Here is a 71065-nt window from a genome sequence, read left to right as displayed (position 1 = left end):
TAAACTAATCAGCTACAAACGAAGGAAAAATAATTTTGGTTTCATCTAAAAAAAAAGTTCAACATTTTTAAGATGGAATTTTTATTTACTTGCACAAGTTCTGACATTGTTACTGACACTAAATGTTACACTTTATCTCCCACATCTTAAATACCAGCAAGGGCATGGTAGCTACTACCACGCAACATGATGAACTCTCTCCACTGGTTCCCCACGTAATTTTCCAGAGTCAGTTTTACAAAAACTGGTATCAGCCTTGGGACAAGTTCAACAGAAAGCTTGTAGTTTGGGTTGTAYTATTTTTTTAACTGAAATGACCACCATTACAAATTTTTTTAGAATCATTTCTCAAAAGTAGCTTTTAGAAAAGTTTTTATCACTTCCAAAAAGCTGCACTGAAAGTGAAAAGTATTTAAGAAAAGCCTGCACAACTGAAATAATGTATTTTCTTGTTACCAAAATTGCTGACTGCCAGATTGCATTTACAAACTGCAACACTTTTTGGCAGATGCTTAGCTCATTATCATTCAGCTGCTGAATCACAGATCCAGCTTGCATCACCTAAGAGGATTATGTAACAACAGGCAGGTTTTCACTGCTTAAAGCTCATATAGCAAACTTGCTTCTTCTAAAATTTAGAGTTTGCATGGATCCTTCTCTCCCAGGAAAACAGTAATAGGGCTAACTGGAAGTTCTACTAAAAAAATGCAAGAGTGAGATGGTTTTTTGGATTTTTTTTACTTCCTATCACAGTGGTAATACATAACCTATCAAAGGCAGTAAAATCTGAAGTTCACTGCACGAAATAATCTCGTTCTTCCATACACTTGAAACTATATTCCTCTTCTACCACTGTGAGGATGTGTTACTAAGCTGAAAGGATCAGTTCACTTACCACTCAACTGCAACCACTCTTCAGAGTTCTTCTGCCAGAAAACTCTAAGACACCCTTTACAATACAGAATGAATTTTATTAATGTAATTAATGTAGTCAATTTGAAAACAACATGCTCTTTCATTCCTTGGTTAATACTGGTCAAGCAGTGTGACGTACATTACCAGTTCACAACATTTACTGCTTATCATGGCATTTYAGACCATCCAAATCACTCAATGAAATATTTGCCCTTCCAGTACCCTTCATGAAAATGAGTTTCTATAAAAGCTTGTGTTGTTATAATGGAAGCTTTCAACTTCACTGGAAATAAAAAAAAAAAAAACTTAAAAGATGAATACTGCTCACTTCAGCTTAGGCTAACTATCCTGTTCTGTACTTGCAGGAAACAAGCCACATAAGACTCCCRAAATAAATGCTGGTGATGAGAGCCAGTTGTATCCAGGGCTGCATCCAAAGCAGCAGGGGCAGCAGGGTGAGGTAGGTGATTCTGCCCTCTGTTCCACTCTGGAGAGACCCCACCTGGAGTGCTRCATCCACCTCTGAAGTCCCCAGCACAGGAAGGACATGGACCTGCTGGAGCAACTGCAAAGGAGGGCCATGATCAGGGGGCTGGGCCACGATCAGGGGGCTGGACCACCTTTCTTGTGAAGGCTGAGAGAGTTGGGGTGGTCTAGCCTGCAAGAGAGAAAGCTCTGGGGAAACCTTACAGCACCTTCCAGTACTTAAAAGGGTCCTACAGAAGAACTGGGAAAAGACTTTTTACAAGGGCATGTAGTGACAGGACAAGAGAGAATGGCTTTAAACTGAAAGAGAGTAGGTTTAGATTAGATACTAGGAATAAATTCTTCACTATAAGTGAAGGGGACGTACTGGCACAGGTTGCCCAGAGAAGTTGAGGATGGCTCACCTCTGGAAGTGCTCAAGGCCATGTTGGATGGGATTTTGAGCAAACTGRTCTAGTAMAAGGTGTACCTGCACATGGCAGGGGGCTGAAATAAGATGATCTYTAAGACCCTTTCCAACACAAACCATTCCATGATTCTATGAAATTTTGTTCTTTCTATTATATCTCTTATCCAATCAAAAATCGTCTCAAGAGAAGGTARGATTTAATACTGTTTAAAGTATTTTTAAAAATAAATTTTATACATTCTTTTTATCTAGTTTCATTATCCCATTTTGAACTACCATTGGTTTCTTACACAGTTTTCAGACCAAGAGCTAAAATTCTGTCTACTGGATACATTACTTTATCAGATTTGACTGTGAGATCATCTTCCCCAGCACTTCTTTTTCAAAACTATGAAAATATCTCTAAAACCTATGAAACAGAATATCATGCAACATTCAGATCCTTACAGTAGGATTACTGTGGACTCAAAAAATTTTAGTAGTTTTCGTTTAGGAATGGTATTCTCCCATTTCATGTTCCCACCAAAACACTCCAAACAATGTGCCGTTCATTCGCTCCTCCCTTCCCCTCTCCTGTTGGGGCTGAAGAGGAGAATTGAGTCACAAAAAGTAAAGATCATGGGTTGAGATAAGAACAATTTACCAGAAACAGCAATGAAATAAGAAAATGAACAGTAACAGTAACAATATTAGTAACAAAATTGTACAAGAAAGGTGAGCAATTCCCATGCAAATACACCAAAAGGAGCCCAACAACCTGACCACCAYCAGGAAGGGAACCCTTCCCCAGTCTTGGGAAGTGACTGGAGGTGGCATGGAATAACCTCTGGATCCTGGCCATGCCCCTCCTGGCTGCTGCAAAAATTACCCTGTGCTGGCCTGAACCAGGTGTGTTTTCCCCAGGCAATACACTCCTCTTTCCTWCCTGAAGTATTAATACATGTCATGCCTTATCAAATAAATCTTGATTCTGTACAAACAAGTGTTTTAGTGCACAACCATCTACAACAATTATTTAGATTGTAGGGTGGGGAGGGAGGGTGTCTCTGCTTGTTAATTCCTAATGAATAGCATCTCTACTAGCTAGTAGAGATATGGGAAAATCCCTACCTTTCCAAGCAAGTTGTACTAGCAAGTAGATCTCAAATGCTGTCTCACAAGACTGTCACTGACAGAATGCTGGGCATCCTACCTTTCCATTAACAGCATATTTTGAGAAGAGGATCTGGTTAAGCCTAAATATTGTTGAAGAATGGGGAAGATATTCAGCTTCCCCTCAGCTCCAGCACATATTGTCAACATAAAATGAATAAAAATGAAACTGTCACAATGTTATTTAACTCAGGGTAAAGCTTTTTTTGATATTAGGAACAGCATAATAATGCTAGAATTATTTTGCTTATCATTGGAGTTCTGCTACTGCATTCCCTTAATCTTTTGAAACATGTCTTCTCATTCTACCACATAGGTACAGGAAGAAGTGACTGCAAAAGCTAGGATTTACYTACAAGTACTATAAATTTGGGGGTGCAAGCAGGCAAGTGTCCACATACCTGTCGCTCTTCTTATCTGAGCAATCTGAATTATCCAGGAGCCTTGGAACAAAATATTTTTAACTGGTGAACACCACAACTAGGTTTGAAGTTAATGTTCTTACACTCAAGAGCAACATAGCACAGAATAAGAAATGGTACTCCTTGACACATTTTTACTGTTAATGAAGAAAATGTAAAAGTCAAAAAACATAAATTATGGACCATCACAGCACTGACATTTTGTGAAGGTAAGGGGAAATTAATCTTTTAGTTCAGATACAAACAAGAACCASACTAGTAACTCTGAAAATGAAACAGAGAAGTTCAATTACTGTCTAAAGCAAAGCACAGTTAAGAATGCATCAGGGAACTGRAGCAGAGTAGGCAAAATTAATGGGCATTTGCTTCAGTTGCACCCTGCTTACAATTACTGACTGCACAGCTGAGGAGCACACCTGCCCCAYAGCACCAGGGGAGCCTATGATATGTTTTCTACAAATGTCCAACACTCCAGTCCCAGCACTCAGCTGACTGCTGTCACCTTGCAAGTCAGCTTTCTAGGTCTGAATTCACACTTCAGCCAGACATGCTGAACACACTAAAATAAGAAGTCAACTGTTTTGCTTATATTTGAGGCTCTTCCTCCAGTGATGGCAATAATTTGGAGTCCTCTGTCAGCACACACTAGAATTTTGTGACTGATAACACTAAAATTTTGTTGATCTTAGCTGAATTACTATCAGTAGATTAGAAAAATAAACAAAACTGACAGGTCTGAGTTAGGGTTAGCGTTGATGATCACATGGTGTCATCTTTATCCTTTTCTTTAAAATAGCACTATTTTTAGTTTGACTTCCGAAGGGATTTTTTCTTCATTAGTATATTCCATGCAGACTTACACAATCCCTTCCCATCCTAAGCCCTCAAGGTAAAAGTCCTAAGGTCAATATGAATATGTACAAAATAACTCACTTTATAAAAGTTCATTAGTATTGGCAAAAATAGTAATACAATAGTATTCAGCAACAAGTATTCAGCATCATATAGATTTACATAGCATTGCTACAAAACCAGAGTGTTTCTATGAAGTTCTGGTTGTCACTGTAAGGGAAATACACATTTTTCTAGACTGTTAAGAAAAAAMCCCACAACATTCAGCCATCTAGTAATCCCTAGATTTTTTTTGTGTAAGAAAATACATTCTCACTCAGCATTACATTTTCGATTTTTTTACATTTCTAGTATATAGTTCTATCAGTTCTTTAACATGGTCTTCACTTTTAAATCACTGTTTTAAACAGAACAGTCTGTAGATTAGATAAAAAAAYTTTGTTGAGAATGAATTGCAAAGTAAATTATCTTTTCATTGATAGCCCACAGGGCTATTTTTTGCCACTTTTTCAGAAGGTTTTATTTAAGCATACACATGAAGAGTATATATTACATTGCTGGTTCATGTAAAACGCAAACAACCTCCACTGCCAAAGGTGGTGTTTCACACATGGGCAGGGGAGAAAAGGATTAAATAAAGTCGAGAGGCCATTTGTTTACCTAAGTTAATTTCTGAGAAATGAATGATCTCAAAACTGTGCTTATCCTCACTTAAAAAGGAAGGTCAATTCCTAGCATCAGCAGCTACARTAAGTCTCACTGCCAACTAGAACAGGACATGGCACAAAATCATTAAATACATCACATGAACTCAGATTTTAAGAGAGAAGATCTTTCTGAACTTGGCTCATGGCACTATGAACAAACAGCAGTGCACGAATAAAGGCTTTAGACTTTGAAAAGTATTAAAATCAGAACTCAGAAGAGGTTTTATAATTGRCATAATTTTGCAAGAGATAGAAGTTACAAATTTTTTATGTTTGCACAGAAGTTACTCTGAAGCACAACTGCTGCTTTTTAAACTGCCTGAAAATAACATCCGATCTTCTCAGAGTACCCAAATTAATTTTTTTTTATCCTGCAGATTAATGTTTTCATACARAATATAAAATGTTGTTTCAGAACAATCCATAAGATGGAACAGATACAGCATTAAGATGCAGCCAGATTAACTTGGGGACAGTTTAGCTTTAAGTGGGCTATTAATAATGTAGTTCAACTAACCTCAATTTAAAAACGGAACGGAAATATTTGAGATTGTTCCCCAAATCACACTTATTAAAAAAACCCCAAACAACTGAAACCAAAAACAACCACACAGAAACCAAAACCAACAAAACCAAAGAATCCAAAGTTTTTTATCCAATCTTATTTTAGAATACAAGAATGACTTTTACATGTTTTATACTCTTTGGCAGGAAATCTGTGAAACTAAAATGTGCCCTGACAAACTGAACTTTCCTGCAAACTGTTCATAGTCATAAATTGATTTATAATGTGTTATGTGGGAGATGTTAAGTTGTAACAGTTTTAGAGTCAACTACATGGAATGTACCAACAGATTCATGAACAACAGTAGCAGTTACTTACACGTTCAGGGCAGCTAATTGCTCTTTATGAACTAGGTTTCTCTGTATAAATTAGAAAACTACAAAAAGTCAGAACTGGGAGAAACCTCCATTGTCTGTAAAAGTTCAAGTGAAAACACCTTTGCAGCACTTTCCTTAGACAATAGCGTATTGCTCATATAAAAGGTCTCTTATCCTATAAAAGTCCTGGCAGAGACAGCCTTCCAATCCAATGCGCCCTGTTTCAGTCTGAAACAAAAGACATGTTTCAATTTATTATCTTCACACTAATAAGAAACTTCTTTCACTATTTAATAATACATTAACTTATTATTAAAATTATATATGAAATTTTGTAATATTATTTGCCAAAGTGATACATGCAGAAGACCTACCCTGCGGACAGCCACCAGATTGTTGCACACAAGCACTCCTCCAACGAATTCTGCTTGTATACCTTCTCGTAAGAGAACCTGCTTGAAGTCAGACAGTCTTGGTTCATTCATAAACACAGACTGATGTCCAAGAACCTTCAAAACAACACACACAATTTAACACCTTCCATTTTTCCAAAGATCTCATTACTGCATAGGCAGCAGTGCAGCCTAGACTACAGGACTCTAAATTAGAAGATYGGCTCTATTTCTGTTACCTGCAGCAATACATCTTCAGGATAGAAAGGCCTTAGAAGTTACCTATCAGGAAAAGAAGTTTTTTCTCTTTGCTCACATATTGAAGGCAAATGGAAAGCTAAGATCCCTCTTCCAAGCCATGCCAGGGATCAAGCTGCAGTAAGCTGTATTGCTGATCAGCACAGGGTTCARTGATGGTGGCCATGAAGCTTAACAGATTTTAGAATTGTCTCCAGAGCTCTCTAGCTCCCACAACAGACTACAATTTAGGACTGTGAAAGAGAGAACCTTACAAAGCAACTCTAGGATTAAAAGGTACTGGAATCATTCAACAGAAAGATATACTATCTCCTCAAATGCAAAGTATTTCAAGAGTTGGGATAATTTTTTGGAAAAGATAAATTTAATGAATTCTCAAATCACTACTATAGAAGCAGATGTATGATCTGTATCTCCAGTATATGAAGTATTTTCCATAGCATCAACAAAACATAATGAAATCCAAGAGTGACTAACACCAACTAATTCCTCTATATGCAAGTAATAATTACAGATATGGCACACATTCATTAAAATCTTATCTTCATAAATATATGGTACTGTATGCTAGACACTGTTAATGGATGCAAAAGATCATCCTCAATGAAAAGCGTAAAAGCTGACTAGAGAACAGCACTAGGTTTAACAAAGAGAAACCCAAAGATGAAAATGCAGTTTCAGTCAGGTTTTCATTTGAGTAAGRTCACAATATCAACCTCTAAGCACTAGAAAAAGACAAATGAATACAGAGGTGKTCATAAAAGAAATTCAGACCAGCATCCTTTCTGTACCTCATGAGGTGGCAGAGGCTCCAAAGTAGGAATAATCTCGCTCTCCTCACACATCTCCTTGTCATCATCCCCGAAGAGGCTTTTCATGGCCTTCTGTTGTGCAATCACACTTGAGTCTGAAGAAGGCGCATCCACTTGCATCTCTAAGTCTTCATCTTCCCTCAACTCTCCCTCTTCCAAAATAACTCCAGTATCTACTTTTGAAACYCTCATGTCCAGAACACCATCTATCCAAGCTAACTCAGCATCCTTGGCTTTACAGAACTGAAGAGAGCTGACAAGAGAATCTTTCAACCTGACCTGGGTTGCACAAAAATAAAAGTACTATTACTTTGATGGAAAACAAATTTCTTACTTCAAGCTTTAAAGATTAGCAGGTTTCTTTTCATTGTCTCTCCAATGGGTTTGATTCATGCACTCTTGCAGAGAGARAGGAGGCAACTGGTATCATCAACGCAAGATACTTTAATATTTGTAATAATCATATCACAACTTAGAAAGCAGCAGAGATCAACTCCTTTCTCATCTTGGCTAAAATTATCAAACAACATACAGAACTGAAAACTGAGTTAAATTTATAGCAAAAGCARTAATTTACTTTTAAAAGCCAGAAACCTTTCTTCCAGCCAAAGTTATTCTTCAGCTGATCTTAGCAAATTCAGAGAAAGTTTCCACAGATACATTTAGGTTACTGAAGAGCAGTTACAAATTTCAAACCCCGCCCCCCCCCCAAGACAATTGGTGTTTTATTGTAAGAAAGGATGTTGTAAATATAAGACTTTTAAGTGCCCTTACCCTGAATCCTCTGGTGCACTCTACAACTTTAACCCTTTAAATAAAGCCCTACTCCTAGAAATTGTTATCCACATAACAGGGTCCATGGTTCCCATAGTGCAATCAAGGCTGCAACCGGGTAATACAAGAACAAACTATCCACTCATCTGCAGCACAGCCCACTCAAAAGATACTGTGACACTGATGTTTCACTCACATCTATTATTTTCAAATACAACATCGCCATTGCACTTCAGCATCACTCCTTACACACTARCAATTCTCATAGTTTTAAAAACCACTATTAATGCCTTGATCAAAACTAATTGTACACACAAGAAGAGGTAGTACCACCTCTCCTCTCCCAAAAAGCAGATGGCCAAATTGCATTCTGCCCACATAGCCCTACTACAGTACACAGTAGTTACACAACTACAAAGTTCCAGCACCTTACCTGGTAAATGTGAGTTTCGCTTGTAGCATCTACTGTTTCATGAAGTTTGGGCATGTAAACTTTAATATCTTTTCCACCAAATGCTCTGCAACAYTCTGCAAGGTCCTGACTGGCCTCAGGTGGTCCATGGACAATGACCAGTTGTCTTGGTTTCATTTGGTTAATAATTTTTTTAATTGAGTCCCCATCTGAACGTCCTTCATAGTCAATGTACGTAACTCTTGCTCTAGTTTGAATTTAAAACCCAAGAACAATATGTTTTAGTTTAACAAATTAAATCTTTGAATGCTACAAAATACTCCATTAAGTTATTTTTAATTAGTCTACACCAGCAAAAGCTGTCAGCACAAGGTATATTATGGATCTGTAACACACAGCTGTCAACTATTACCATRTGTGTGTATTTAACACTATCTATTTACAAAATTCACTTACATAGTTATAAAAAAAGTAAGTTACCCATGAAATAAGTATATCTGAATATTTTGTCCTTTTAAAAAAACATATGTAAGTATCTCTGCTAACATACTGTACCATTTCTTCTATGTCTTCTAGGTGTCTCTGTAAGACAGGGAACAAACCAAGTTTCTTAAGAGTGGGGAAGCATAAGACTGCTCTGTGCTCCCAGAAAGGCTAGTAAAATACAACTTACCTTGGGGAAAAAAATTAAACAAAAATCAACTCCTTTCCCACTTTCTTAAATCCAAGCTAGCGTTTTACCCAATTTGCACTCACGCCACTGTTCTGGCAGAACTCACAAGAACTAAGTCACTCACTTAATTTCCATAGATTCTGTTGCAGAAATACATTTGGTAGGAACATCTGATAAATCCTGGTCCATAGGCTCCTCTCCATTTGTCAAACCAGACTCTAATTTGCTTTTTTCTTCTTCTGTTGCTTGAAGTTCTGGAACTAGAAAATCCTCAGGTCTAAAGAATGAAAGGCATTTTGCTTTTTAGAGTAAAACCAAAGCACTACCTAATATAAAAACAAACAGTGCTCACTATTACTCTTCAGAATTTTTGGAGCTGTTATCGCCAATGATTTTACTACACCTGCCTTCAGTATTTCCTTACTTGGACAGAGCTCATTTGGAAAATATGACCTTCCTATCTTAAAAAAGAACTTAAAACAACTTAGGAAATAAATACTAGTAAATTGAGGATTTCTTGCAAGTATTCCTTATGCAAAGATGACAAATTTCACTAAATTTTGTCATGATGAACAGTGTTTTTTCCCCTCAAAAATCTAATATTAGGTGTCATTTAAAGCAGAAAAAAGTCAGGTTAAAATAATTTTAAATCTTTTATTTCTCAAGATTAAAAAAAAGCCTGAAGTGAAAATACATCTGAAAAGGTGTGAACACAAGTTAAGGATCAGTACTCTGCAGCTTCAATCCTACATAAATTTCCTGTAAGACTTAGCAATTTGAAGAGCATATAAGAATACTGCARAAGAGAGAAAACAGTGATTTTAATTCCTTCTAGTTTTTGATTATTTCATAGCTACTATGTGCTAGTATACATTACCACCACATACTTGATAATTTCGCCATATTCGTCCCATTTAATTCTTTCTTCAGGAGCTGGAAACATTGGATAAGATTTCTTTGCCTGTYTGAAGAAGCTTCCTTTCCGGCTACCTTCCCCCTTCATCATCAAATCATGTTTGGTCTTATGTAAAGTTGGCTGATCAATATCCTCTTCAGCATCACTCTCATCACTGGAATCAATATCTGCCCTGAAATGACATTCCAGAAAAACCTAGCACTTCTTTTTTCCTTCAGTTTTCGTACTACATAAACACACTGGCCAGTAACCAAGGCCAAGGGGATTTCATGTATCTGAGAAAAAGCTCACAGTCAAACAGCAGATGAAATGGGGTCTATCAGAACAACAGATTAAAGACAACCATTCACAATTCCTTWGTGCCCTCAGACAAGTCTACTGAAATCATCATTTTAATTTATCCCTGTAAAGAGTTGAAGGAACAGAATAATCACACTGAAATCTTAACTCTGATTGTAACAGCAAAATACAAGAATAGCAAACATACTTACTCTTTAGACTGCTCTAACTTCTTAGCTGCTTCTTTCTTTAGTTTCTCCTTTTCTAGGTATTCTTCAAGTTCTTTTCCTTCCAACTTGACACGTTTTCTCAACTGCAGATAGAATTAAAATTAGTGCTATTGTGAGTAGCTGACAAAACTTTAATACTTCTACATGCTGCTGACAAGAATATTTGTAATTGGGTACCAAGGCAGGTATAAATTGTATGTCCCACACAAGACAAGACTATGGAAAAACGTGTGGCACCTTGGCATGGCAATATCGTGATAGGGTCAATTAGTACAGCTTACTCTAAAGGAAAGCATTTCTAAAAATATTAAAATCAATTAAGCTTTCCAAAAAACTCTTAAAATATCTTTGGGAAAATTTTCTCTAATGAGTGAAGGCAAATACTCTTAGATGATTAGCGTTTTATAAGTTTTTCTATCATTAACATCAAATGAGAAGAACCTAACGAAGTCATACTAGCTGGCAAAACTTTAGTAGATTTTATTTCTTGTTTTCAGAGTACGGGTCACTTTGAATAAACTGAATTCTAGTACTACTTTAACACTGTAATTCAATGTTTTCAATCCAATCTAAAACTAAAAAAGCTACATCATCAGTACTGAAATTATCACTGCAATCACAGGGGATTTSCATAAATTAACAATGTTTCCCAGACAGAAGTAGACAAAAGTGTACAGATTATTGAAAACCATTTGAAAGCATGAATAGCAATTAATTGTCTCCTAATTTCCAGCATTTGCTTATCTTTCTAATCCTGATGGATATATTATACTAATTTGACTTGGTTCTCCCTTTATCCAAATCTKGAGTATTTTCCAGCAAGACCAACCTATCATATGTGGTGATCTGTACGTCAACAAGCAGATTTTTTTCTACTATAATAAAAACACAAATGAAAATGTTGTCTAAAAATGAATATTTAAAAGAAAATTCATGCTTAGCTCTATGGAGTATGAACTTTGCCACACTATGAAAAGATGTTTTGCAGTTCTCAACAGGAGACCTATTTTTAAGTAAATTTATCCACAATTTGATAAATATGCAACATACTGATTTCAGGTTTCTCTCCACCACTAGAAGCATTTTCAGATGATCAAAAAGGAAACTATGTTCAGTTTGCCCATATGACCCCAGATAGCCCACAGTAAAAACTTTGAGATACAGAACAACTCTCACCTCAATATCTATAACTTTTTCAGAAGGATTATCAATCAGGAATCGTGCTAAKGTTCCAGGTGTAGTGCGGTAAGTTAAAATTATAGAGTTTTTGGAATCCTGACACCATTGAATGAAAAGATCTCTAGAAAACCCACACTCCAAGTCAGGCTGACTGGCAAGAACAACTTTTGGRCTAGGCACTCGAGCCAGATCAGACAGACTGTGACATAAGGAGAGATGGCGGAACTGAAAAGGATTGTTTCTCTTGTCTTCAAAGCACCTCATCAACTTGTCACTCATCCATTCAACCTAAAAGACATATTACAGAAAGTTTTCTATACAAGTTCTGCAACAGTACAAGCCTCATATGAAGTACAGGATGCAATGTGTCCATGATTACATCAGTATATCTCAGCAAGTGTAGAAATGCTGTTGAGCATAACCAACATTGAAACAAGTACTTTAAATTCTCAGTTTTAACAACTATAAACAATGCTAACAAGTCTTATCATAAAACCAGAAATCAGTATCAAGAAACATGCCCGCTGACACAACAAAATGAGCTGAAACACAAACATACACTACAGAATAAGGACACTCCCCCAGTATTTTGCCATTTTTTACTGTTAAAAGGCTTTTGAATAAATGTTCCATTACTCTTCATAATTGCATTTTAAAATCAAAACAAACCTGTGATTTAGAGAACTCCACTACATTGTAGCTGACGTTATTCAAAAGTGCGAGAGAGTAGACTCCTAATCCTGCATCTTTTGTTCTCCAGATCTGATCAAGAAGCTGAGCAAGTTCCAGAACTCTGCCTGCTGTATCCACAGCTATTAATACATTTCCATCACCTCGTAATGTCTCCAAAACGTTAGCTAAGAATTCAAAACAAAAACCCACTTATACTTTGAACCAATGTTAGAATGTTTGTGGGGTGGCTTGGGTTTTTTTTGGYTTGTTGTATCATATTAGCAATCATAATCAAAAGCATACTGAACACAGAAACAAATCAAACTTCGAAAGAGATCCAAATCYACACTTCCACCAAAATTAAAGGGAGGCAGAGTTTTTTCTGTTGTTCTGAAGATCTCTCTGCCTCGGTACTTCTTTCRTTAATTAAAAAACGAGATTTTAAAATGGATTTTTAAAAAAGAAAGTGCTGAGGCAAGTAACTTAAAAAYCTCTGAAGAGATTTATTGGTACTGGGTAAAATACACTGTTTTCAAATATGGTTCATTGCTGTTAGGAAAACATTTAACTTGCAGGATCAGTATCATCAGAAACGAGTAATTCAAAGTTGTTACATTTCAATAAGGGTTCTTAAGTTTAAATGTTGATGAATTTCTAACTGAAAAATAATTTACAGTGGCTAATAAATCATATTACTGTTATTTTTAAGCCCAAACAATACATACTCAGCAGCTGTTCGTCCCTTTGCTTCCTCCTGGGTTGTACATAAGTAGCATTAAATGAATCTGTGATAAGCAATGAAGGCCTGCTCAACATTTCCAATGAACATCCATTCAGATGGCTGTGGAAAAAAGGCAGTCTCACTTTTTTTTTGCATTTCTATTTTAAGAGAAAAAATAAGAAAGCTAGCTTCCAGATATTTGCATGTACAGGAATCAAATTACTCAGCTGCAGAATGCTTCCTGCTTCAAATCTACAAATAAATACAAATGAAAGGAATAAAGAAACCCTGAGCTAATGTTTGCTTCAAACTGATTAATCTGGATGCAAATGAAATTAATGGTCTTATTAGAACTGGAAATGCACTTCTGCTTCCACACCTCTTTATCACCCACTAAACGATACACACCAAACACAGCTAGGAACTGTATATTGCTACGTTGAACTTACATCTCCCTCTTGTGGTTGAAATCAACAGCATAAACAATTTCTTCCTCTCCATCCTTGACAATCTTCCAAATTGTGCCTCCTATCATGTGACCAGCTGGCAATGGTGTGATTGACAAACCATGTCCTTTGCCTACAAAAGTTTTCAGTATTTTAGGTACATTACACATACTAAAATCCATTACTCTGAACCAAATATAGTAACTTCAAACAACTGAATGCCTAAATTACTACCAAGATATCAAATCAAGTATGAAAAAGCAGTAATATCTGTCCTTCCCATCTAACCAGTAACATCAAAACGTTTTGCAATTCACTTTTATATTTCCTCCAGAATAGAGAAACTAAAGCAAAAATCACTTCTTCCCTCCACCTACCACTGACAAAATCAGAGGCATTGCAGAGCTGCTGTAACTACAGAACTAAACAACAGTAAACTATATAAAAAACATATCACAAGAAAGCAAGAACACCAGGATGAAAGCCAGGACCTTTTCTGGGGCAGCACTAATGTTTACCGTATCATTCACTTTTGAGGTACTTAGTAAAACTTATATAAATTACACACAATCTGGAAGCTGTCCAGAATGACAAACAGTACAAGTCAAACCAWAGCAGGAGATGTGTTCATGTGCTGCAGTGACAGAACTGTTCAGCACCTGATGCATCTTTTAAATCTTTTAAATGTACTATTGCTCCCTGTCATTGATACCAGCCYGTATCTTTGTCATATTAAACTAAGACCATCCAGGACCATTACTCACTGACCTTGCTGGATGAAGTGCACAGTAATAATTAAAAATTAAACGTACATGATCTTCTTAAATGTCTCCATTGAGGCTTTCAAATTATGTCCATTAAATATAAAAGAAACTTGTACACTAAAATTACTCTTCAGATGTAAAAATTGCCGGCACAGACATAGCCTTGCTACAAATATAGCAAAAAGAGGCCAACAGTCTTTCAAGGATAACATACTATTTCTATTTTCCAAATAAGAAGGTAAGTACTTTGGCAGCGCTATTCATGAAACTGCAAGAKACTGCACTTCAGAGACAAACAGCTGGTGGTCAGCTTGCCTGTATCCCTGGTCCAGAAGAGTTTCCATTTCATTCTGATCTCTACATTCAACATGGGTGGAAAGCTGCTGATTGTCTGCAACAAGCTACACTTAGTATCATCTGAGTAAAGGAAGATCTCCACATTAAATCATGCACATGCTGTAACTTCATCTCTATAATCTGCTCTAGAAAGCTTTGCCTTGTGGTACTGGTTATGAAGAGTTCTGAGGTATCTACCACTAGACATAAGTAAACGCTTTTAATAGACACGAATAAAGAAAAGTTAAAGAATATAAAAGAGAAACATACAYCTAAACATGCTTTGGCAGGACCTTCACTGCATTAAGCAAAAATTCTAACCACTTCTAGACACAATTGCTGAGGCAAACATTCAGCTGATACAGACTGACATGGGGCTAATGAATTTAGTGCTGCAAAACACACATTTCAGAATTSACTCCCTTTAAAAAAGTTACTTTAATTCTTAACCCCTCTGTCGCCTTTCAATACAAGTAATTTCTTGAGGGTTTGGTGACAATTTTACCTTTCAAGTTCACAATCTGTGAAAACTTCAGCTGTTGTATCTTATCAAAGGCCGCATCTACATCGTCCAGTGTAAAGAGTGTGAAATCTTCAGTGTTATGGCGGGACTAAAACAAAGAGGTACAGAGCATTCAAGCACTCCACCATATCAAAGATGTCATGTATGAAAGTAGCAACTTAAACATACCTGGTAGAGATCATACATAAACATCTGTCCCATTTTATATACAGGAATAGTCGCATAAATGGCACAATTCAACCCCATTTTTCCAACTGCATAGGGAAGTGCACCAAGGTGTAGAGGGTCAGGGTGGGAAAGAAGAACAGCATCAACCTGGTGTACATGCCTGTAAAGAGAGGGCCAACAAAAGCCATTGAAAGGAGCTCTGCATGGTTTTGGGTATCTCMTGTAAAGGCTTTTGTGAGAACACATACACAGTCTGATTGCCAAATAATGAAACCCTTCAAGGTCTGGAACAGTTTTAAAAATCTTAATTAAAAAYTACAGGTATTTCCTAATGTTCAAGTACTTAAAAACACAAATGATTTCAGAAAGCCTAATTTTAAGRCCCGGAAGACATGTAAGTTTCACACCAAACTCCTGATGAAAAAGACTTCAGTATATGTGTGAACACCAAAAAGTAAATTAACTGAGGGACCAAAAATATTATCAGTATAGATGTGCTACAAACGGTTTATACACCTAAAACCAGACTACAACTTTTCTTCTGATGAGAAAGACCRAGTAACAGGGCCAAAGAAACAACAACCCTTAAACTGAAAAAGATCAAAAGATATTTCTTTAAATATAGGAAAGATAAAACATAAAATTTAAGAAAAGCAGCACATCAGTTTGGGGGACTTCATTACTTTTAAAAGCAACTTTTTTTTCTTGCGAAGYGTTGCATAAAATTAGAACTCAGACWAAAGAGTTTCTACATATCATAACTGAAAAACTTCAGGGTATAAAATACATGTAACAAATTAAAATACAAGTTGGACTGATAACTTTTTATTCCCTTGCATAGTAAGKGGGGCACACACATTCTTCTGGATGGCTGTTATGAAAAAGGGAATTTTATCTCATTGCTTCTCAGACAAGACACTTGAAAAAATTTATAAATTATCCTTAGTACCTAACAATCCTCAGTTAAAAGATTTCAAACACTGCAAGTGTGCCAATGCTATAAAATTAGCATCAAAAAGCTTAGTTTCTTTCCCAAATTTCTATGCTTCAGTCCTAACTTGACAATCAGCATAGCTCCTTGCTGTACACCTGCTGAACTTCACTATTAAAGTCTAGATAGATTTTGGGTTGTAGGGGTTTTTCCCCTGTGAAGGGATGGTGTACTGACAGAAGGTGTTTTCCTGACAGTGTATTCAACTTGAAACAAGGGCAAGAGTTGAAATGCTTTGTATCAGTGTACACATAATAAGGCTTCTTATTCCATTTAAAACTTAGTTAACTGTTCTAAATTACTTCAGAGCCAAGGTCAGTCTCCCATCAACTCTGCTGTGACACATTAATGATAGTAAAAAACAAACAAATCATCCAAGCCAAAACAAACACAGAGGAGTTTGAGAATTACAGTTAAGARACACAAATCACAGGACTGACAAGAAAAAAATCCCAAGTTTCTTCAGGAAATATTTCTGCTGTGTGTTTCCCTTCAYGTAAAATATACACAAACCAAAAAATTTTGAATTTAGCAACACCATACATTATACCACCACATGGAATTTTGAACTTTCAAGACAGGCCAAGACWTATTAAAATAAAAAGGTGTATGAACTGAACTACTTACTTCCTCAGAGAATCAATAATATCCATAGAAAAGTTCTCATCCCAGCCACAGTCCAAAAGAAAACGAAACTCATCTACTTGCAACAGATAGCAAAGGGCAGATTCCTCCTGCACCCCCGAGAGTGTAGTCAGCTTGATAATCGATGTCATTTTCCTCTCCAAGTGTTTAACTCTCCAAAAGAACTAATCTGAATGAGGGACAAAACGTTTTATTGACTAACASAAAGAACAAGTCCATTTACTTAGATTTTGCTTCACATACTCCTGACAATAGCAGACTAACACTGTTAATACTRTTCAACACAGCTGCCGCATATCAATTAAGTCTCAGATACTAACACTCGACTGTTACAGGTCTTCTCTTATTAGAAAGAGATGGAGTCTTTTTCTACAATATACACTAAAAATAACTTTTAAAAGGATCCCTGAGTGGCGAAATTAACAGCAGCTTCACGGAGCTGGGTGGGGGAACCCAGAGATGGCGCATCCAGGGCCACGACCTCTCAAACTCAGGGCCTGCCCGATCAGGGCCACAGCACGGCCCGGGCCGGGGGTTCCGGGGCTCCAGCGCCCCACAGGGCCCCGGCGACCGGGCCTCGCCGGACGGGCCGAGCCTCGCCGGGCGGGAATGGCGTTACGAGGGGGAGCCCTGCGCCTACTCCAGCCCGAGACGAGAAGAACGAGAGGGAAGAGGAGGATGATGTGGAAGAGCCGATACCTGCCACCCTCAACCACCCCCGGCCCGCGCCGCGCCCGCCGCCATCTTGCGGAAGGCGGGGAGGAGGGGCAGCAGGCGGAAGGGTGGCGGGCGGCACCACCGCGAGCCCGCAGTGGGGGAGGTCCCTACTCCCCTGCCCCTGAGCGGCCCTTGGTCTCTCCCGGCCCGCCTGTTCCTGGTGCCCTTGGCGCGGCCGCTGCGGGTCCCGGCGCCGGCGGGAGCAGCGGTAATGATGGGTTCGTGTGCGGGGTGGGAGCAGCGGTAATGATGGGATTCGTGTGCGGGGTGGGAGCAGCGGTAATGATGGGGTTCGTGTGCGGGGTGGGAGCAGCGGTAATGATGAGGCCGTGTGCGGGGTGGGAGCTGCGCTGAGGGCGGAGTCGCTGTCAGACCTCCCCGGGAGCACCTCGCCCTGTCCCCTACCCCCTCGGSCGGGACTTGGCGCCGGGCGGGAGCGCCCCTCAGCTGTGGGGCTTTATGGCGCTCTTGCTCCTGGAGGGGCGGTCGAGGTCCCGGGCGGRCCGGAGGCGGCTGAGCCGGAAGGTGGCGGGGCCTTGTCGCGGGCAAGCGGCCGGCCCGGGGGCGGGAGGTGTGTGGGAGTGCTTCCCACCGCTCCTGCAGGGGGTGGGTGCGTGGCCGCCCCGCAGCGGCCGCTGCTGAACGGCGGCGGTGTCGGCCCTCGGGAGCCGGCGCGGGGCTCCGATCCCGCGGCTGTGTGTGACGGACTTTCCTGGTGTCGCGTGTAATTCCCTTATCTGGAAGGGTTTGGAAAGGTTTGCTGGGCCTCTTTAGTCTGGAGGAGTCTGAGGCATCGATTAGTGCATGTAAATACCTCAGAGGCCGGTGCCAAGAGGATGGTGCCAGACTTTTCAGTGGTGCACAGCGACAGGACAAGGAGCAATGGTAATAAACTAAAAGACAAGAAGTTCTGCCTCAAGATGGGGAAGAACTTTCTATAAATTGAGGGTAGCAGAGCATTGAAACAGGCTGCATAGGAAGTTTGTGGAGTCCCCCTCTCTGGAGACATTTAAAACCCACCTGGGACACCTTCCTGTGTCACCTGCTCCGAGGTTGGACTGGATGATCTCCAGAGGTCCATTCCAACCCTTACTGTGATTCTGTGATTTTATAAATGTTCTTCCTTACTTTAGAAATGTCCTTATCTGTCAGCTCCCAACTAAACATACAACTTGTGTGTGAGACTTGTCACAGGTAATAAAGTGTCCATCTACAGGAGTTTAGGTTATAAAAATGTTTTGAACTGCAAACTTATAGAGGTGCTTTGATGGGTAAATTACTCTAGAACTTTTCAAATGTAACTACTTCACCAGGGGTATATTAAAGAGATATTCTGTTTTAGAATGAAAAACTTTTCCAAGGGCCCAGAGATAGTTAGGATTATTTCTAAGAAACCCAGGTGTGGGTTTGAGAACAGCATGTGTCTCCTAGGAACTGTTGGATAGCCCTCATGCTTATTATGTCCTTGTAGAATCCTAGTAAGTGAGAGTAAAGGTGCCAAGCATTCAACGTTATCAAGTGAAGATTTATTAGTAACTCTTACTTTTCCTTTCTAGCAGTCATGGTCCTTCAAGCTGTGCGTGAACACTGGGTTCACATCCTTGTTCCCTTAGGATTTGTGATTGGATGCTATTTGGACAGATGGAATGATGAAAAATTGTCTGCCTTCAGAAACAAGAGCCTGTTATATAGAAGGTCTGCTTTATGATGCTTCTTATGTACATTTACATATATATACACTTATTTTTCAAAGTGCTTCTCAGTCCTCTTTTAGAGTTATAACAGTAAAAATGAAGAAAGCCCTAAAAATATCAAGCGTTCATGAAGTGGTTTAGGTCAGCAATGCCGTCTGAAAATGGAGTCTTTAGGAGCTATCTTCATGAAAGAAAGGCTGCTGTCCTTAACTGCTGTCAAGTTCTTGGTCATGAAATGTGGAAACCATTATTTTGACTCTCTAAAACTTCAGTGGCAAACATGCTCGAGTTTTAATTTTCTCTATTAAATTTAAAATTATCACAACACTTTTTAACAAAATACTTTTAATAAATGTGTGTTATTTAAAAATAATAACCAAGTTCTTGAAAAATAACATAYATGCTAGCAACTGCTGTATCTTCACTGAATGATGTGATTGTAGGCACTGATCAGTTTGGGTTTTCTGTCTGTGACTCCTTGGGGAGAATTTACTTCAGTGAACTTCAGGCACTGACTCATTTATGTCAGTTCTTATTTTGTATTAGATCATTGGATTAACAAAAGAAGAGGAAAAAAATCATGTTGCATAGACTGATAGTAGGAGTGTTATTATCAGTTTGCTGCTGGATTGGTTTTTTTCCGACTCTGGCCTCATATAATTAGTTTTGAGTAAGAAAGAGAGCTTTTGACATAATCCACCCAACTGGTACATTAGCACTTTCCTTACTGCATTTGTTAGTGAAATTGGGCTGCTATGTCAGCATCTTGCAAAAATCCCGTCTGCTTTCACACCTCTCTTTCCACTAAAGTAGTGAATTATTATATTTTAAATAAGTAGAATTTTTCATTTTGGATCCAATTAAAAGTCTGTTAACTCCTTAGAAGTTAGCTGTTCTGTGCTTCCCTCAAACGAAAGGAAATTAAGAGTACTGAATACATTTAAGCTTTTAAAAGAAAAGAGAAAGTATATTAGTATTGAAAGATTTTTAACTGACAAAAATTGGAAGGAAAGTTATTTTTTGCATAAATCTAAAAATGAAGGTATTGTAGAATAAATACTTACATTTATTAATAATTTTTCTAGAAAGAAAGATACCTGTTTTAGTCGCTCTCCTCTTGTTTTCTCTTTCTACACAGGGACTTGAAGCCTGGTGAAGAAGTGACTTGGAAATAAAAGCTGATGATGAAAAGGAAGACAYTTTCRTTTGGTTCATCATCTTGTTTCACATATTGAAAGAACAGGAATATGGTTTTTACCCTGAGAGGATACTACAGTAAACGACGTCTGCAGTTCATCAGTGCTGGTTTAATTTCCAGAGTTACTTTTTCAAGTTGATTTAATTACATGATTAATATGTGTTCAGGAATTCCATTAGTCCATAAGCATTGAGAAAATTTTGTTCCCTACTCTGGAAGGGAGAGGAAGAATTAATAGAATAAAGAAAAACTATGCAAAAATCATTTATGTTGTTATTGATGTGTATGTTGTAGAATCCATGTTTTTATAGCTAGTTCATGAACTAACCTTCAAACGAATACTTCTATAGATGTAGAATGTGGTTGACAGTTGTTTGGTTTTTATAATTGAACCTGGATGAGTTTTTTTACAGATTTCCTCTGTAGGCTTGTTTGGAGTAGCAGTAAGCGGWACTGCGGCTTTGTGAGCGGAACCAGGAGGGTGTAAGGGACGGGCAGCTGGTGAGCACAAGGCAGGAGCGGGCGGTGCGGGGCGCTGCTCAGCGCGGTGACGGGAGAAGCGGTGCGGAGGGGCGGAACGGGCTCCGTGTGTCGCTCCCTGCGGGCGCGGCCGCCGCCGCACTGGGGCGCTCGCGGGCAGCGGCGGGTCGGGCCTCCTTCCGGCAGGGGGCGCCATTGCGGCGGGCGGGCCGAGCGCAGCCAAGGGGCCCCCTGTGCGGCGGGGGCGGGGGGCGCTGCCATTGGCCGCGCGGGTCACGTGGGGCGGGGGCTGCGACCGCCACAGTAAACATGGAGTCGATCTTCCACGAGCGGGTGAGTGAGGGAGCGAGTGAGGGCCGGGCGGTCCGGCCGCGCCCCGCCGCCCCCCGCCCGTCTTGGGCACAGCGCCGTCGGTTGTGGCCGTCTGGGCCGCGGAGACGGGGGAGGCGCGCGAGCTCTCTGAGGAGCTGCTGGGGCGGCGGTTGGGCCCCGCGCTGACCGCGGGGCAGCCCCCGGCGATGCGCTCGGGCTGTGCCGAGCCGAGCCGCGCCGCGCTGCCATGCCCTGCCTGGCATCCTTCCAGCCYGAGGCAGGGGCTCGTCCTCTGCCTCGGGAGAGAGCCGAGGCCCAAGCGCGACGGTTCCGGTGCCTATGGCCCGTGCCAGCTGAACTCTGCCAGCCCTACAGGGAAGGCAGAGTCAAGGCTGGGCCTTGGCGTTCCCTTTGTCGCGGGTTTGTTCTGAGGACTGCAGAAACAGACCCGCAAGTGTTGGGAGGTGCAGGCTGTAGCTGCTTGTGTATCTTGACAGAAAGCTTGCTTGACTGAGAAATGAGTATGAGCTGCGGCGTGGATCCCTGGGCTCTCAGACCCATCTTCACTGAGCCTGGCTTGGTTGAGGTTGTGTAATGAGCAGGAGTGAAAAAGCTGCTGGAGAAATTGCAGTTCATATACTGGATTTCTGTGTGCCGAACAGTGTTTCCTGTTTTGGAGGACAAATGCTTTTGTGAACTTCTGTGATTTATCCAGATTCCCAAATATGACCTATTTCTGTTTTAATGCGGTTCGGATTTTAATTGGATTTTTTTTCTTGTACTTTGCTTATGTCTCTTCAACTTTATTGTGTTGATCTTAACACTAGTTCCGTTACTTAATTTTCATGTGTAGGGTTGATTTTGTTAGGAAATAAGTAAGATAGCTGTGTATCTTCCTTTAAAAAATTGTTGTTTGGAAATCCATAAAAGCTGAAGAGTGTTCTTTTTGAATAGGTTTGAGTTGCAAAATTTGGCAAGTGTTGTGGTGTTAAGTAGCTGCTGTTCAGAGGGTGCGTGKTGGATTTCAGCCATGATGGCCTCTGCTTCAGTGACCTTGAGTTTTAGTCTAGGTTTGAAAATGGTTGAACGAAATGTACTCTTTTCTTACATGGTCTAGCATATCACAGTATGAAATAACTCTTTTTTATTACTAAGTTTAAGCTTTTTAGTTTAGTAACAAAACTGCTGAAATTGAAGTGATGAAGCATAACGTATTCAAAGTTACAAGGYGATGGTAATTTGTAGTTGCTACAGATTCTGGGGAAGGGGGAGTAGAYAGTTTAATGTGGAATATACCTGCACCCTGGTAAGTTACTTATACAGTTAAAAAGTTGCACCTGAATGYGTTTTAAGTTGAGTAGCAAATATTTGTATTCTGTTATTATTTTAAGGGAAATCCAACTGAATCTCTTTTTTTCTTAAGGGATATTTTTCCCCTGCAAGTTCTGTCAAAATATTTAGAAGTGCTGTATGTTCATGCACATCCCATTATCTGAGTCGTCACACACCAGGTTTTGATAAAAAGTCACGACAAGCATGGTATTTATAAGGAAAGGAAAATTTAAGGAGAAATTTTTCTGTGTAAGGAAAATTTAACAAAACGAAGAACCAAGCAACATGGCATTTTTAAGAGAGAAATAACAGTTGCAGAAAATAGGATTTAACGACTGGACTTCAGGAGTCCCTGTCTAAGAAGCTTGTCATTTCTTTGAGAAGATRCAAGTGATTGAAAACACTGAAAGCAAGGCAGCAGTTTACATCAGGAGAGGTTTCCATGAGRGGATTTCAGGTTATGGAAAAGAAGCAATATTCTGTGCACAAATCAACAAAAGTTCATGTCAGKTATCATGTAGGATCYGGTTTTTGTATTTGGCACTTAATGTGTATCACTTTTGCATACAAAAATTAAAGTTCATTACTTTCACATAATACTGTACAAATACAGAAAGGTTCTTTTAGTGAAATTAAGATGTAAGGCTGCAATACAACTGATTTTCAGAGGTATTTTAGTATCTGCTTCTAAACCAGTTTCATATACTTCTCATGGGGAAACCTGYGATTGTTGAGCAGGTTTTTCTGTTACAGTTTTGTCATATGACCAGCAGTAGGGATGTGGTCCCAGAGGTACAGAAGCTGTGTTTAGCCTTGAGGTTCTTGTTGCAGGAAGGGCGTGAACTGGAGGAAGTTTCTGGATTCCATTGATGCTTGGYTGTACCACCAGTGTAGCTTTAATAGCTCATTGCTCAACTGAGTGATGAAGCTGTAGGAAGACTCTGGAGTAAAGGGAACTTTCGACATTTCAGCTGTAAGGGAGATCATGGGGGAGTTCTACATATGATTTGTATGATGCTTTTATGGAAGTTTAAAGAATATTCCTCAAAGGCATACTCTTGTATTCTTAGTTCCTGTGGCATGTGGGAGTAGTGTTCTGTATTGTTCTTGAAGGGTTTTGTTTTTAACAAGGAGCATGTATATTAGTYCATAATGGAAATAAAAATGAAGGCTGATTAAAACAAAAGAGAAAAGCAGGATTTTAAAGCTTATGTTACTTGTTTTGCACTTGAAGTTACAACTATTTGTAAAACAAAAAGGTTGCTTTTCATGGGAAACTGCTTTGATTGGTTTACATTGCGTTTTTTTTTAAAAGGCAGTATTTTGTCTCACATATGAAAATGATGGAGCCTGRCATGCATTCATTTAGATGAGGTTTTTTTTGAATTTGTACTACAAAATTGTGACTGACTTTTCTAATTAGGTCATTTAAAATTTTGTTGATGTTTTAAAAATGTTACACTATACTTCTATTATCTGTTATGTACTGGGTATGTAACAAAGTATCTGAAATGGTTTTTATTTAAATGGTCTACCAATTAAAAATATTTTCATTTTTTAATATACTGAATTTAACTTTTTTTTCTTGTTTCCTCATCGTTGTTTTGAACMTTTTTAAACCAGTGGTACGAGCTTATTTTATCTACTTTCTATATGTAAATTTCATGTGGAAAAAGACCTTTGCTGGTCCTGCATCTCCTAATCACCTTCTCATCAATAATGTGGAGAGCAGATTGTCAATAGCCATACCTCAAAGGGAAGAAAAGTTAAAAAATAATGAGTGTGTCTGTTGTAGAAGATGTTTGTTACTAGGAAGTAGAAATTTGTTTCATTTCCATGTGTCGATGATTTGGAAGAGGATAGAATCCATTATTCTGATGGTTGCAGAGTCTGTGTGATTTATTGGGTCATTGGCAATTTTTATGGTATTTTCAAAAACAATTTTTACATCGAATTTATTTTCTTTGAGGAAATAAGGTCGTATGCATGCTGGGGTTTTTTCCCATTAAGTTGATGGGAGGGTTGTATTCTATAGCTTGCAGTGTAATACATTCAAAAAATATATGGTATTCTGCATGAATGGGGAAGGCAGGAAGTTTGGCAGAATAAAATGATTGAGTCATTTTACAGAGTTTACATTAACCTGATTTTTTCTTGTTTCTTTTCTTGGGYTTTTTTTTTCTCATCCACTGTTAGCAAGAAGGCTCATTGTGTGCTCAACATTGCCTGAATAATTTGCTGCAAGGGGAATACTTCAGTCCTGTTGAGTTATCCTCTATAGCTCAGCAGTTGGATGAGGAAGAAAGGATGAGAATGGCAGAAGGAGGAGTATCTAGTGAAGAATACAGAACATTTTTACAGGTAAAATACTAGTTTAAGGTTGCTTGATATTTGCCTGAAATGTAATATTTTCTGGCACAGACCTGCTATTCTTGCATAGCTAGACAAGGTTAATTTTCTAGTGCTAAAGCTTTTTATATTTATAGGCCTTTTCATTCATGGATCTTGAATGTGGCATTTCCAAATGTTACTAGTACAGCTTTACAATAATTCTACAAGAAGATATATTACCTTCATCTTACAAGTAGGAAGATCAGGCATAGTGAAAAAAATTCTGTAATTTTCATTTTGTTTTTATAATCCAGTGTCAGATAGGAATAGAAATTCCCATGTCTGTCTGCCCTTAAGCACTGAACATCTCTAAAGGTTTGAGTTTTAAATTAATATGCCTATTTTGGGCATTGTAATCAGCCTTACAGACAAGGACATAAGTTGTTACTTTAAGAATCCACAGTTACATTTATTTTCAAAACTCAATTATTTTTGACCTTTTATGCTTACATCATTTTTCCATTTTCTCCCTCCCCACTTCACATCGAGCAGCAGCCTTCTGTAAATATGGATGATAGTGGATTCTTCTCAATTCAAGTAAGCACAGCTCTCCTCTGACACCATTTCCTGTTCAGGCATATTATATAATTTAAATAGCATGAGMTTTTTCATCTAGTTACCAGTTTATGGTCTTAATGGGATAAAGTACTGGAYTTTCAAATCTTCTGAGTGTTTTCCAGGAAGAACAGTGACTTGCAGTTCTTCAGTTCATGGGCCCTTAAACACATAGGAGAAGCGTGGATTCTGGAACTGTGAAATGACCCCTGCTGGCAATAAGCTTGACTTCTAAGCTGCTTCTTATGGAGCAGAATTCAGATTGCTTTCTCAAATTATACAGTGGAAAGCCCTTGGCAATGATTACAGGGTTATCACAGTGATCTGTAGATTTTTTTTTTTTTTGGGTGTTTTTTTGTTTTGTTTTTTTAGGGCCACAGGGCAAAAGTAAGCAGTAATAAAYACTTAAACCAGAACAACAACAAAAATAATTTTTAACACCAAATTGGGGTTTGTGTCTAGTTAGACCCTAAGTATCTTTGGCTGTCTCCCAGGCTTTCAGAGGTACTTGTCAATGCTCCAGACTGCCTCAAGAGCCTTTCTTCCTTATGGTCAACTTAGCTTAGTTTCTCTGTTTAGTGGGAAAATATTAACAGTTTCGCTTTCCTTCTATTTTTGATTGGGCTGCTTCAGTAACTGCAAAAAATGCTTCCTCCTTCTACTTTTTTTTTCCTGTCATTGCTTTGTCATCTGATGCACAGTGTCTTTCGGAAAGGAAGTTGAATAGTTAACTTAAAAATTCTTACAGCATTATTTTGTTTCTCATTGAAGAGTTATTGTAAAAGAGTTGGTACTCAGATCAATATACTGACTCATCTTGTAATGATCCAGTGATACAGAATTTCCAGTAGTTACTGTAAAATCAAGATAATATGCAGAGGGAAAATAAGGGCAGAGCAGTGCGTTACAAGTAGAGAGATGCCAACTTGTGGAAGGTGAAATTACGGCTTGGTTTAGGGGAGTAAGCTCATTAARACAGTTGAGTTAAATCCTAGTTTTGTTGCTTCTGCTTAGATAAGATATGAGTGTTATGTTTGCGTATAGATTCATGACAGCTGCATTTTGAGTAATGTGACTCCTRGGGTTCCTGGCCGATTTCAATGTTTTGAAATCTCCTATTTATGAAGAAGGTATAATTGGTGTAGCCAAGATGGTTGCAATGCTTGAATTTAGATTTGAACTGTTTTGACTCATGCAAAGTGTTATTTTTGGACAGGTTATAAGCAATGCCTTGAAAGTGTGGGGTTTAGAACTAATCCTCTTCAACAGCCCAGAGTACCAGAGACTTGGGATCGATCCTATGTAAGACTCCTTTAGCATTCTGCTTTTATTTTACTGAAAAAATACTCTTGATCTATGATTTAAATCTTTCTTTAAAATTGCTCTTCAAGCTGTGTTGCATTTTGATGTTTGTATTAGCCCCTCGATTTTTTTTTAAAATTTTTTTTTTTTTGGGGGGGTGCATGAGTTCATCTGTCCTCTGGGCCTTCATGGTATTTTAGTGTCTGTGGCATCAAAGGTATATGGAGATTTCAGTGATACTGACAACTTCCTAAATGATATAAAAGCAGTATGAGTTTTCTGTAATGTAACATCAATGGTTGTGTTGCTGAAATTTATTTAATAAAGTTCAAATTAGTGGTAGCAAAAATCTTAAACATTATTATGTACTCTGATTTTAGAGTATTTAATTTTATTTACACCTTTTGTTTTTCTTTTTACAGAAATGAAAAGTCATTTATTTGTAATTATAAGGAACACTGGTTTACAGTTCGAAAGTTAGGAAAACAGGTGACACTGTCTTTTTTTATTTTAAAATTGACTTCAGAAATGGGTGTGGAAAGTGTTTGCAAATAGATTGTGCAAGTGTGCAAGCTTTTRCAAGCTTTTGCTACGGTTTGGTTTAATAGTATCCCATATTAAAAAAAAARTAAATCTTTGTTTTATCACAAAAATGCCAGGCAGGTCACTGTAAATGTTAGCCTGGGGAAAGACTGTCATCTAAGGATCAATTCCCTGGTGAATCTGTCCTTTAGAGAGCTGCAGCTCTGGTAGTGTCTGATGTGACTTCTTAAGCTATTTTCTTTTTTATTTTCCTTCATGAAATACTGAAGAAAAATTGTAYTCGGGGGTGGGGGGAGAGAAGGGAATCTTGAACAAGGATTAGGATCCCTACAGAATGTAAACTTATTTTAAGACAGTAAGTTACTGATACTGTAAAATAATTTTGTTTAAATGGGCAGTAGTTATAAGTAAAAGTTCAAAGTTTTGATGAATAATGATGGATACTCAAAAGAGTATCCATTAGAATGAGGCTGGGGAAAGCAGAATCACAACTTAGTACTATTACAGAAAGCTTTGAAATAACTGTATTCTATGCAGAAAATAGTTACTAAACATAAGGGATGGCCATSTTAGTATGTGGTACATATGTAACAACTCAGTTCATATCCATGTCCCTTACACCAATGCAGTCTTTTATTTCAGTAGCTAATTATTGTTCTGGATCATACTTCATAAGCTTTTATACAACATCAGCTGATTTGGTGTTTGATTTTTTTCAGGTCTTTTTTTTTGTAGAAAGCATTCATAGCTTTTAGATTCTGTAATAGTMGGACAGAAGTCTCTTTGCCCATTTGATTCATTTTTGCAAGTTCTAGCTACTTAGATTGTCATCTGGATTTTAAAAATAAAGAAAAATCACCCGTGAGTGAGAAAACTAAACTACTGTTCTGCTTTAGTTTAAAAGTCTGGCTAATGTTTACAGGCAATTTTTGTTTATTTGATATCAAAGAGGCTGGATGTTCTCTTAAAAGTGTGGAAATGCTCCTTATAATRCAATGCAACCATGTTGGGTGGAATTTTATGAGAGCACAGTCTAGCCCAAAACATCCTAAATTGGTGGTGGAATGTCTTTTGTCTTTTTGTATGTGCAGCTTGTAACCACATGAAGATAATACTAAGTGTCTCTTATGTAGACGGTAATGAGAAGATTTCACAAAATAGTTTGACTTAGATTTATTTGACCTGCCTCTCTTTTGTTACAGTTAAAACAAAATTAGTTTAACAAAACGTTCTCCCTCATAATGACTTTTAAAAGTTGCCATAGTCTGTCCATCATATTTTTACACTTTTTATTCCCCACTCTTCTGCACTATTGGTCTTTTTACCCTTTCCTGGTGGCAAACAGTGTTTTTGGCAAATTAAGTGATTGCATGACAGGGTGGTGGATAGTATTGTTATGGGCCTGGCTGCAAGTGTATGTGTGCATACATGGAGGTTTGGGTAGATCAGTGCATTTCTGTGAAAATGGAGATAGCAGAAGCAGAATTCTATCTCAAATGATGCTTCCTGGTTAAAACTGGATAATACTGAATGAGTTGGTCTTAAAAAAACTCCATCAGATTAATTGCGATATATATGGGGGTTTAAAAGTAGAATATTTTGTTTCACATTGAATATATTTTCTCTCTAGAAGTTTTATGTAAGTATAATACAGTTTCTCTCTAGAAGAATTATAAATTACTAGTTGTGGTCTTTGGGGAACTAGAAATGCCTTGTATATGTTTATGTGAAGTGACCCCTGTTGTAATATAGTGCTATACTCTCAGCATATTAAATTTTAGTGAATTTTTCTTAATTTTCATGTTCAAAAATTATCTGAAAAAGGGGTAAGCACTAGTTTTCAGCATCACCAGCTATTAAAATTGGAATGTTCAATGAAAGTATTTAATGGAAATAATTCAATGTCTATTGCCTGTATTTATTMATTTCTTAACACACAGCATTAACTGATGAAAGGTTTCTTACTTCATTAGTCTCAGGTTTAAAACTAGAATTAAGCAGATTTTTGGAATGATGTCTGGAGTAAATCAGAATACAGTGGTTAAGGATTTTCTGTTTTAATGTGTTTCCTTGGTATCAGTATTCAGTAATGGGAGAGAGCATGCAGTAATTTCCACACTTCAGATGTCCTATTAGAGTATTTGAAGGGTAACCTTTAGCAGTATAAGTGTTATGCTTCAAAAAACTGTTACTTGATAATTTATTTTACTAGATTTTTTTTGTGTTTTCCAAAATAGAAAATTACCACAATGTACATAAACGGATTACTGAGTAATCTTCATGCTAATTTGTTCTCTCAACGTTTTTTTAATTACAGTGGTTTAACTTGAACTCTCTCTTGATGGGTCCAGAACTAATATCAGATACATATCTTGCACTTTTCTTGGCTCAATTACAACAGGAAGGTAATAGTAACCTGTAGATGTTAAATCTCATTACTTAAATCTAGGTAAAAATCAGTATTTCTTAGAACTTATGTATTCAGTTAACTATCCTTACTTTTATGATTGAAATAGTGAAATAACCCAWGTCCTTCTAATGAAAGGTAGAGTCTTACATCTTAATAAGTTGCACATGATTGTAGTCTATGTAGTGTACATTTTAGAGTGTTAATACTTGCACTTTAACGCTGTAGACTTACAATTTCTTTTTCTCAGGTTATTCCATATTTGTAGTAAAAGGTGACCTGCCAGACTGTGAGGCTGATCAGCTACTGCAGATGATTAGGGTACAGCAGATGCAGCGACCAAAACTAATTGGAGAAGAGGCAGCACAGTCAAGAGATCACAGGTAAGGTAAATAAAGATTTCATTTTAATAATGTTCAGTATGATTGGTTTGTGATTTGGAAGTAATGAGAAGTATCTGTAGTTCAATATTTACTGCTGTTGTGCGCAGTAAAAGCAAGCTGATAGACTAAAAATGCTGAATTTTTGAGTAAAGGCTATCTTAATAAGGATTGAGTCTTTCCATATGCATAAGCATATAAKAGTGCAGATTTTTTACTTAGGGATGAAAATGAGTTAGCAAATCTTATAAACTATTATAAATAGTAATTATTCTATAATTAAGACTGATTCATGCATTCTGTCATAAGTAGAAAAGAATGAAAAACTGATCTCTGAATTCCATATCATGTAAATCATGCAGCATTCCCTTTTGRAATCATTTTGCTGTAACATTGTGGTGCTGCTCATTTTTTATGCATTCTGCTTAATATAATAAAACATCATTCAAAGCATCTAAAATAATACTATCTAACAGCTCCTTGTCAACATGTGCATTGCTTTAGAGTGCTGTGTGTGGCTGATACGTTTTAAGGTCACTCTACAGTCACTTGCAGCCCTTTCGTGCTTTTTCGTTTTTTAGGAAAATATTTATRTAACAGACTTTCATAGCAATGTTTTTTTTCAAAGTTTAACCTAGATTTATATCAGCAGAACATATTAACTTTAAATCTCACAATAAAATATAATATAATTTCTATCTGAATTTTGCAGGCTACCCAGAAGTGATGTGGACCAAGCAATAGAAGTTAACCATCCTTTTGATGGAACAGGCATTTTAGACGAAGATGAAGAGAATTTTCAGAGAGCCCTGGCTCTAAGTAGGCAGGAAATTGATATGGAGGATGAAGAAGCTGATCTTCGCAGAGCCATTCAGCTCAGCATGCAAGGTGCAGTGCTCATCGAAATTTCTTACAGTGCTTGTGTTACTTATTCTTTAAGCAGCTCCTGGAATCAGTTTGTCAGGCACTTTTTCCAGCATGAATCAAACTCTCTGGAAAGACTTGCTTTGAGGCATGGAGGGACAATCCAGAATGATCTGTAGCTGTCTCCCTTCTGCTTTTCAAAAATATTTGAATTGCATGTTGCCATTGATTACTAGGAAGGAGGAACAAATTGGCAAAGGGTGGCAGGAGGAAAGGGAACCATCCTAAGGTGAGGAAGAGGAAGCGTATCAAGCGAAGTAACTCTAGGTGTTTAGTTCTCCAGCAAGTCTCTTCCTTCCTCTCAAATTTGAAGGCATTTCTTAAGATGTATTTATTTCATTTACTAACTTCATTTTATTATAATTAATAGGATGTGGCATGTTCTGGTTTTAGGTAGCCGTCGAAGTGAGCTCTCAGGCTCATTATCACAGAATGTTCCTCAGTCGTCTCACAGCAGTCAGACAGACTCCCTTTCTTCAGAAGAGCTGCGAAGGAGAAGACAAGCATACTTTGAAAAGTAAAGTAGCTGATAGAAATCTGCATGTGGAAGTACATACTGTGTTTTTCAGTGCTTTTGGGGCATGGATGGGTTTCTTACCGAGGTTCAGCTCAACTTTTCTGTCTTAACATGATTTCCTAACAGTACCTGAATTTTGCTATTCTCAGGTGGTTCCTACAAAGAAACAGGTAGTAAGAGGATGTTTGTGAATAATGCAACAGCAGTCTTGTGAAGAAAGAAAATATGCATTATAGAAGTATTTAAAATTTAATCCTGTAAATATCTGCAATYACCTTCCCGACAAAAAGTATTATTTCACTAAGACTTTGCTTCTGATAATGATGCTTCTCATATGCACCATACAAAAGCACTGTATATATTTTATGTTACTGTTCTGGTGCACCTTCTTAATACATAGTTGGGTTATGGTAGCTTTTCCTTATCTCTGCCTTATAGTAATGGAGGAAATAAAGACCAGGGAGAAATGCTATGGATGGGAGGAGTTAGATTTGCATGATAGGATAAGAATGCAGAGCTTCCAAATCCTGGGAAAATAGTCATGTGGCTCAGAGTATAGTACTGGGAAGACAGATGTCTGAAGGTTAGCAGGRTGAAATGATGAAAGAGATTTTGGGCACAGGGGTGTTATTGTACCAAACAGCTGCTACTTTGACTCKTGGCCCTCCTTATAATGAAATGAACTTGATTTGGCTCTCATACTGATGTTAATCTTACTCTCTTACAAATTTATAACACTTTCAGGCAGCAACAACAGCTACAGCAGCAAGATCAGACCCCAAACCTACAGGAAAAGGCAACTCTTAGCTCAAGCGCCCCAGAAGCTGGCCCAGGTATTGTTTTTTAAACYTATATCTGACAATGAAATACCTTTTCCAACTATGTGTTGTTTCTTAGTTTTCCTTGGCTGCCTACTYTGTCACTTCAGCAGCCATTCAAACTGCATATCACAGCTATTACTGTATTGGCAATGAAGGAAAGGATCACTTTCCTGAGAAGCCTGTTTCCCTCTGAATGTAAATATCCTGTTTCAAAGTGAAGAGCACTGCTATTAGACCACTTGAGGTCTGGCTTTGCTTTTTGTTTTGATTGTCTTGAGCATTACAAATTGGAGTCTTTGGAATTTGTGCAAACTGTTTGACAACTTGGAGTAATACCTGACAAAATTACTGGAACAGTTTTCAGAAGAGCTAAGTGTAAACCTTACCAGTGTTAGGTATGGGTGATCCAAGTCAGTGAAAAACTATTTGCAAGATGTTCAGTATTTTGAAAACAAAACCAGCTTTTTGGGTGGGGTGGGAAAAGCTGGGTGTGGACCAAAGGAACAACAAAAGAATTTAACTATAATTAAGAACTTTGAATTTATTATACCTTGTATACATTTATTGTCTTTAGGAGGTGATATGAGCGAAGAAGACATGCTTCAAGCAGCCATGAATATGTCTCTGGAATCTGTTAGAAACCACTTGAATGCAGAAGAGGAGAAATAACATCATTTTTTCCTCTCTTACTGTCAAAACGCTAAGTCTCCATTAAAATTCTACTCTGTGAATGTTGCACAAGCAGGGTTCATTTCAGAGTTCTGGAAGCAGGAATGAAAGGGGGGCTGTGGGATGTCAGTTTAAAGAGGATCTGCAAATATGAAAAAGATTGCACTAATTTATAAAACTGTAGCACTCCTACTACAAAACATTGCTCCCGAGAGTAGTGGTGTTAAAAATACTGAAACTATTAACCCAAACAAAGTTAGACAAGGGTAGCAGCTGTAACTTGCATTTAAGAATAAGTTTAAATTGTTTTGAACTATTCGGTAGAAGATATAAATGGTGCTGAAAACAGCATCAACTGATTTTCTTTACTACTAATGGAAAAACAGATACAAGTAATAAGTTAYGCTCATAAATTCTTTATAATAGATTCCTCTAAAATGGGGAGAGTAAATTCTGTTCATCTTAAATAATTTATTTTGGGRTTATTATGAATGACTTAACGTCAACTTTTTTATCCTGCTGTCCACTTTTGAAATGATCCATTCTGCAGGAGAAAAAAGAATCCATAAATTTCATACTTTTCAATTCAAGACAAAATTTTCAGTGTATTGTTGATTATAATGTTACTCCTGAGTCTTTTAGTGATTTCTGACTTTCTAACACTTTTCAGTTTTACTTCCAATTCCAATTGTAAAATTTTAGTTTAACATACATTTTTAATATGCTGTCTTTTAGCAGATAACTTGCCTTATTTGGGGGTTTTTGATGTTCTTGTTTGTTTTTAATTATTGCTTTCTTARGTTCTTTCTTGTTAAGCCACTGTCTTTTTACTACAAAAGTAGCATATACTCAGTTGGGTTGAACAGGTTTTCTTTTCTACCTCTTCCAGTGTCTTTTGCTCTTCAAGCTCAACCCTTCATTCTGGCCTTTCRGTATGAAAGAGCTGTAACTGAGTCTAGGAGGAAGTAGGAGGGGATTTAGGTGCCATAAAGTCAGTGCCACACAAATAAGGTGCATTCCTGCCATCTGAAATGACCCCTGTGCAAGTAGCTGTTTTAAGAATGAGTATTTATGCCTGTGTGGATGTACTTTCTGAAATGCTTTCTATGAGCGTCTGTCAGAATGTTGCAGTTTTTTCAGAAATGGCCTTTATTCACGCACCTTACAATTTTTTATCATGCTGTTTCTGATCCTGAGAAAAATTGGGGAGCAAAGTATGTGAGATAGCTTATGCTATTGGTTGTAAGACATTTGCATTGATATCTATCTAGGATGAATGTGTAACAGGGTGACCAAGCCTGACTTTGAACTTCAGTGCAACAGAAGAGAGATGTTTCGTTTGCCTAAATGGTGCTTGAAATACAAATTCTGTTTACATATAAATTATATGGAAATATGTTGTAGATAGAGTATATAAGCTGTAGTCCAATTAAAGCATTAACATTTAGCACAGGCATTCTAAGAATCTKTCAAAGATAACCCCAAGTTTCTTTATCAAAATATTCTGAAGTGACATCTGTGCACAATAGTAACATTTAATTAAAATTACTAGCAAATACACATTCAGCATCAAGTAGTACTGTCCATGAAAGGGCTCTTACCTCTCAGTAAAGATTTGTTTACAGCAATGATTTCCTGATAGCTTAGGATATTATTATGTTATACATAATTGGGCTTAATTCTGCTTTTCTTATCCATGTACTGGATTTTCACCAATGTCACCAGAACCACTGGTATGTATAAGACATGTCTTAATGTGGATTTTGACGTGAGACAGCACTACTTTTTAAAAACTGATTTTTGTCTTGYTTTAATAATTCTGTCATGCACATTATAATTATTTATAATGTCTCAAATTAATATAGCTGAACAATGACTTTAAAAGTCCTTGTGTGCATATGCTATTTTGAAATGTGATATTTTTCAGGATTTGATTTTTTGCTTGCAGTTTGAAATTTCTGTTTYATAGCAAGAAAGGTGTCTAAAATGCTGATTTTTTTTTTCTCATCTGTCAATTAACCACAGCTTAATTTTCCTTGTTTTGTTGTGCCATAAACTAATTCTGAAATAAGACTCATTTTTATAAATAGGTGTAGACTRGCAATCTGATGCCAGTACATGGAACTCAAACTTTTTATTCTTTATTGTAAGAATATAATTAAAATGTATTATAGCTATAGCTCTCACAGTAATAATCTCAGCCCTTTAAATTGCATCGACTGTAACCCAGGCCAACTGAATGATTTTATAATCACTAAAACATGGAGGTTTGCCTTTGAACTTTGATGTCACTGAAACTTCACGTCGTAAGTCAGTTCATCACCCAAGTGTTTTTAAATGGAAGGAATATKAAGTGTCAGTGCCTGAAAACCCAACTGAGTCAGTGATCACAGGAGTAACCATTTCCCTTTCTGTGTAGAAGCCTTGTCACTCAACAAATACTAGTTTGATTTTTAAAGAAATGTCAAGTTGAATGATGTAGACATAAGTGTCTATATAAGCAGTTACAAGATTTAAGCTACATCTGTTAATTCATGGGATTGTGTCACTGGAAAAGACCTGCAAGAATCCAACCATTAACCCAGCCAAGTCCACGACTAAACGTCATGTCCCTAAGCRTCCTACACCTCTTTTAAATAGCTCCAGGGAGGGGACTCAGCCACTTGCTTGGGCAACCCTGTTCCAATGGTGGACAACCCTTTCAGTGAAGAAATACTCCCTGAATCTCCGCTAGTGCAAACTGAGGCCATTTCCTCTCATCTTGTCACTTGTTACCTGGGAAATGAGGCTGACACCTACCTCACTACAACCTCCTTTCAGGACTTGTAGGGAGTGACAGAGTCTCTATTTGAACTGTACCTAAGGAAAAGACTAATACTGATTGCTGGCAGTACATATTTTATAACCCAGGCCTCAAGTTCAAAATGTGTGGACTTGACAAGAAGCTGTCAATAAAACACTGATGTCATTTTTTGGCGTGCATTCTTTCAGTGATAAGTAGTTCTCAATGTAGCTTAACCGTACTTCTAAGGTGTTTACTAATGTAGAGCATACTCCTGGTATTATCTACCCTCTCAAGTGGAWGGGTTGGGGATTTTTTCCCTGTGTTACAGCTTTAGGCCGAAGTCCAGTGTGAGGGAGCAGACTTTGACTTTTTACTTTTTTTTTTTTAATTACAGAATAATATTTGAGGGAATTTCAGACTTCATTCATCCAACAGGTTTTTAGTATGATCCAGTGAATAGTCCATGTGACATAATTTATGGTTTTCTGCCACTAGAAATCGAAGGGGCAGGGGGACTGAGTGATACATTAAATATCTTCCAAAATTACTTCTGTAAGTATAAGTCTGCAAACTGCTTTTCACTGTTTTACAGTGAGGACAGGAGGAACAAGAGTTGCAATGCAGTCATGCTTGCATGCAATCCTTGTTAGGCACAGCAAGTACAAATATCAGCTGTTTAAATGCTTACATTTTTCTAGATTTAAAACTAATCTGATACAATACTAGCATAGTTTAACTTTGGGCTCCCTGTGCCCTTTGAACTGCAGCAAATTTAAGTGTAATTTTCAGCTAAGGTACTCTTCTTGTCATACTTTATTACTTTGCAGACTACTTGAAAATAACCAATACAAATTTAAATCAATTACGTGTTTTTATGTTGGGCTATTGCTTTTATTACAAACTTATGGAATGGTGGGGGGCCATTCAGAATGGTTTCTGTGGGTGTCTAGTAGACTAATATTATCATTTGCAAGCTGCTTTTATTACGAAACTGACAGACTTTAACATGTTTTTGTTAATTTTTAACAGTTGTAAAATGTCACATCTTCTAGAATTATTGATTTAAATAATAATGAAAATATGAAAATGGTGGCCTTTGTACTGAAAAATACAGCATAAAGGAATAGGATCAAAAAACTAGAACTCAGACTAACAAAGAAGTATTATTTTGCAATTTGTGTTACCAGGACGTCACTTTTAAAGGAATTGAAATAGGAATCCAAGGAAAAGAAAAATTGATATGGAAACTTCTTGAGGGCTTAGATAGAAAATTATGTTGTTCACTTGATAAGCCATTACTGTTTTGCATAAAACAAACTTAAGCCCTGGAAAATCTTGGTAATTATTCACAAATCATTATTTGTGAATTATTCACCAAAAAAAAAGGGAAAATAGGTCTAACAGGTAATACATGCCTGTTATATATACATAGAATGAGTTGTACCAGTGAGAATAATACTTATACATAAAACTGTCTGGGTCCAAATACTCAGTTCTTCAGTTTTGAATTAGTAGCTTTGTCTAGTATCTGGGTTTTCATCTTAAAAGCATGAGCTCTTTTGCAATAAACTTTTTTAATCTTCATACACACATTTTGCCTTATTTGCATTTCAGAGATGGATGGAGTGCTGTGGTATTTAACCTGCCGTAGTCACCTTCTTCTCCATTACAGTTCATCAAGACAGTTAGCATGTGTGACTTTCAACTGCTTTTACCAAATCAAACTATTTATACATTTCCTTTGTTAAGAAAAACAAATAATTATAACTATTCTTTTAATCTCCCCTCATCCTCAGTACAGCCACTGTGTGAATTCAGGAGGGGACTTATAAGAGTTTGAACRAAGGGATGTAATATTTAAATGCAATTGTGCAAAAGCAAAATGGGAAAAAAAAAGAAGATAAAAACCTCAAGATTGCTATTAAAGCATGTAAGCATTGATTTAAATTTTATTTTTTGCTATATGAAACCCCTGTGTACAAATCAGTGTAGAGTTAGGATTTCGTAAGGGAATAATTTTTTTCATCTCTTGCCTAATAGTTGTGTATTTTAGAGAGAATTTTCAGTAATAGATCTTTTGTCAAGACTGTTTTCAGATCACATCTTTGACTCTGGATTCCTGTATGATTTTTGTCTATTTTGTATATATAAAGCATAGAATACTGAAAAGATTTTAAAAGGGAACGCTGGAATGCTTTGTCATTGTTTTGACTGGAAAATGGCAGCACTGTTCGATATTTTGAAAATGCTCTCCAAATAGGCATGAATATATATGGTTGTATTTGATATCACTTTTTAAAATAAATATAATTATAGCTTCTAATGTTTCTCTCTTAAGTCTTTGCATATGTGCTTTCCCTTATGTGTGGATTGGGTTCAGAATCACCAAGTGGGCTTTGCACCAGAGGGGTGTAGGCATAAGCAGTGGAATAGTTTTCTATTGCTGAATTTCATCATCTCTGATGTCTTTGCATCTGTTGATACTCCAGAAATTATATAAAGAGACGCTACTGGTAAGGAAGAAAGTTAGTGCCAATTAAATTTATGTTGCATCTTTTCAAATTGCATGCTTTCTAAATTTTAAAATACGTTTTCCTGCTTTGCTGCCAGAATACTCATTCTTTTTGTGACACAATGCATTGCTTTTGTATTTTAGTCAAAACAGAGTATACTGGATGATTGCTGTGCGCTCTTATTAACAGTGGAAGAAGTCAGGTAAAATAATTTGCAATGCTAAATAATCAATTTCTAGTTTTGGAAGAGTAGTAATTGAAAAGAGGGGGACAAAAAGCCTTCTGTGCTACTTTATTGACTACATGCCTTACTTGGGATTATAAAATTAACCATAATAAAAGACATTTTTATCATCCCTAAATATTTTAAATGTCTGCAGGGCATCCCCGATCATAGCTGAAAAAATGCTAAGAGAATTTCCCATTAAAATTATTTAGCCAAATATTAAGTGACACGTCTTCACTGTCCTGAGGATGCATATGGGTTTTGTTAAACCAATTTTTGAGCATTGTAAACTTTTCGTCTCCATTAAACCAAATATTGCAAATTAATAAAACTGATAGAGCATGGAATGTAGACCTGTATCTTTATCTCAGCACTAATACTTCCTACAGTTCTGATGCCTTTTTTTTTTATTTGCCAGAAATGGATTTGAAGTGGTGTATGATGAGCTTTATTATGGATAATTGTAAGGGTGACAAGTATGCCATAAAATTAATATACTAATAAAATCAGTTATAAATTTGACATAAAATTTGTTCCATGAAGAGAGAAAACAATCTTTATTAGAGAGCTTTTAATTTCTTAACTCCTGGACCACATACCATGCCCAGTCTTAGAGTTGCCTGRGAGTAACAGAGGACAGTAAAGCTGAAAGGGTAATGCAGAATTGCTGGCCAGCTATGAACCCGTCACCAAGGCCCTGCAAGATAGTTTGGGAAGCAACAGGCAGGTTGTTCTGTATCTGTTTGGTAATGTTTGCCAGCTTGTTACTCTAGAGCATATGCTGTGTGCCTGCTGCATTCTCAGATGTATAAAATTCTAGGATGTCACCTGTGAAATGCTCTTCTCAGCTTCATTTTGCCGTTGATGTGGTGTTTCAATTACTTTTTATGTAGTTATCAATTTCAAATGACCAATGAGCTAGCTGCCCCATATTTTATTTCCAGTATCAGCATGTTTTTGTAACGGTATCATTYTGACTGATACAAAACTGCTTTTTCTATAGCAATGTAGTACTCATTGTAGTCCCAAGTACTTTTAAATACTACACTGGATCAAAACCAAAAGGCACTTTGAATTGGACCAGTGTTGGGGTTCTGGCTGCAAATCCAACCAAGAATCAGAGAATGGATCAGGTTGGAASGGAGCACAGTGGGTCATCTTGTCCAACCTCCSTGCTCAAGCAGGGTCATCCCAGAGCACGCTGCACTGAATTCAGATGGTTCCTGAATATCTACAGTGAGGGAGACTCCACTGCTTCTCTYGGCAATCTGTTCCAGGGTGCAGTCACCGCACAGTAAGCAAGTTTTTCCTGATATTCAGGTGGATCTTCCAGTGCATCAGTTTCTACCCGTTGCACAAACTTTGTCCTATTGCTGGGCACCACCGAGAAGAGTCTGGATCCAGTCTCTTAGCACCTCTCCTTGAGATTACTGACAGACATCGGTCCCCTCTCAGTCKCTTCTTTTGTATCCACTGCATTTACATCCAAAGCAGCCGGGACTTCAGGATCTTGTGTGTTTTGTGAGAACACATTCAAACGCAAATCGTGTCTATTACCCGGCACAGCACACTGTTTTGCTAATGGCCCTGGTTCATCCCGGCGGGCGGGCTCCCGTTAATCACACGGCGCTCCAGGTGCCGCTCCCCGCGCCCCGCCTCTGCTCCGCCACCTTCCCGGCATTCTCCGCTTCCGCCCACACAGCATACCCGCCTCCCAGGGGACGCTCTAGCCCAGGCCGCCGCTCTCGCTGGTGTTTGGGAGGAGTGTCATGGCGGCCGTTGAGGTGGCAGCTGCCGGGGCCGCCGGGAGGAGTCGCTGAGCCGGGACGGGACAAGACAAGGCAGGAGGAACAGCTGAGCCGGGAGGATGCGCGCGGCGMTGGCCGAGGAGTCGCTAAGCCCGCTGTGCTGAGCCCGCAGCAGGAGCCGCGACTCGCTGTAGCGAAGAGAAGGGAGGCGGAGACGGCCCCTTGGCCTCCGGGAACCGGCTGCAGGGGCCCCCCGGCGGGGCCGAGCGAGGCCTGGAGYCCTCCGAGCCGCGATGGCGTCGTGGCTGGGCGGGCTGGGCTCGGGGCTGGGCCAGTCCCTAGGGCAGGTGGGCGACAGTCTGTCCTCGCTCACCGGGCAGATCTCCAGCTTCACCAAGGACATCCTTCTGGAAGGCGCGGAGGAAGTGGGCGGTAAGGGGGGCTCGGGACGGGCCTGGTTCCACGGGGGAGCTCTTCCTGCGGACGTCGGTCCCCTCCAGACCCGCAGCGGCGGGGCCTGCGCTGCGCGCACCGGCCGGGAGGGCGCTGATCGCGGCTTCGTGCCTTTCGCGAATTCTGCTGGCTTTGCTGCCTTTGTTTTTGTTTTTATTCCGTTCCTGTGATCACAGGATCTGGATAATATACAAATATATTCCCAGGCTCGAATAGCAAGGGTGGACCTATTTTAGGCTTACTACTCGGAAGTTTCTGAATTTTTTGAAGTGTTATGTTCCGTAATGACAGCACTCAACACTCTTTTTCTTTTCCTTTTTGTTTATTTGGTTTATCTGAATCCTCGGTTAATTAGCTGCTTTTACATTGGTTTCATAAAATTGCGGAGTTGTAGTACAGAGATTGTTTTGCCACTAGTGTGATCTAAGTCTGACGTGTCACACAGGCAAGGTTCAATGTTTGTCGTGTTTTTGTTTATATTTCAGTTGGGCCCAGAGAAACCTGTCGAGTTCTGCAATTCCCCTACAGTCAAGTAGGAGAACATGGCCCTTGCTTTATAAGGATTAGAGGCTAGAACGATTTATCTTTAAAACAGAAAGTTATAACAAAAAAACAGAGACATCAGAGTAAGATATTTTAAAAACCAATAGTAAATMTATTCTAGTGTATTATATTTTCTTCATATTTTTATTAATGGCGTTTTGTTACAAATTTTTTGAAAAACTTTATTAAGCAGTTGTATAAAGTGGTACTAAGTATCAATCGGCTAACATTCCTAGTATTGTTCACCATCTTGTGACTATAAAGTGTTTTAAGTTTGTTAAAACATTGTTAAGAATAGCAACCACAAAGCGCAGCTAAGACTTCTGAAGAGTCACCTTAAATGTGAAATTAAGCAATTCTACTTTGTTTACAATTTCTCATCTATGAAACATTGTGAAAGAATATTATAGAAACATATGTTGTATAAACGTTGGCAAGCTGATACAATGAGTATYATATGGATGGCCCTTTTAGTAAAATGCTGAGAAGAGAATAATTCTGACAACTGTGAAGTAATTTTTTTTTCACTTCTCTGAAAGACTTGCTTAAAATTGTTTCARATTTTAAAACCCCTATTGTTTCRTTTGTAAAGTTATTTTATACTCCTGAGCTGTGCAGTCATCTAGGGTGCTTATTTTTCTTTTTTAAAAGAGAAATTGTGATTTCAACTCACATGTTTGTGCAAGAGAGATGTACTGATGTTCAGAGTTACTTCCAGGCGTACTTCACTGCTAGATACTGCTGTGAACAGCTTCAGTTTCCTAACAGTTTCAGAGTAGTATATTTGTATGGGCTACTAGACTTGATGTAAAAAATATAGTGACATCCAAGTGCTCTTCTGTAAAGACCTGTGTGGCCTAAACATCACTTTTCAAGTACTTCCTTACAGTTTGGTTTTTTWAAATTTCCTAATTGGCAAAAGTTTCCTAGTTTTTAATATAATCCCTTGTATTCACTGTTTTGACTGCTATCAGAACTGAAGATATTTTTGTGAAATATGGACTTGCACACCTTCCATTTCACAGTTTTCATGTGTAAATTGTTGGCTCTGCAGTGCTTTAGTTCTCTCAGTTTTAAACAGCATATAGGAAATTATGAGATATAGTATTTACTTGGAAATTGTACCTATTTCAAGTTTTGAAATATTGTCAAGGCTGCTTTATAGTCAATTCAGGATAATTTCTCATTGATAAAAGGAAATGGGCTGTTTCTGTCCRGTAAAGGTGGGACATAGGACAAGTAAATAGAGCCAATTTGAGGAAGATTGATCATTAAAGGAAATGTATCTGGAATTGTGTGCTTTTTCTATTGGATAAACTGGGATAATAGGTATATCACCTTTTTAAGAGATAGTGAATCTTAAAGGGTTGATGTTTTTTTGGGTGTGGGTGGTTTGTTTTTTATCCTGAAAATTTAATCACTGTTACTTGTATTTAATGGAATCAATACTAGTTTTGAAACTTTACATGGCATTACAGAGAAACACACAACTGTCAGGTCAGGAGCTAGTCTGAAATGAGAAATGGATTCAGGAACATGAAATAGTCAAGTAAAACTTTTTTACCTCCCTTACTTTTATTCTTAAATCCATACTAATCTGTTAGGGTTTTGGTTTGACTTAAAGTCTCAATATGAGTGAAATAAAACAGGTTCAGAAAGACAGTCTGAAAAATAATTCTTACAGTGCTCTGATAAAAACAGCTTTTGATGAACATTAACACTGTCTGAAGTAAGATCTGTATTAATAACTGGTCTTAACAGATTAAAAGGATTGTAATTAAAATGAAAATTTTCACTTTCTTTCAGATGCAGCAACAGAACTCCATGTGTCCAATTCTAGACTCAGAGAAGTAGAAAGTATTAATGCAGCACAAAAGTTTGAAGTAAGAAATTTTGGAGCACTATTTTAATTAAAAGCAATGCATAGCATTTGTTCTGTATAAAGTTGAAATATTGCTTGTCCCTGAAGTTGCTTGTCCCTGAGTAAATCCAGAAACAAGAGTAACAGTGGTGTTACAATGTGACTTTGGTTTTGTGACAGTGCCATCACAGTTAGGGAGGCACATTTGTTTATTGATGTATCCATGTGGTGCAAGTTTTCATCTCTTGCTGCAGCCTGTGACTGTTGGTGCCATCCTGTGGACTTGGACTGCASCAGTAGGTTTGGCTCTGAAAAGAGTGAGTGTTTTGCTTGGTGCAGYTCTCTCTCTGTGTTGTCCTACTGTATAGTCATTTTGACATAGCTGTGGCTGCTCATGCACTTCCAAAACTGCTTACAAATCTTATGTGCCCTCATGGAAAGTGATTTTGTGTACTCTTACAAAAGACTTGTTGGTCTTGTGACTTTATGTCTCTAAACAAATAACTTTGATGTTTGTCTTTAGCACTCCAGAGCATTGTGAAGTTAAGATACTATTTTGGGGATCATAACTGTTCCTGCTTGTGCTCTTCCTTGTTTCTTGCCATCTGCTGTTGGCTAGGGTCAGAGAGAGATCACCGGATATTAGCTGTAATTTGTGCTTTGTGGCTGTTCTTACGTTATACCTGTGGATCTTGTTAAACTGTGATTTAGCCCTGAGTTTTAGAATTCTTGGCATTTACCTCTGGTCATCATAAACGTTTTTCTGAAAGTGACGTCCGTGCCATATAAAAACGGAAGGCTTGGGTATGACCATTATTTTGAGGCCACATTTGGACATTGCTGTCACTGTGTGTTTGAATGAAATAACATGAGAAATATATTCAGTTTAACTTCTTTGCTGTTCGGTAGCCTTGTACTTCTCTGATTCTTTAAGAACTGTTCTGAGTTTACCAACATTCATTTCTCATTTTTACTAGAATGATAGACTGAAAAAAGTCTGTAGTGACTTAGAAGAAAAACATGAAGCAGCAGAACTGCAAATAAAGCAGTTATCTATCGAGTACCGCAATCAGCTTCAACAGAAAGAGGTAGGATACAGAGTAAAATTTCTCAGTAAATATGCCCAATAAACTTACCTGTTGTGCCCTTTAATTCCTTTRTTAGAGTGTCTGTTCTCTTCCAGTGGAAATACTGGTCACAGCTATGGTTTCTTGGTTTGATGATGTAGACTAAGATGTATTTCATTGAATCATGAAGTGTAAGCCAGGCTGCCAGGAGATAGGTGAGACAAGAGAAAACACTGGGAATGTCATGCAGGTGTCAGAATTTCTGTTGTTTCTGGGATYCCTGTGAGAAAAGACACTCAACTGCTTTGTATTTCTGATTCAGTTACTTTTAGGGAAGGCAACAGGAACAAATCTCATTTGAAGCAACTATTTTGTCTAGGTGTCATTGATTATCTTAACATATATGGTTAAAGAGAACAGAGCTAGCTTTCAAAATTTTTGAAGCATCCTTTTGTGATGGAAGCACCAGCTTTATAGCCTATTGTATAACATGAGATTTCATAAACCTCATTGAAGAAAGTTGCCAGCATGCTGAGAGTTTCACAGAAGGGAATTTAACTTCTGCTTTATTCACAAATTCATGTGGGAACTAGAGGAAGCAGAACTTTGCGATGTGTAAAATCCTTGTAATAGCAGAGTTGTTACAAGAAAATTACATGYGTTTCATTTCACTTTATTGTAAATAAGTAAATTTTGAATACATAGAGTTGTTAAGCATAAAAGAAATAAAATGTAATAAAAGTAACTAGAAAAGCATCATATATTGTTTAATGTTCAAATCTGAATACCCTCTTTATGTTTAATATTTTTGTATAACCTGTTTGACTGGATATTGCAATAGTGCTTGTGTACCTTGGCTGCTAAAAAAACCCTGTGTCTTTGTGTAAAGTACTTTATAACACTCGAGCTAAGGGTGTTTTTCTCCATTATGAGAATGTTTGCAGTTTTTTCTTTTTTTAGTGGAAGTTACCAGTTATTTTTGCTGAAGGGGGGAGTTCTTTGGTTCACATTTCATAAGGCCACAAAGTGTAGAGTGTATTTTTACATTCTTCTTATTCAAACAATGCATTTTATTTTGTATATTCAGGTGGAAATCAGCCATCTAAAAGCCAGACAGAATGCACTACAGGAACAGCTGCAGAAAGTACAGACAGCTGCCCAGACTGCTCAGTTGGGAGCTGGTGTTTTGCCAGCAGCCACTGCATCGGCCTCCTATGTTCCTGAKGTCAGACATTCCTCGGGTTTTGAAGGAGATGACATGGATTTTGGAGATGTAATCTGGTCACAACAAGAAATAAACAGATTGTCCAATGAAGTTTCCAGGCTSGAATCTGAGGTTGACCACTGGAAGCAGATTGCAGTGGTGAGTGGTATCTCTTCTATCCTGCCCTTCCCTCTCCCCTCTAAATTATTGTTTTCATTTCATTTTGTGGCTTATGAGTGAATCTTTTGAAAGTTCAGGCTGAAAAATTTCTAGAAGCAACAGGTTTTGATGGAAAAGCTGAAACCTCTCTTGCTATCACGTGACTAAGGATACATGCAGTGACTAACTTCCAATTTTTTGTTGTGATCCTTTTGTGCATGATTTGTCAAGTTAGGTAAAGAGTTTCATGAACATTCACCTAGAATGCTACTTCAGGGTTTCATTTTTGTTCAGCCTTTCAAAAAAATACTTCCCTTCCTCCTGACTATGAAACCAGTTTTCACTGATAGTAAGTACAGTACTGCTCAAAGTAATAGTTGTATACTTGCATACTTTTTATACATGCTCTTCTCTCGGTCCTTGATATGTCAGTTATAATTCATAGTCTGTTGACACAAGAAAGAGTATAATCTTTCAAGCTGCTGCTGATGTGAGTTACCATTTTTCAAGATACAGCCTGACTTCAGAGGTATGCTTTTCCCATTTGAAAATACTCAAAACTGTGCAACCCTGTGGTGTTACTAGGRGCAATGACACCCCACTCCAAACTTTTACCTCTTTATGTAGTAATGTAATAATAAAAATCCATGGAAAATTAAAAATTAATTCGATTTCCATTAATTTTTTAATCAAAATWACAATGAATTTTAATTTTGCTTCATGTTAGCTTTGTTGTTTTTGACTTTTGAGTATAAATAGAGGAAGCACTTACATCAAAAATAAATGTATTTATCACAGTTTTCATATGGCTATGTGGTTTGGGTTTTTTTCAGTCTTCCAAAGTGCAAGGCACTAATGATGCTGAACAAAGTGAAATATGCAAACTACAAAATGTTGTTAAGGTAAGATGACAAACTAATCTTCTTGTGCTTTACTCATCATGGTTTTGCATGTGGTCACATGTCTTGTAAATATTTTAACTGTCACTATTACAACATTCTTAAAAATGCACAGGGGCATGTAGTAGCACAGCAACATTTCAGTCAGCACTACAGTGTTTAAAAACAGTTAMTCTGAGAAAGTGTATTTGTGTAATTTGATAATTACAGTATCTTATGTTGAAACCATTACATTACTACTTATAGGTGGGATCACTTTGTGAAGTTGTTGTGATTTATGAGACTATTTTAGATACACAGGATAATTTCTTCCTTCTCAGAAACATCTTGCCTTTTTTGTTGAAGATACAAAATACCAATTTTACACACCATCCTAGAAAGTTACTGAAAATGCGTCTTAATGTATCCACTTTATGTGTAAGACTTGTAATTGCTTTACATTGGTTTAATTTTTGCTGTTGTGTAGAACATACTATTTGTGTAAACATTTTTAAAAGTAATTTCTTTCAACATGTTTAAAAAATCCAAATCAACAAAAGTCAGGAAACTTGGCTTCTTCTATGAGAAATCCTTTAATAAATCCATTAATTAGCCTAGAGAAAACTTCTTTCTTTTATATTGTATTATTTCTTTCAAAAGAAGATGCTGTACTGTATTTTGCCATTTTGTTTCTCTAATGTTATATTTTAGGAGCTCAAACAGAATTTAAGTCAAGAAATAGATGAGCATCAGCATGAGCTGTCAGTGTTGCAGGATGCACACAGACAGAAGTTGGTAGAGATAAGTCGCCGACACCGAGAAGAACTGCGTGAATATGAAGAGCGAATTGAAGAACTTGAGAGTCGGTTACAGCAAGGTCTGTGTTWCCATGTGCTTTCTATTTTATGGGGAGTGAATTTTGGTTAAAGCRTTGAATATGCATGTAGCAGTACATTAGATCTCAAATATACGATGTTTAGAATTTCAGTKTCAATTTCAGTTCAACTTCATATTTAAGACATTTCTTATATCTTTTATTTTTTCTGGTTGTCTGGAACACTGAAATGATAACATTTCATCTGTGACATGTATCAGTCTGGAGGGACATTTTCTATACCTACCAATTGTGCTCTGAATTTTACACTTTCTGGGTTGGTTTTTTTAACTTACGCTGAATATAGGTGTGGATGAGACTTACCAAATTGAAGATAAGAAAACAACAGCACAACTTCTTTGTGAGAAGTGCTATGTGCCAGTTGGGTTACTTGACAAAAGTTCAAAGATTGGTCAGTGAGACACTGGAACAGATTGCTCAGAGAGGTTGTGGATGCCCCATTTCTGGAGATGTTCATGACCAGGTTGGATAGGMCCCTGAATAACCTGATCAAGTGGGTGGCATCCCTGCCCATGATGCAGATGTTGAAACTAGATGATGTTAAAGTCCCTTCCAACCCAAACCATGCTATGATTCTATGATTRCCATAAGGACCACACCTTAGTGTGTGGCATTACTGCAATGTAGAAGCTTMGTAGTTCCTACAAGGAACTTTTTGTTGCCATGTAAGTATTTCATATTCCCTTAAAATAGTCATGTCAGTTAGGTTTCCTCTGTGGGTTCTTTGCACAAATATGTAAACGTCTATTTACCTGGTAAAATTTGGACTTCTAAAGAGTATTCTCTCCTTTTGGAACAAGAGATCCATTCCCTTCTTGGAAAGAAGGGATGTATTTTCACTGCTTCTCTTAACTTCTAGGGTAGTACTGGTAGGGAATTTGTTTCTTAAAATCCGATGCCTGTTAAGATGCAGTATTTTTGTTTACTTGAAGATTGTTCACCAGCAGGACTAATTTAAGGAAGTTGAAGGCAGAAGTCCCTTATCTTTTGCATTTCCAGTTATCTGCAAAACAAATACTGTTAGTGGCTTCTGAAGAACTACAGTATTTTATATTTTTATTTTGTTCATTCTGATAGCATAACAGGKACTAGGGCAGAGGCAAGTATTTGAGCTGACACGGAAGTGAATTCACAAGTAGAATGTTTTTATTTAACTTTTTTTTTTCTGGACTCTTCTGATGATGGCTATTTGTACTCTCTAATTTACCTGGAAATTACAGAAGATTGTACAGAAATATGAATGTCATTATGCTATGATAGCATAATGGATCTGTAAAAACACTAATTCTGAAAAATGTTTTTCTTCAGTTGAAAATCCTTGTGCAATATTTAGCAAGTTTTTCCCTGTAACAACCATTTGGCAAACCTTTGAAATGTAATTAATTAAATTATGAATWGATTTTACACCAATCTGAATTAAATGGGATTCGGTAATTATTTTTTAAAAATTGAGAGATTCCAGAGCTTGATGAATTATATTGTTATCTCACCAAGAGAGATGGGGATCAAGTAGAATATACATTTTGTAAAAAAAACACGTCTTGCAGTGCCTTTTAAAATTATTTTGAGCTGGGCATGTGAAAGCAATCCAAAAGCTACTTTTCAAAACAGTAACACRTGTAGCACAGCTTTAAATGTTAAACCTATTTAACTAGGCTTTTTGTTGATGATGACCATGTCTTTGTTTTAGGCTATTTCCCTCTGTCAGGAGAAGATGTGAAAGAAGAGAAGTAAAAGTTACAGAGTGATGGTTTTGTCTCTTTTGCCTTTCAGATGGTGTGAGCACTGATGCCATGGATGGCTCTAAAATTACTGAACAGGAAAAGAGAGCTCAGAGTCTAGAAGGAGAAAAATTGGAAGAGTTACAGGTTGTAAAGGACCTAGAGGATGAAATAARAATATTAAATCACAAATTGTCTTCTGCCAAAGCAGAAAATAAAAATCTCCTGAAAGAGCAAGAATCTGCAAAGCTAGAAAAAATCCAAATAGCGCAAGATTATGAAAAGCTGAAATCTGACTTCAGTGTGCTTCAAAAATCCATGGCACAGCAAGATGTTCTCCTGAAAGAACAAAAGCAGCTCCCATCAAAGGAATCACTACCACAAGATGTTGTCAGACTACAGCAAGCATTGTTAGGTACTAAGATTATGACTTCATCAGTTTTTAAATTTTTTAATATATTTTCACAGGTTTTCACTTTTAAAACGTAAGATTTATTTTATTAATTTGAAACTGAATACAAGAATACATACCTTTTAAGTATTGCTGTTTTACAAAAGCATTGTCCATTGAAGTAAGTTGAAGCAGAAAAGAGAATATTGTTAGGACTAGTGTGATTATCATAGGGGTTTCTGATTAGGTAAGTAATCATGTCTGCCAACTGTTTGGTGCGGGTTTTTTTCTTTAAAAGTAAGTAAGCTTCTAAAGAAATTGCTTGTTTAAATTCAAACATACATTTTTGTGTGTGTAAAGGTACTTGGTTGCTAATACCTTCTCCTTAAGGAAACACTAGCATACCTGTTTAAGAAATATATCTGTAGGTAAAAAAGATTTTAATATTGCATAACTGATAAACTATAGTACTAAAATCTTCCTAATCTGGTATCAGTTGTGAAAGTAATGCTCTACTTTGTGGTAATGACTGATGGTATGTTTGAATCTTTTATGGCCCTGATGCTTGTCATCACAAAATGCTGTGAAACTGTTCTCTTCTGAGCAGCAGAGTTCTATTTGGGCAAGGTGGGAGAATGATTTTGTTTTATTGTTGTTTAACAACAACTTGTATTTGTTACGAACTAGTAAAATAACCTATTTTATTTCATTTTCCTTCATAGAAGCAGAAAATGAAATAGCAAGGCTTTCCACTTTAAATCAGGTAAAGCATTTTCTAAGTTAAAGCAACATTAGAGTTCATAATATAGTAGCTGATGGAAAACACACGTTTCGGTAGTGGGTTTTTTTGAGCATTCACATTTCTACATAAATAACTTTGTAATGTAAAAGGAAATAATTGTAGTTTAATTCTATAATTGCACATGGAATTCATAGAAATAATACATTTTAACTTGTGAAACTCCACAGTGTATTCTGTTAAGGAAAACCATTCAAGTTCCACCTATCTCACTGTTACCTAGAAAGCTATAACATACTTATTAAATAAGTACTTACATTCTGTAAAATGCTTTTGCATGTTTCAGTTTTGGCGCTTATCAGTTGTAAAATATTTCTCTTCTACGTAATACTCGTAATAATACCACATTCCCTCTTACTGATTAAGTGAAGCAGTGGAACATAAGAGTTTCTGTGAAACACACCTTTATATTTTGGGATGGTTGACTTGGTCCCTTATAAACTCTGAGACTTGAGAGATTTGGTTTATTTTCCTTTGTATCCAGTAATATTTTTCAGCACAATTTTCTGTGTTTTGCATGCATTCAAGGGTTCACATAGAATTTTTCATAATGATGTTATTTAGATGCTCTTGAATAAAACGTCGTGTCTCACCATGCAGCCTGCTGTATGTAGGGTGGCTCTKGCAGTTATAATAGTTTATCCAAGCTGTCAATCCATACTTCAGTGGTGGATATAACTTCTTACCATACCATGGCTTTTTGTGCAGAAGTTTATGAACTGCACTGCTAAACCAAGTGATGAGGAAATGAATGTATGTATATGAATGGTAGAGACAAATACTTCACAATAAAGAAATTTTTAACTGGAGTAATATTTATGTGGGTTTGGAGATTCTAACATAATTTTAGCAAGATAAAGTCTGATATTTACTTTTTTTTTTATTTTGAGGGACTTGAGAAGGAACTGACAAGTGCACAACATAAACATAAGAATATTCTTTCTTCGAATACAGAGGATCAGAATTCAGAAATAAATCAGTTAAGACAAGATTTGGAAAGGAAAGAACATGAATTAGATGAAAGTGTTGCTGAAAGAGAAACATTAATAGCAGAGTTGGAAGAGCTAGACAAGCAGAATCAAGAAGCTACTCAGGTAATAAATACTGCAACTAATTATTGAACTACTAAGTAAATTTTTAGAATTCTATGTGTGTGTGTTTGTCTTTCAAGTTCATCTTTACCATTGATAGCAGGGAAATATAAGTTATCTCCTGAGGCTTAAAAAGAAAACTGGGRCTTCTATTTCTCCGTATCTGTCATCTCAATACGAAATTCTGAATAAAACCCACTTGTTATAGACAAAGAAATTATATGGTGTGTGAGCTATCCATAAATTATGTTACTTTACAAAGTCCAGTTAAATAGTCCCTCATTTTTCATTGCAACATTTCTGATTAATTTTATCYTGGTAATATTCTGATTTATCTTATGATTATGCATTACAATGATGTTTTGAAATTTTTTTCCTTTTACAATTTTTAATTATATTGAATATTTAAGTTACTTTATTGCAAGGTCTTTATAATATGAGTATTTGCAGTGTAAAAAAGTCACCAATTATATATAATCAGAATTAAATTATTCCTTTTTGTCACAGTTCCAGTATATTTGACTTGTAAACTTAAGAGTTGCAAGCCATGTGTTTTCAATATTGATTTTCCAGTGAATCATCTGTGAAATTAATCCAAACAAGTTGAAACAAGAAGTTGAAATAGAATATACAGATAATTTAAATGTAGTGTTGCTCTTTTTTTAAGCAATGCATGTTTGCTGCATTCTAACTGTCTTGACAAATTTTGACAGTTCTTTTTTTTAAGTAGATCTCTTTTTATTTACTGCTTTAGGTAGTCAATGTCCTTTTAGTGGAGAAGGTGTTCTTTTTTTTGTAGTGAAATGTAATTTGTCCCTAATTGATATTTGGTTTTAATTTAATTTAATTTAGCATTGACTAGTTGATACTATTTGCTAATTTATGTTGGAAACTAACAAACGTTTTTTTCCTCTGAATTTTGTTTATTGTTTAGAGGATAAAAGTGAATGAAATGCATAGTTCAGCTGGTTCTCCTGTCCTAATGAATTCTGGTTTGTGTTCATTTCCAGCATATGATTACACTGAAAGAGCAGCTGTCAAAGCAACACACAGAAACTGATAGTATCATCAAACAGCTGAAACTTGACATCGATTGTGAAAGAAAGAAAGTATCAGAATTAGAAATTGAGAAGGTGAAAACTATTAAAGAGTTAGAGAGTCAGAAAGAAAAACTAAGCCAATGTTCATATGCCCTTAATGATTTGCATGTAATTAAGCAGCAGCTACAAGATAATATTAAAGATCTTCAGGAACAATTAAGGAAAGCCCAGGAATGTAATTTGCATAGTAAAAAAGAAATTGGAGAGTTGCAGCAGAGACTAAAGGAAAGAGAGGAGGAACTTCRTGTATCCTTGAGCAAATTAACAGAAAAAAGTAATGAGGAATCTAACAACACTTGTCAGGATACTATTCTAAAAGAAAGAGAAGTAGAGATTGCCAAACTACAGAATGATGTTTCAGAAAATAAACAACTAAATGAAGATTTACAGAAGTCTCTGTCTAATCTCAGAACAGAAAATGAAAAGCTGATAGCAGCCATTGAAGAACTAAAACAGGAGTTAAGTGATGCCCTTTCTGAGAAAAAGAAAGTTTATTTGGAAAAAGACACTGCTGTGGAGGCTTTGAAAATGGAAAAAAGGCAGTTAGAGGATGAATTGAGTGAGACAGAGAAGAGGCTTTTGGAACAAGCACAGAAGTATAAGCAAACTATTGAGGAGTTATCAAACGCCCGTAGTATGGATACCACTGCATTGCAGCTGGAACATGAGCGCCTKGTTAAGCTCCATCAAGAGAAGGACTTTAAGATTGCTGAACTTCAAAGAAGCATTGAGCAGATGGAAACTGATCATCAAGAAACAAAAGAGATGTTGRCCACTACCTTAGGAGGACAAAAGCAGTTGACAGATCTCATAAAAGAGAAAGAGGTATTTATTGAAAAATACAAAAATCAAGCCTTACAGGTGAAGCAGGAACTTGAGGAATATATGAAAGTTTCAAAAAAGCAGGATGTCTTAAAACAGAACTTGGAGGAAAAGGACAGAAGTCTTGCAGTCATGAAGGAAGAAAATAATCATTTGAAAGAAGAAATTGAACGCCTTAAGGATCAGCAAAGTAGATCTACACCTGTGGTTGAGCCTAAAACTTTAGATATTATTATTGAACTTGAAAGTGAGGTAACACAGTTGAAAGTGATAAAGAATAATCTTGAAGAAGAAATAGAAGTTCACAAAAAAACAATAGAAGATCAGAATCAAACAACAGTGAAACTTCAGCAGTCACTGCAGGAGCATCGAAAGGAAATAGACGAGTCCAAATTTCAGTGTGAGCAAATGAATGTCACACATGAAAGACTCTTTCTAGAGAAAGATGAGGAAATAAAAAATTTGCAGAAAACAATTGAACAAATTAAAACTCAGTTGCACAAAGAGAGACAGATTATTCAGACTGATTCTTCTGACCTTTTTCAGGAAGCCAAAGTTCAGACTCTTAATGGAGAAAATGGAAATGAAAAACATGATTTATCTAAAGCTGAAATTGAAAGACTGGTGAAAGGTATAAAAGAAAGGGAGATGGAGATTAAGCTCTTAAATGAAAAGAATGTTTCTTTAAGTCAGCAAATTGATCAGTTGTCTAAGGATGAAGTAGGTAAACTTACTCGTATCATTCAAGAGAAGGATTTACAAATACAAGCTCTCAATGCAAGAGTTTCCTCAGCTCCCCACAGACAGGATTTTCTTTCCCTTCAGCAGCAGCTGCAAGCTTATGTTATGGAAAGAGAACAAGTACTAGCAGTTCTAAGTGAAAAGACAAGGGAAAACAGCCAATTAAAAACGGAGTATCGTAATATCATGGACATGGTCGCTGCTAAAGAAGCAGCTTTGGTGAGGTTACAAGAGGAGAACCAGAAGTTATCTAATAGATCTGAAAACAGCAGTCAAGACATGTCTAGAGAAACTATTCAGAATTTATCCCGTATCATTCGAGAAAAAGATATTGAAATAGATGCACTAAGTCAAAAATGCCAAACCTTATTGACTGTCTTGCAGACATCCAGTACAGGTGCTGATAGTGGGGCAGGAGGTGTGAACAGTAACCAGTTTGAGGAACTTCTGCAAGAACGTGATAAACTAAAACAGCAAGTAAAGAAGATGGAAGAGTGGAAACAACAAGTAATAACCACGGTTCAAAACATGCAGCATGAGTCAGCTCACCTCCAAGAAGAGTTACACAAGCTGCAAGCACAAATTTCAGTGGAAAGCGATAGTACTTCAAAGCTGCAGGTAGATTATAATGGCTTGATTCAGAGTTATGAGCAGAATGAGAAAAAGCTGAAAAGTTTTAGTCAGGAATTAGCAGAAGTTCAACACAGCATAGGACAGCTTTATAACACTAAGGATCTTCTCCTGAGTAAATTGGATTTGGTAACACCATCTGTGGCAACAGCTTCCACCATTTCACAGCATTCAGGTGTTCAATCCAGTCCTCCTGAAGCACTCAGTGATGAGTGTAAACTCCTTCAAAATGAGTTGGAACAACTGAAAAAAAAGTTAAAAGAAAAAGATTCAACCATTAGGACTCTTCAGGAAAACAATCAGCGATTATCTGATTCTGTTGCTACAGCATCAGAGATTGAAAGAAAGAGTCAAGAAGGGACTGAATCAGAGATGCGGCAGATCAGAGAAAAACATGATATGTTGCAGAAATCGCTTAGGGAAAAAGATATATTAATTAAATCTAAAAGTGATCAGTTACTTTCTGTGAGTGAAAATCTTAGTAACAAAGAAAATGAAAATGAGCTTTTGAAGCAAGCTGTGACTAATCTAAAAGAAAGAAATTTAATTTTAGAAATGGATATTMGAAAACTGAAAGAAGACAATGAAAATATAGTTGCAAGGTGCAGGGAAAAAGAAACAGAATTCCGTGCACTTCAGGAGACTAATATGCAATTTTCAATGATGCTGAAAGAGAAGGAGTTTGAGTCTCACTCTATGAAAGAAAAAGCTCTTGCTTTTGAGAAGCTCTTGAAAGACAAAGAACAGGTATGTACGTTCATACTTATGACTGTCTTAAAACTAGACAGAATAATACACTTCCTGAATATTTTTCTGTGATGCAAGGCCATAGCTCTTCTGCCTTTTCCTTGTTAGATCAGTAGTATATTTACATTTACAGCAAGGACTGTGTGTCTGGCAAAACTGTTGGTCATGTTTGAAATGTTTGTATCTTCAACAGGGCAAGACGGGAGAATTGAATCAGCTTTTAAATGAAGTTAAATCAATGCAGGAAAAGGCTGTTACTTTTCAGCAAGAGAGAGACCAAGTCATGGTAGCACTCAAACAGAAGCAAATGGAGAGCAGTGCCCTGCAGAGTGAGGTACCACCAAGCAATTTACAGTTGCAAGAAATAACAAAAAAAAGCATCTATAATAATTTTTTACTATTTTAGTAGGAATCACTTCTTAAAATAATACACTTGCAATGTGCTTCAATGGGCACGTGTTACTTTTGCTTGAATTTTTTTTTGTGAGAAGTGAGTAGTCCAAGCAACTTAAGGTATGTTCTAAACAGGTACAGCATTTGCATGAGAAGGAGCAGCGCCTAAATCAGGAACTGGAGAGGTTGCGGAATCACCTTCTAGAAATGGAAGACTCCTACACAAAAGAAGCTTTAGCTGCTGAGGATAGAGAGGTCAAGCTAAGAAAAAAGGTTTTGATTTTGGAAGAAAAACTTGCATCTTCATCTACTGCAGTGGAGAATGCCAGGTAGTCTTTTAAATATCACAGTTAACTAAACTGGTGCTGATGGCTCTATTGAATTGGCATCCTGTAACATACTACACACTTGAAAAAACTAAAATACGTGTACTTTTCTTACTCTGAATCAAGAGGGTGATTGAAATGTATTTGGCTGCTGTTGAGAATTTAATGTATTTCTCCTGTTTGTAACAACTTTTTGTAAGGATTGTTGAAACCTTACATAGTGAGCAGTGTTTAGAGCTAGAAAAAAAAATCCTTAACCCATCAATTTAATTGTCTGTTAAATCAAGAGTGTCTTAATTTACTTTGAAGTCAAGGCTTCATTCAGTTTGAGTCTTATTTTATACACTTCAATCACAGATGTGACTATTATGCTTTGTGAAGTGCTTTTGAGACATCGTCCCTGATACCATGAAAAGTATACTCTGCTGAGAACATCCTTCTTCATAGTGTAAACATAGAGCAAGATGCATTAAATTTCTCATGGGTAGCAGAATCTGGGAGACTAACAGAATCTGGGAACCAGTTGTGGGGGATTTTATTTATGTGCCATAAATAGTTTTTTCAGCCAGAATAATGAAAGCCCAATTATTSGAATTCCTCCATGCTTGTTTTTACTTCTTTAGTACCTTATTTTAACAAATTTTGGTTGCTTCATGCAGTATAATTCTTTTTCTCATGTTATTACAGTTATCCAAATAAAGAAGTATTTTAATTTAAAAGTATGTATGTAGCTGCAGTCTTGGGTTTTGGGGTATTTTAAACACCAAAGATGGATTTTGCTCTTAACTTTCTCAGGAGATTTCCAGGTTGAGCAGAATTTGTTGTGAAACATACTGGAGAAAGTGTAAGTGTTGGGAGAAGATTTTGTGAAATCAGAATGCTTCTTAATTCTACATCAAACTTTTCTAATACCTTTCAGGAAATACTACCCGTTTCCCAGGCAGTATGATCTTCACTCTTTAAAGAGAATGGCATAGGAGTAAATCAGGTGCATAATATTTTTGCATAATGCAAAATTAAATGCAGCGTTGAATTRTTAGTATGTAGCAAGGTATACTGAGTTTTTGGAGACTGGGCTTAAAAATAAAAACTCTTAGAAAGGTCTATTGGTTCATAGGAATTGAAGCAGACAATTAGCAAGATAGGTTTTTTTTTTTTTTTGTAAAGGTGCTGTTATGATAGTGAACAGAAGCTAGGAGTTTTTCTAATGTATTTCAAACAAAAGAAATTAGTTGGGATTTTTTTTTGATTGTCAATTTTTTTTTTCCCCAGWTTTCTTTATAATATCTTTTTAGGTTGGTTTTGTTTGTTTGTTATGAAAGAGGAATTAGGGGAAAAAATGGTTAATTTTTAGAAGTTGAGCTGAAAAATTTGTGGTAAGGTATTTTTTTCTGAGATTCAATTTTCTCTGTGGTAACTTTTGTTATTGGCATCCTAAGTAATGTATGCTGTTTTCATTAAGTCATCAGGCTAGTCTGCAAGTCGAATCTTTGCAAGAGCAGTTAAACCTGGTTACAAAGCAGAGAGATGAAACTGTGATGCAGCTGACCATGTCCCAGGACCAAGTGAAGCAGTATGCACTGTCTCTGGCCAACCTGCAGATGGTACTAGAGCAGTTCCAACAGGGTAAGGTTTGTCAAGAAATAGCAAAGATTGCAACAAGTATTTTTCAGCTGGGATAGTTATCATATTTTGGTGCTTTTGAAATATCAATTATCTGGTTTCTTTTTTGATAGCCTGAATTTTGGAATCTGTTGTTTATTAAAAAACTTTTAAAAAACAATTCTGTGAAAACTGTTGATGAATGTCACATTTATGAAATTTGAATTCCACCTCTACCTTATGAAGAACAGATATGATRATGCTGAAATTTTGCAGTTGCATTTCCCGGGAAGAGTTACATGTTGTAAATTAAGGTTGTTTTGTTTTGTCTCTTGTTTTCGATCCTTTAGAAGAAAAAGCTATGTATTCAGCAGAACTGGAGAGACACCAAAAACAGAGTGCAGAATGGAAGAAGAAAGCAGAAAACCTAGAAGAAAAAGTTGTATCACTACAGGTGGGCTAAATAATGAAATTGAACCTAGTGAAACTGCATTCTAATTCTTGACAGCAAGCAAAATAGCATTCTTCCGCTGACCCTCCATTTTCTGAGGATGTTTACAATCCAGTTATTTGAAAGAATAAGTGATTGAAGTCTCTTTATCTGTTATGTCTGATGTGTGTTGTATTAGCATGATTGTGATGGTGATCTCCCTTGCTTCTTTTTTGTCCATTTCCTACTCTCTATTTAGGAGAGTTTAGAAGAGGCAAATGCTGCCCTGGATGCAGCATCCAGGCTTACTGAGCAGCTTGACATCAAAGAGGAGCAGATTGAAGATCTTAAGAAAGAAGGTAACTACATTTTTTTCATTTCTGCTTAAAATATTTCAAGCAGCTGAGGAGACAATGTACTGTTCCTAGAAACTCACCAAAATTAATATCCTATGAGAAAAAGATTAATTCTGTACCACATTCTGCAGATTCCTGGTTTATAAAACATATACAAAAAAGTAAGTTTTACTTTCTGTTAGGAATGATCTTTCTCAAAAGAAAGTCCTGTAGAAGTTGTTTGTTTTTGGGGTTTTTTTTCCTGTAAATACTAGGGCACTTGATGTAGCTCTGTTAATGTCTTTTTTAAAAGGTGAAATACTGATTTTCCAAAGTAGCTAGCATATTTGACATAGACATAGGAATGCAGTGGGATCGAGATAAAGGGTGTGTAGTTGGTTAGTGATGTAGAGGCAGAAACTCCTGCACAGATTGACTGCCATCTCTGCTATATGCAGTGGTAACTCATGCTTTGAACATAGGCAACTAATTATTTATATTTCTTCGTAAATGATAATTAGTCTTACTCTTGAAATAAGTGATGTTTTCTTGAAGCATACTTACTTATGTAAGTATGTGTGTTGTGAAATGTCATTTGAAAATCTTCAACATTCCAGCAGGAACTCTRCAAAAGAATTACTACTTCTTTGCTACATATCTGAATTTGTGCTTACTTAGACTTAGTTCTCTCTAATGGCAATTTGGCATCCAGGTGGGATCATAGGAGCATTCCCTGAGTTCAGATATTAATTTTACAAGCTAAATTAAATTTCAAGTTGTTACATAATGTACAACTACTGATTTGTTTTTTTAATTGACTTATCTGTGTATCTCTGGCTCACTACAGACATTCACAGCAAAAGTTAACAAACACCCTGGATTGAAATTAGGTTTGGCATAGACAGATGCTGCTCTCTTAGACAGTAATGAAGAACTTCCCATTTAATTTTGATAGCAAACCCTTGCATAAGAAAATAGGAGGCATTTGAACTTGGATAGAAAACTAAATCTCATTATCAAGCAGGGTTGTATTGGCAAGCAATTTACTTGATAAAAGAATTGAAATGGAATTGTTGCATAAAGGACACAGCACTTACATGTTGTTGTAGAGTAAATCATGGTTTTTRCAGAAAAAAATACCATTTATTAGTCTCTATTTATACAAGAAAACATATAATGTTTTATTGAAAATTGGCCAAATACATTCCCAGACACAGTTTTGTTAGCCAAATCTTTTGAAGGATTTCTTTATGGATTTTTTTGGCAGGAGAAGTGATTTTAATGGAAAAATATAAGATGTACCAGATGCAGTTTTCTGAATTGCCATAAATRGTTAACAAATTATTGGAGACTGTAAATGTCTGGTTTACAGGAGTCCGTGCTGAATTTTGGCTCTTTTTTGTTATTTAGTCTTTTCATACACCCAAAGTACATTTTTAAATCCTTTTCAGCTGTAAGATTCTATTTTAGAAGGAAATGTTCTGTTTAAAAATTAAGTTTAATAATGAAGTTGCATGGTCCTGCAAAGTTGATAAAGTAGTGGTCCTGCAAAGTTGATCCTCTTTGATATAAAATCTTTCTTCATTTAAATTATTAATACTTTGAATTTMATTTAAATTATTAATACTTTTGTTTTTAAATTGGTCATGTGGTAATAAATGAAGTGAATAAAGATTGAAAAAGTGATTCATCATTCTCTTACTTTGTAGAGAAATAGCAACAGTGTAAGATTTAATTGAAATTTGTTTTCAAATACTGCTTATGTATCTTTTTGTGGTGTTAGTAGTTTAACTTTCTTTATTCTCTTGTTTGTGAAGACTAACTTAGTTGACATCTTTTAATAAAAAAGATTAAAACATAGATTTTATGGGTYTGTTTTTTATTTAAAAACCATAGCAATATTTATGAAAGTGTGTATTATTGATAAATTTTGTAACAATGTTTCAAACTTTTGATTTCTGTTTATTTTGCTGTGACATTACATTTGTAGGTGAGATCAGAAGAGAAATGTTAGAAGATGCACAAAATAAACTAATGAACCTTATGAACAGCACAGAAGGAAAAGTAGACAAGTAAGTCTTTAATGAATGATTTGGTCTAAATTTTTTTGGATCTTATTCATCTCAGTGTACAGATGTAGCACTCAYAGTTGCAAGAGTAGCACAGCACAGCACTGTATTTCTGTATGTTGTCTTGTAGTTACACTAATTATTTTGTCATTTTTCTGTTGCTGGGTGGTTTTAAATAGCCATTTTGATTAGTAAACTGGCAGATATGTGTCTGGATTACTGGTGTATTTCTTAARTAGAAATGTGCTTCTATAGCATGAGCTCTGGAAATGGAGATAGAGTTCTTAATGAACATATTTTATAATGTTCAAGGTGTGAACAGGAAGCCCTTAAGCATATCTGCATCATCTGGATGACCTCTTCCTTGGTCCCCTTTTTTCTTCTCTACCCAACAGAACTGAAACAGGGATAGACAAATGGGATCCCCTCTCCCCTTCCTTACATCTTGATTTGGATTTACACAGAGCTATCTGCTTAAATGCTCTCCAGTATCACAATCTTAGAACAAACATTTTCCCTCACTGTAGTACATACAGCAAAATTCACACATGTACGTTCAGTTTCACCTTATTGCCTACAATATTGCTAATACTGTCCAAATTCACACTTACTATGTGAAGAAATGTGATAACTTATAGAAGGAGAAAATCAGTGAGGTCCTTTTTTAGTTATTTGTATTAGATTTGTTTATTAGAATTACTGAAAATTAGGCAAGAGTATGAGAAATAAATGCATCAATATTATGRTATCAGCAATTACACAATAGCAGCTTGTGTAAGTAGCTTTCTTTGTTCTGCAGGCTCCTGATGAGAAATCTCTTTATTGGACATTTCCATACTCCAAAAAATAAACGTCTTGAAGTGTTAAGATTAATGGGAAGTATCTTGGGAGTAAAAAAGGAAGAACTTGATCAGGTAATACTTTGCAGAAAACTAGGCTTCCTTTTTTTTTTTTCCCCAGTATCCTTACCTGAAAATAAAATGACTTGCGCTAAATTAAATGTGACCATCCCTGCACATCTTGTGGGGAAGGTATGTTTTTTCTTCTTCCATCTTCACTTTTTTTTTATGTGAGACATACTGATCTTAATCTTTAATAACGTTTTAATGGAGTAAATCTCATTTTGCTGAGGGATGCTAATGCAGAAAGGAAAGGATTTAACTCTATGCTGTTGTGTGTAGTAGCTGTAATATATCACTTACAGAAAAGTAAGCCTGTTTCGTGTGTACCAGTAGTTATTGTGAAGAATTGTGAGGCTTACAATTTTAAATAAAGAGCCAAGTTTTTAGACTGCCAGTCTTTGGGAGGCAGAAAATATGGTTTTGATAATAAGCAAAATTTTTATTTATCTCTAACAGTGCCACATTGTTACAGCRCAGTTCATTATATTTTTTCATGTTCTTTTATCTGCTGCTTTATTTTTTTTGTTTCCTAACTTTGTTTTCTTTAAATTTTTCTCTAGTTATTATCTGAAGAGCAAAGAGGAGTTACAAGATGGGTGACTGGTTGGCTTGGTGGAGGAGCTGGGTCAAAAAGTGTTCCTAATACACCTTTGAGACCAACTCATCAGAACATTTTTAATAGTGTAAGAATGAATCATTCGTTCTCTTTGTTTGAGTGGAAAAATGGGGAAGTTGCTTATTAATGTTCATGATTGGTTCATCAGTATATTGAGCTTCATTTACTGATGCTGTTGTATCTTGTGTTAATTGTTTTGTGCAACTGCTTTGGYAAAAGATTTTTCTGCACTAAGGAAAAATGTAGACATTGAAAATTAGATACTAAGTCTGGGGCTAATACAGAAGACAATTATTGTTCCACTGGTTGCTGGCATCACTCTTGTCTTACAGTATGGACTCAAGTCAACAAGTGCTGAAAGTTAAATATATGTGAGAGTGGGGAATTCCACAATATTCAACTGTATAGAAGACCATGACATTGTATTTTGATGACTGTGTTCCCATGTGTCCTTTAAATTTAAATTGAAAAGCTTTTTCAGCTGCTGCAGCTAGTGCCTCTTATTTTCAGCATATAAAATTGGTATTTTAAGTTTTCAAATACTATAAAGGAACAGATGTCATAGCATGATCTATGGGAGCAGTTTATATGTGGAACTTTCCATTTTGCAGGCCAGTAAATAATGTACTCAAGGACCAAATACTGAGGGATTGGGGTTTTTAGATTGACTATGGTATTTTGCTCAGTTGAGCTAGAAATTATGAGAATGGATTCCTGTAAATCATCTTGAAGTGTAGGGATTAGGTTTTTTTCTCCTTCAAATAATGGAAGCACATAGGCCACTAAAGGACTGTGTTCTGATTAACTGTAGATTTAAAAGAGAAAAATCAGTGGTTTTGTGTGAATAGTAAAGGCTTTACAAAGCCACATTTTATATTGTGATGCTATTGACACCTCAATCATTCCATGCTTCCTTTATTTGAGATTCTCTGTGAAATAAGGCATGCATGGGCTTTAAGAGAAAAGATTGGGTTTTTTGTGTTTCTGGAGGAAAGATTGGTTGAGCAAAGACAAAGGAAATACTCTGATGTCAGAAGTAGCATGGGATTCTTGAAACAACTGGCTTAAATCAGTAATGGAATTGTGGTAGAAGTGTGTGTGTGTTATCTTTAGACTTTATCAGTTTCACATAAATGCCTTTTAGTGAGACAACAACAAAGAGTGTATTTTGAAAATAAATCTGATTGTCACTCACTAAGGACTGCTTAGTACTAAGTGCAAGTACAAAATTGATTGCAGRCTGTTGACAGCTTTTTGGTTTATGTATATATGGATTTTTGTCTTAGTGCTTTTCACCAGAGCATCAATGAAATMTAGTAACTAGTAGCCTTTTATAGTCTTTTTCAGAACTGTTCGTGAAATTCCTTGAAACTGAATCATCCCCAAGCCTTCCCCCACCCAAGCTTTCTGTTCATGRTATGAAACCTTTAGGAGCAGCAGGAGCTAGTAAAACTAGCAGTACTCCATCCAACAGTCAAATGCAAGGTAATATTTGAAGAAACATTTGCGCCTTTACACAGAACATAAATAACTAAAAGCAAAATTTTCAAGGGCATTTTAACGATTCTGTGCTTCCTGACTTGTGAATTTTGAATTTGATTTCTTCTACCCCAACTATTTCCTACTTTCTCCTTTTATTTGTTTTTTCAATTTTTCTGTCATCTCTCCTTTCCACTGCATCTATACCTCAATTTCTAAACTGTCAGTACAGAAGATTAGAGGGACCAAATTTCCTTTGATATGGAAAGGAATTAACAGCACCTGTTAGAGCCAGACAGATGCTGTGCAGACAACATCAAATGGTGTAGCAATGAGCCCATCCTGATTTTCAGCATCCCTGTTGATCAGCTTGTGTTGAAGTGAGTGAAGAATGCAAGTAATACAACTTTGCAGTGTCTCTCTGGTGTGTGAATCTGGTTGCTTAGAGAGTACCAAAATAAAATCAGTTAAGTATATGCCTTTACAAAATTTCTGTAAAATGTGCAAGAACATTGACTTTGATTTTTCTAAAGCACAGAACAGTTAGGCTTATATTATAAATGTTCMATTAATGTACTTTTGTCTTAAGTAATTTAAGATTCAAATCTTCAGTTTAACTGGTACAGTTTGTTCTTATTTTTTTACATGCATTTAAGACTTCACTTTCATACAGGCCTGCTTTCTTTCAGAAGCTTGTTTTGATTGAAACCTAGCTGTAAACTCAATAAAGAAAACCAAACCAAAAAACCAAGCACCAAACCCCTACATATCATATGTATCTACAGAGAGAGAGGTGCTAAAAAACCCTCTTTCAATTCACTAAAGTATTGGATGTTTCAATGTGCTGTTTATTTTTGAGCATATTCTTGGGGCTGACTCTGGGGAAGCTGTGCCATGTGGTGGGAAACCTGCCTGTGCTCTGCATTGCAGTGCATGTGCCAGGGCCCTAACACCTCTGCACAGTGCTGGAGTCAGCATGACAGATACTKCATATCTGGCATTGCAAAGGTGAAGGAAAATGCAGTGAGTGTTCATGTTGCCTATCAGATGTGCATGTTTTTGGGGTAACTTGAGCTGTTACAGAATTTTGGTGGTGCACTTGGCAATGCTGGGTTAAGAGTTGGCCTCGGTTTTAACAGTCTTTTCCAACCTAAATGATTCCATTGTTCTATGAGAGAAGTCAGAGATAGTAAAAGTCTTTGAGGGTGTCTACACTCCATGGCAAGGAGATTTTAAAGGACTTACACATTAGGCAATTTTAGAACRTCTCTGTGAAGAAGTGCTATAAAATTGGCTTTAGGAATGCTTTTTAACATTGTTTTCATTGTTGGTTTAGATTTTTTTGTTTGTTTTTTTTTTTATATTCCAGATTCTGCAGTCTCAGGAGTGGGTAGAAGACCAGATGCAAATCCATTTTTAGCACCTCGATCTGCAGCAGTACCTCTCATAACACCACCTAATAGCTCTGGACATCTGCTTATGAAACCTATTTCTGATGCATTGCCTACTTTTACACCACTGCCAGTGTCCCCTGATGCCAGTGCTGGTGCTGTATTAAAGGACCTCCTAAAACAATAGATGATCTTGTATCAATATGATGATGGAAGCACTTTAAGGAAAATGAGAACACTATGCTGTATATAATATACCACGATGAGGCCTTCTGTAAAAAGTCATGTATTTGATTGCAATTGTACCTTGCTTTACTTGTACTTACAAACTTATCAGTGCTTTGGAAATTCCAATGGTGATATGAATAACTGCCCTCTGTATAGCAGGCATTCATTTTGGGTGTGGGTTAAATATTTAACTGAGTAAAAGATTTATCTGTTGCTAGATTGTCACAAGACAAATAAAAGGATTTTTAAACCTTAGGTATACCTAAGGTTTAAGTATATAGGGTTGTTTCAGAATGCATAGACAGCATTAACTCTGGTGTTGAGATACGCTTTTCTGTTAAAATGATCAGCTATTGGCAGTGGACCTTCAAGAACCAGAACCAAAAAAAAATGCATAAAACACGTCCAATTAATACTTAATGTACTTTTGGACATGTGTCTCTTATTTGCAAGTTTCATTGCATTTGGGGGCAATTTGAGGCATATTAATCTCTTTGTACAGTTATTTGATATAGCCCCCAGACCTAATAGCTGCTTTCAGCAAACACATCAGCACCGAGGAGTTAACTGTGGAAGTGAAGCTAGAGATATCTATGTGAAGAGGGGGTAATTTAGCAACTATATATTCACATGTATAAAGACACTGTGTTCTTATGGTCCAAGGTGTATATTTGAGAGACTTTTTATCTTACAAGATTTTGTAGATCCAAATGCAGACTTAAAGGAGACATATAGACTTGAAGACATATAGAATTAAAAGGGAGGAAGATGCTTGCTTATCTCAAATATGTAAATAGGTCTTTGTAAAACCAAGGCCAAAGTCAATTATTCTGTAAATTTTGCTGTAATAACTTATACACTTTGTTTGGCTGGTGAAGAATGAAGTTGCATAGTAAAGGRTAAGAGTCATCCTCATAGTGAATCTGAGATAAAACATCTTCAGTTTAAAATGTGTAATTTCTAAATCTTTTTATATGCCTCTACTTGTTAAGTCAGTGTTAAGATAACTGTTGTGCAAGTTCTATATTAGAACTTTCAACCTTCTTCATTTTCATTAAGATCCTGGATGAAATTGTAAGAGTTATATTTAAATAAAAGTAATTACTGAAACTTGTACAGAATCAACCAAAATAATGCAAGAAATCTTTGCATTTATTTATATAGAGGTCAAATRGTGAATTTCTTTTGTTGCCTTGAAACCTAGTAAAGGTTTTTTTTTAATTGCTGTACTTGCTTTAAGATCTGTTTGAAGCCCTTTTCCTCCAGTATATTAATGTTTCATGGAAGACTTAGCAAATTTGAACCTGCATTGACCTACCATATTGGATTTTGATTTTAAATTTTTTTACCCCATTATGGACAGTTTGGCAGTTTGATTTCTGGAAAAACAGCAACCACCTATTTACCAAAGTAAATTCTGCATTATGTAATAAATGTAATGAGAATCTCAAATTACCTCAGCTGAGAATATTGTAATTAGGTACTTCAAATGTACTTCTTCATTTAAACTGGACTGGAACAGCTACCCTTTTTTTCTATAGCAATTATAAAGAAAAATGAAATCAGATGGTTTCTGTGCAATCTCTCTTGGTCTTGTAGTCCTGTCTGTTTAATGATATATAGCTGCTTCGCAATAAAATTGCCTTTTGGTGAGCCAAAGCAGAAGGAAATGTTTTGTTTTTAAAAATTATGTGATTTACATGTTGTAAAGTACAAATGGAGTCATGCTGCTCAGTATTCTCAGAAGTTACTAACTGAGCAGTTTTACCTTTTGTGGTGCATTTTTTTTCTTCTTTAACTGCAGAGAATATGTAGACATTTATCTTTCAGGAAGCTTTCTAAATGCCAGTAAAGAAAATGTAGTAAGACCACTTACTCTACATGCTATAAATCAGTTCAATTTATGTAAGCTATGAGTTTGGGAAATCTAATACCAAACAATGGTACTGAAGAACTTAAATTCCTCAARCTCCTTGAGGGAGAAGAAAATCTTCCACAGCAGAGATATAAAAGGCTTCAGTCCTTAAGTCCTGGAAGGTGAGGTCTGTTGAACTATGGAGAAAGTCCTCATGGTTTAGAGGTTTCTGTTCTAAGGTTCATTCCACAGGTACTTTGGTGGGGTTTGATGCTTTGTTAGAAATCAGCTGGGCTCTGTTTGTATTCCAGGCAGTACTGTGTAGAAAAGTGCAGAACAACTTCATTACTTTGTTTCTTTCTTCCTTTGAATGTTTCAYAGACCATTACAAATATTCAAGCTTTGTTTTCATTGAATGATTAGTAGATGTATTTTTCCTCTGATTTTTCTTCTGTGTTTACTTTGTTCTTGATAATTGTTCCATATATAGTTGCCTTACCAGTTTCCCACATGTACATATGTGACTCATGTAGTCTGTTTTGTTAATTGTGTGGATCTTTCACACAGCACCATGAGGAAAAAAATCTGGAATTTATGAACAAGGTGTAGTAGAAAATTTTCMTTCTTTCATTTAATGTAATTGTTTTCTGTTGCTTGTGCAAGGAAAGAAAGGTATCTGGTCCTTCTAATTTTGGTCTAACAAGTTGTCAGTTCTCTTTAGCAGTAAGGTAACAGAATTCTAGTAATAAATTGATTTTACAAACTCAATATAAGTGGGTGGATATCAAGGTAAGGGGTTTTTGTTCTTTTCTTTAGACTTTGCTGTTTTTCTGCTGTTCTTTGCTTATCCTGAATTCTGTGCAAAGGGGAAGAAATAACTGCTTGGTCTTTCTAATTGTCACTGTAAAGGAATGCCAAGTGTGTGGTTTGGGGACTTACGTGGAGGGGGGGTGGTRTTGGGGATTTTTTGGTTAGGGTTTTTTTTTTTAATTGAACTTTCCTGCATTACACCAGTTAGTCACAGCAATATAGTTTGACACATTACAGTTAGAAAATATCTTTTTTTAAAATCAAATGTCAGACTCCTGCACTTTATTATTGCTTTTTATTCTCATTCTTGACTATTTTGCTAAAGTAGTTACAAATAATGCAGGTGATCTGGACTATGTACAGGAGTCACTGGTGGCTAAAGCAGAAGAGACAGAATGGAAGATGCTTGCCTTGTAAGTATTTCGTGTTATCACATACCTCATGAAAGCTTTGCAGTTAATGTCTTACTGCTGGTGTGATATGCTGCTGGATGTTTGGTATTTTCATAGAATCATGAAATAGTCTGGTTTGGAAGGGACCTTCAAGATCATCTTGTTCCAACCTGGCTGCCATAGGCAAAGACACCTTTGGYTAGACCATCCAACTTGGCCTTGAACACTTCAGCGGATGGGGCAGCCACAACTTCTCTGGGCAACCTATTCCAATGTCTCACCRCCCTCACAGTCAAGAATTCCTGTATAATATCCAATCTAATCCTGCCCTTTTTCAGTCTACAGTCTGGGGGAAAAGTGAAAAAATACTGTAATATTTGTGTTACGGTCAACTATCATTAGAAGGTTTTGCCWGTTATTGATAGCAGAGAGTTTAGAAGCCCTGTCACATGGGGCATTGCAACAAGCTCTGACAGACTACAGGCCAGTGGTATCAGAGAAACARACTACTTACCTTTGGTGTTTGTTAACAAAGTGTGAGAGCTGACCCTTGTACCAATAACCTGGAATGTTCTGTCTCCCTTAGTAAAGGACATCTGATTCTTCAGAGAGCTGCCTGGATACTGTTTGAAGATCAGCCATTGCACACTGTGTTCAATATTACAAGGGTWAAGGGAATCTTGACAGTACTGTGTGGTTAACCCCAAGGTTTTCATTTTTTGCATTAGATGCTGCCTGCATTTCCCCCCTGTGAATTTCCAGGTAGTCATGCAAGGTGGATTGAATTGCAGTGTTATCAGGYATGGGATCACAGACCAAGGACATTTTACAGATTTGAGGCAGCTAGGAACTATTCATTTAATGTCATTTATGAAATAGTAACTATTAGCCAGCACCATAGTGCAGCCACTGCAGCCACTTGGTATCTAATGTCTGTTGATGGAATAGTCCAAGGGGTTAGGAAAAAGAAGTGTGCAACATACTCCAAGTGATGTATATTTTGTCTTTTGGCAACTTTCTGCCATGGCTATTCTACAAGGTGAGCAAAGTCAGGTGGGTGATTTTGAGCTAGTAAAAACCAACCCGTGGTACCTCCTGACTCCCTAGAATGGGAAGCACTGCTAGACAACCTTCTGAGAACAGAAAGAATTCTCAGTTACAATGCTCCAAAGTTACAATGCTCAAGAGTTACAATGCTCCAAATCTAACATTTTGTAAATTAGGGAGTAGAGAGCTAAGGACATTCTAAGGTTTTGAAAAAGATTTTGACCTTTTCAAAGCTGCAGAGAAAAGCAAGAAGTCAAGTTTGGCAAAAGCAGCTGGGTTTTAAAAATTAAATAAAGCTAGCCTCATTTGTAACTGAGGTAGCCTGAATCCATGAGTTTCCTGAACATTTAGTATAGTATTATGAACAAATAAGCAATGAAGTGGCAACTGGATGTAAATAAAGCAATAGTAAGAGATAATAGCAGTTTTGAGTAAATCAGGGTTTAGAATTTGGATAAGAATACTAGTTCTTAAATGGGAACAAGTATAAAAGATGTAAGCTGCAAACATTATTTCACAGAATCCATTAGGTTGGAAAAGACTTCTGAGATAATTGAGTCCAAACTTTGATCAAATATATCTTGTCAACTAGACCATGGCACAGAGTGCCACGTCCAGTCATTGTTTGACAACCCTTCCCTGAAGAMATTCCTCCTGATATCCAACCTGAACCTTCCCTCGGGCAGCTTGAGGCTACTGTCCTCTCATCCTGTTGCTGGTKGCCTAGAAGAGACTGGCTCCCACCTGGCTACAACTTCCTTTCAAGTAGTTSTAGAGAGTGGTAAGGTCACTTTCTCCGGAGAATAAATAGAGATCACGAGAGTGATTCCAGACACTATTTTMTTTGGGTGCAGGTATTCAAGAAGCTGCATGGAGAAAGGGAAATAGGGGATTCAGGTTTCAGCTAGTCAGGGGAAAGCCAACCACATGGTGATTGTAAAACTGACCTTTATGTAAAACTGTTTCCTCATCTCCTGCAGTAATTTTCTTTGTTACATGGTATTAAAGAATTTAGATGATGATTTTGTTTGTAATAAAAGTGTATTTTCAGAATTACAAGCAAATTACTGAGTTGATTCTGGGTCACCTGTGTTTTGGTTTACATGCCATACCATAGATACAACACTAAATGGTAGCACAAGTAAAGAAAGTGGTTTGAATGGTAGACTGGAGCACTGAAAAATAGTAATCAAAACTGAAACCTTTTCTGGAAATAGATTTGGAAAATATTTAGACTGCACTTTGCTAAAGTAGTGGGTGCCAATAAAAGTGAAGGCAAACAGAACACTGCCTTATTTTTGACAATAGGAGYGGGAACAGATGTATTTAACAGTTTTCAGCTAAATTAGAGAAGGCTTATTATGAAACTACAAAAATTTGAGGAGTACAGGATTCTGAAGAAAATGAATGAGTCATAACTAGGATTGCCAGATCTGTCTGGCCCCAAGTGCAGGCTGAATAGCACATTGTCTGCAGAGTGCTCCAGATGAAGGRCCTGCAGCATGCCACTGCAGGCAGRGTGTTGCAGGTGGTACCTCTGTCTTTATTAGACTCTGAA

The 71065-nt window shown here is 36.9% G+C and overlaps 4 protein-coding genes across 8 annotated transcripts in view; 3 read left to right on the top strand and 1 right to left on the bottom strand.

Annotated features, from left to right (window-relative positions):
• CPSF2 (cleavage and polyadenylation specific factor 2) overlaps nt 1-17798 on the bottom strand; it is a 24305-nt gene extending 6507 nt beyond the window's left edge. Inside the window, exons 1-15 of one of the 2 annotated variants that reach the window (XM_057370620.1) lie at nt 17716-17798; nt 16999-17185; nt 15381-15540; nt 15195-15300; nt 13593-13722; nt 13148-13263; nt 12420-12607; nt 11748-12038; nt 10554-10654; nt 10034-10234; nt 9271-9423; nt 8495-8720; nt 7267-7566; nt 6200-6334; nt 1-6053 (exon numbers count right to left, since the gene is read on the bottom strand). The exon at nt 1-6053 is cut by the window's left edge and continues 6507 nt beyond it. In XM_057370620.1, coding sequence (XP_057226603.1) covers nt 5961-6053; nt 6200-6334; nt 7267-7566; nt 8495-8720; nt 9271-9423; nt 10034-10234; nt 10554-10654; nt 11748-12038; nt 12420-12607; nt 13148-13263; nt 13593-13722; nt 15195-15300; nt 15381-15540; nt 16999-17147 — 2349 coding nt within the window. In that variant the 5' untranslated portion in view covers nt 17148-17185; nt 17716-17798 and the 3' untranslated portion in view covers nt 1-5960. The remainder of the gene's footprint in view (nt 6054-6199; nt 6335-7266; nt 7567-8494; nt 8721-9270; nt 9424-10033; nt 10235-10553; nt 10655-11747; nt 12039-12419; nt 12608-13147; nt 13264-13592; nt 13723-15194; nt 15301-15380; nt 15541-16998; nt 17186-17715) is intronic. The other variant, XM_057370621.1, reaches the window with a different exon arrangement.
• Nucleotides 17799-17881: 83 nt separating this feature from the next.
• On the top strand, nt 17882-20889 carry NDUFB1 (NADH:ubiquinone oxidoreductase subunit B1). Its single transcript, XM_057370622.1, has 3 exons — nt 17882-17941; nt 19293-19428; nt 20566-20889. The coding sequence occupies exons 2-3, from the start codon at nt 19295-19297 to the stop codon at nt 20600-20602; spliced, it is 171 nt and encodes a 56-aa protein (XP_057226605.1). The 5' UTR covers nt 17882-17941; nt 19293-19294; the 3' UTR covers nt 20603-20889.
• Nucleotides 20890-21354: 465 nt separating this feature from the next.
• On the top strand, nt 21355-38380 carry ATXN3 (ataxin 3). Of its 4 annotated transcripts, none has more exons than XM_057370616.1 (11): nt 21355-21438; nt 24946-25110; nt 25633-25677; nt 26912-26997; nt 27420-27486; nt 29858-29945; nt 30198-30330; nt 31040-31215; nt 31645-31768; nt 32513-32601; nt 33164-38380. In XM_057370616.1, the coding sequence occupies exons 1-11, from the start codon at nt 21415-21417 to the stop codon at nt 33256-33258; spliced, it is 1092 nt and encodes a 363-aa protein (XP_057226599.1). In that variant the 5' UTR covers nt 21355-21414; the 3' UTR covers nt 33259-38380. The 4 variants fall into 4 exon arrangements, with proteins under 4 accessions (XP_057226599.1, XP_057226600.1, XP_057226602.1 ...); XM_057370618.1 differs by lacking the exon at nt 21355-21438 and adding an exon at nt 21656-23722; XM_057370617.1 differs by lacking the exon at nt 25633-25677.
• Nucleotides 38381-40533: 2153 nt separating this feature from the next.
• On the top strand, nt 40534-68022 carry TRIP11 (thyroid hormone receptor interactor 11). Its single transcript, XM_057370609.1, has 20 exons — nt 40534-40962; nt 43333-43409; nt 44365-44475; nt 45542-45817; nt 46651-46719; nt 47407-47572; nt 49364-49726; nt 50425-50465; nt 51392-51595; nt 52603-55632; nt 55826-55966; nt 56161-56354; nt 57814-57977; nt 58304-58407; nt 58643-58742; nt 60709-60790; nt 61587-61701; nt 62250-62372; nt 63643-63790; nt 65154-68022. The coding sequence occupies exons 1-20, from the start codon at nt 40824-40826 to the stop codon at nt 65360-65362; spliced, it is 5856 nt and encodes a 1951-aa protein (XP_057226592.1). The 5' UTR covers nt 40534-40823; the 3' UTR covers nt 65363-68022.
• Nucleotides 68023-71065: the final 3043 nt, after the last annotated feature.

The sequence above is a fragment of the Malurus melanocephalus genome, unplaced genomic scaffold (genome assembly GCF_030028575.1).
Source record: "Malurus melanocephalus ecotype Western Australia unplaced genomic scaffold, MMel_1.1 scaffold_129, whole genome shotgun sequence".
NCBI classification, from domain to species: domain Eukaryota; kingdom Metazoa; phylum Chordata; class Aves; order Passeriformes; family Maluridae; genus Malurus; species Malurus melanocephalus.
This window is presented reverse-complemented; position numbering and strand designations above follow the sequence as displayed.

What these genes read in the sequence shown, in the direction of transcription:
- NDUFB1 (XM_057370622.1), top strand. Translation starts at nt 19,295, where the DNA reads ATGGTCCTTCAAGCTGTGCGTGAACACTGGGTTCACATCCTTGTTCCC. An exon ending in AAGAGCCTGTTATATAGAAG is followed by an intron (nt 19,429 to 20,565) that starts GTCTGCTTTATG and finishes CTTTCTACACAG; the next exon opens with GGACTTGAAGCCTGGTGAAG.
- ATXN3 (XM_057370616.1), top strand. Translation starts at nt 21,415, where the DNA reads ATGGAGTCGATCTTCCACGAGCGG. An exon ending in CATTCAGCTCAGCATGCAAG is followed by an intron (nt 31,216 to 31,644) that starts GTGCAGTGCTCA and finishes TTCTGGTTTTAG; the next exon opens with GTAGCCGTCGAAGTGAGCTC. An exon ending in AGACAAGCATACTTTGAAAA is followed by an intron (nt 31,769 to 32,512) that starts GTAAAGTAGCTG and finishes TAACACTTTCAG; the next exon opens with GCAGCAACAACAGCTACAGC.